The sequence below is a fragment of the Oreochromis aureus genome, linkage group 16 (assembly GCF_013358895.1).
Source record: "Oreochromis aureus strain Israel breed Guangdong linkage group 16, ZZ_aureus, whole genome shotgun sequence".
In the NCBI taxonomy this organism is placed as follows: domain Eukaryota; kingdom Metazoa; phylum Chordata; class Actinopteri; order Cichliformes; family Cichlidae; genus Oreochromis; species Oreochromis aureus.
This window is the reverse complement of record NC_052957.1, coordinates 28,847,717-28,919,805: the sequence shown is the minus strand read 5'-3', so window position 1 is coordinate 28,919,805 and position 72,089 is coordinate 28,847,717. Positions and strand designations below refer to the sequence as shown.

Sequence of the window (72,089 nt, the reverse complement as noted above, 5' to 3'; positions counted from 1 at the left end):
GGGGTGTGCGTAATTATTCAGCCCCTGAGTCAATACTTTGTAGAACCACCTTTTGCTGCAATTACAGCTTCCAGTCTTTTAGGCTATGTCTCTACCAGCTTTGCACATCTACAGACTGAAATCCTTGCCCATTCTTCTTTGCAAAACAGCTCCAGCTCAGTCAGATTAGATGGACAGCGTTTGTGAACAGCAGTTTTCAGATCTTGCCACAGATTCTCGATTGGATTTAGATCTGGACTCTGACTGGGCCATTCTAACACATGGATATGTTTTGTTTTAAACCATTCCATTGTTGCCCTGGCTTTATGTTTAGGGTCGTTGTCCTGCTGGAAGGTGAACCTCCACCCCAGTCTCAAGTCTTTTGCAGACTCCAAGAGGTTTTCTTCCAAGATTGCCCTGTATTTGGCTCCATCCATCTTCCCATCAACTCTGACCAGCTTCCCTGTCCCTGCTGAAGAGAAGCACCCCAGAGCATGATGCTGCCACCACCATATTTGACAGTGGGGATGGTGTGTTCAGAGTGATGTGCAGTGTTAGTTTTCCGCCACACATAGCGTTTTGCATTTTGGCCAAAAGTTCCATTTTGACCTCATCTGACCAGAGCACCTTCTTCCACATGTTTGCTGTGTCCCCACATGGCTTGTGGCAAACTGCAAACGGGACTTCTTATGGTTTTCTGTTAACAATGGCTTTCTTCTTGCCACTCTTCCATAAAGGCCAACTTTGTGCAGTGCACGACTAATAGTTGTCCTATGGACAGATTCCCCCACCTGAGCTGTAGATCTCTGCAGCTCGTCCAGAGTCACCATGGGCCTCTTGGCTGCATTTCTGATCAGCGCTCTCCTTGTTCGGCCTGTGAGTTTAGGTGGACGGCCTTGTCTTGGTAGGTTTACAGTTGTGCCATACTCCTTCCATTTCTGAATGATGGCTTGAACAGTGCTCCGTGGGATGTTCAAGGCTTGGGAAATCTTTTGTAGCCTAAGCCTGCTTTAAATTTCTCAATAACTTTATCCCTGACCTGTCTGGTGTCTAAATCCAATCGAGAATCTGTGGAGAGATCTGAAAACTGCTGTTCATAAACGCTGTCCATCTAATCTGACTGAGCTTGAGCTGTTTTGCAAAGAAGAATGGGCAAGGATTTCAATCTCTCGATGTGCAAAGCTGGTAGAGACATACCCTAAAAGACTGGAAGCTGTAATTGCAGCAAAAGGTGGTTCTACAAAGTATTGAGTCAGGGGCTGAATAATTATGCACACCCCACTTTTCAGTTATTTATTTGTAAAAAATGTTTGGAATCATGTATGATTTTCGTTCCACTTCTCACGTGTACACCACTTTGTATTGGTCTTTCATGTGGAATTCCAATAAAACTGATTCATGTTTGTGGCTGTAATGTGACAAAATGTGGAAAAGTTCAAGGGGGCCGAATACTTTTGCAAGCCACTGTATGTGTCATGGTCCGGCGAGTGGCCTTTTCCACACTGTCTCAGCACTCCCAACTCTGGGCAGAGCACTCGTCAAGCACAGCTGTCACCTCCTCACCTGTCTACAATCAACCAGCAGTATTTAGGACAAGCATCTACAACTATTCTTCACCAGTTGATCTACAAACCTGTGTTAGTACTACACGGCCTTTCCTTCTTATGCTTACCTCAGTTCCCCGGGGAAGCCTTCCTCTTACCTGCCAAGCAAGACATCACTTACTCAGGTCATTCTTATTCCCCCTAGCCTCTGTTTCCTTCCCCTAACCACACTGTTCCTCTGTTTCAGACCCTCCAAGTTCACGACCCCTGTGCCACATAAACTCTTTTAATGTCATTGTTTATTCCTGTGTTTTTCAATGAAGGTTTGTGTTAAATCTGGTTGTTGCTGTCTGTGATTGTATCTGTGTTTGGGTCCACAATTTACGTCCTGGCCTCTCCTTGACACATATCGTCAATGAGGGTCCTTCCTTGACAATATGTGTGTGACACTCTTACAGCGAAACAGTTACTTGGTCTACTTGTACTGAACCAAGGAGGTCGATCATCACAGGATTAAATGACTACAGGCCTATCACCCTGATGTCATTGGCAATGAAAAGCTTTGAAAGACTGGTGGGGAGCCACTGGTGGAACACCTGCAGTTTGCTTACCAGGGAACCAGGTCAATCGAAGATACATCCTGCATCACCTTAACAAACCAGGTACGTATTCCAAGATTCTGTTTGTGGACTAGAGCTCATTCCACACACAGAACATCAGCACCGGCCTCCCCCAGGGGTGTGTTGTCTCCCCACTGCTCTTCTCCCTCTACACTAATGATTGCCTCCCAAAAGACTGTTGTGGAAATTTAGTGCATTAAATAAACAAAGCCACGCTACTGGAGATGTATTTTGAACAGTTTATTCAAGGAAGGAATTCAGTCAGCAAAAGGCAGTGATTGTGTTGACCTGCGAAATTCACCCAAACAATGGAACCAGTCCCTACTTATATAGACTCCTCGCCTCATCTTTTTTAACCTGTTGTCACGCCGAAAACTGGTCAACCTCCCAGGTGAAGCACAGTTGAATAGGATATATGGAACAGACAGGTTAAACAAAAACTTAATTGTCCAGAGGCAGGAAGTAGGACATTGCTTCAATTAAGAAGATCCTGCATACCTGCCTTCTGCATTTGCAGGAGTGAAACAAAAATGTAGGCACTGGACCAAGAAAGCTGTATCTTAGTATATAACAAAATAATCTTCAACATTCTCTCCTTTTGATTCTAAAGAACCATATGTAGAGTAAAAAATCATTATACATAAGACTCTCATAAACTCATAATTAAACCACATTATATCTGAAAGGTTATAAAACATGGAGCCAAAGGATCTAGCTTGGGGGAGAAGCAGGCCATGAGTCTGGTGGAGTCAGTGAAGCCCACAGTGACTGGCCCACAGTGAGTGGGGCCTGCACGGCAACTTTCATGTGAATGAATGTTTATTTAGCTTTAAAAATCCAGAGAAAAACATGAGTAACATGACATGAGCCTTTAGTAAGCTCACACATTTCATGTGACTGCAAAATCAGAGTGGCCACTCCAGGTCAGCGACAAGTTGCTGCCCCAAGTAGATGAGTTTATGTATCTCGGGGTCTTGTTCACAAGTGAGGAGTGGGAGATTGATAGATTGATTGGCTCTGCAGTGATGCGGACATTGTAATTGTCCATTATGGTGACATGAGAGCTGAGCATAAAAGCTGTAAAAGTACGATAAGAACACAGCCTCAAAAATGACGTAATTTGGTTCTTAGTGAATGGTTTTGATTTGCGCTGTTGCTCATCAGTGTATTTGGGAGACAGATACCATTAGCTAAAATCTGATACCCCTGGAATGTAACTTCCTGCTAAACAACCTGCAGCTCTGGAAGGCTGGCCTTATGACCTTCAGCGGCCAAATGTTTCAACAGATTAATATCACTATTAATTAGGTTTAGTCAGAAGGAATCATTAACACAGTGTGGAACAACAGAACCTGGAGTGAGTGTCAGTTTAGACCAGGGGTCAGCAACCCTGGGCACGTGTGCCACAGCTGGCATGCAAAGGGTTAACTGATGGCACGACCATAGCACGACCATAGCTCGGGCATACCGGGCATGTGCCTGATGGCCGATGGAGATTTTTCGTTTTTATGGGCCGATGATTTTTTTTTTTTTTTTAGTCACGGTATAAACAATGAAAGATGGTGGCTTGGCCAGGTGCTGGCAGATGTGTAAAAATAACTCAGTTGTTTGGTGGTGGCTATGGCGGAGCTTCCACAGAGGCCAGCAGGTGGATGAGGGAAGGGGAGGCAGGAGAAGGAGAGACCCGAGGCAGCCGCCGGTCGGAGCGTCAGGTGAACTGAACTTCAGGTAAGAAGTTAATGACCTGCAGTCTATCTGGGTCAGATATAAACCAAGTTTAGGTGGAGTTTATTTTCATTGTGCTGACTTTTTACAGTCAGTTACAATAACTCGTACTGCGTGCTAGCTAGCATGATAGAGTTTCTATACTGCTGGGCGGGTGCTATGATTTTATTGATAGTGAACTTTATTTTATTCATAAGGTTAGTTAGTAGAGTTGCCAACCGTCCCATAAAAAATGGACTCGTCTCGTATTCAGAGAAAATATTACGTGTTTCGTATTGAGGTGAGAAGGAACACAGTTTGTCCCGTACTTCAGCCAGGATGGAAAAAGACACAAAGCTGGAGTTATTGTGTCTTTGCTGCACAGCTGCATCTTCTTCTCTCTCTCTCATTCTCTCTCTCTCTCCTGTTGCTACTTCAATCGTGAAACTGATCAATGATCAGCTGATCGGCTTTTCTCTCTTGTTTGTTTATCGCTCACTTTGCGCCAGAAAGAGGAAACCGCGGATGTCGCGCTAAACAACAGCAGCACGTTTAAGCTTGGTCAGCTGTTGTTAGAATGTATTTAATATTAACATCTAGTATCAGCTGATGTTTGCTGGAGCCACAGCTGTAAAAACTGCTGGTCATGATATCGGTTTGTATATCTGGTGAGAGGGAAACATGAAGATGAAACCAGGAGATGTCCTTACTAAATCATCAGAGCTGAACAGGTGATGGAGAAACAGGTTTACCTTTTAGGTGACATGAATGAGTTGAAGGAAGTTATGAACTGTTTCTGAGAGACAAATAACACCAGGATCCTTTTCACGTAGCTGACAGCTGGTAACTGTGCAGGTCTAGCAAAGTTTTGCCAGAGGGCCAGGTAGGGCATTAACAGGGAAAGGGGGGCACAAAGAAATACTTTCTTATTCTCATTTAAAATGTCTAGCTTTTATTAAATAATTATCTAAATCTTAAAACCAAAGTTTTTATCTGATGTAAAATGTATAGAAATTATACATATACCAACAAGACAGTGTACATCACTGTCACAACAGCAGAAATACACGCATACATCCGTAGACTCGAGACAGAATTCACAATGCATTTTTGGGACTTTCAGGTGTATGGACCAATGTTTTCTTTTGTAATCAAACCAGAAAGGTTTAATGAGCAGCTGGACTTGTCTCGGATTAACTGCCTGGACAGAGGACATCGAAATGCAGCTGATTGAAGTGACAAGCTCGACTCTGTGGAAGTCAAAGTTTGCAGAACTACAGACGTAGCTGGAATCCACAGCTGTGCATGTTCATGGAGCTTGCATTTTCACCTGCTAGACATCACGACCTGACAAGTTTAACTGTCTGGAACAACATTTATTTTATGCTTAAAGCACATTTTGGCACCTTGAAATTACTGTGTGTGAGAATTGTTGTTATTGACTTAATTCATTTTTATTTTTTGCTCTTCTTTGTTTACACATCTAATCTTGTATTACTTTTATTTTTTTAATAAGGAGAGATAGTGTTGCCATCCTGAATGTTCACACTGAACAGAAAAGAAGGATTAATTGTACATTCCCAAAGCATCAATTACAAAAGGCAGAACAATGATGGTTCAGAACTCTCCATCCCTTGAGGATAAGGCAAAATAATAAAAACCTACCACATACTCGTATGACTGTGTGAAGTCTTTGCCTTGTTTTTGGTTTTCCATTCATACCTGTTATGTAATTAGTTTTATGAACAAATGTTTTGTCTTTCAAAACAATAATGGATAAAGAGTTAAATGTTACCTTTCTAACTCTGGACTGGTACACAGAAATTAACAAGTACAGATATATTTTCTTTTTATTATGTTTACACTATATATTGTAATAATCTGCACCAATTCTACTATTGTGTATTTAATCTTTATTCATAAAAACCTCCATGAGCCTATGTACATTTTCATTGCTGCTTTGCTACTTAACTCTGTTCTTTACAGCACAACTGTTTACCCAAAACTTCTGATTGGCTTTTTATCTGAAAAACAAGTCACAACATATTCAGCCTGTCTCTTTCAGTTTTTTATGTTTTACACTCTAGGTGGTTCAGAGTTACCTCTCTTGGCTGCCATGGCCTATGACAGATATGTGGCTATATGTAAACCTCTGGAATATCAAATTATCATGAGAAAAACCACTGTGAGTATTTCCCTGATCATAGCTTGGCTTGTGCCTGTTTGTCATATTGCTGTCCTAGTAATAGCGAGTGCTGAAGCTAAACTGTGCGACTCTAATATAAAAGGAATATTTTGTAATAATGCAGTTTACACTCTTCAGTGTCAAAGATCAAGATTAATTACCATCTTTGGTGTGGTTGCTTTACTACATCTTGTAATACTTCCTATGCTCTTCATAGTTTTCACATACACAATAATATTTATTGTTTCTTTTCAAAGTTGTAAAGAAATTAGGAAGAAAGCTGCAGAGACATGTTTACCCCATCTGTTAGTTTTAATCAGTGCCTGTTTGTTTTTTGTGTATGATATAAGCATAGCTCGGGTGGAACTAGATTTTCCAAAAACTGCACGCATAATAATGACATTACAAATAGTGCTCTATCACCCTTTGTTTAATCCATTTGTATATGGGCTCAAAATGAAGGAAATTTCAAAACACCTAAAAGGCCTGCTTTGTCAGGGCAAAGTAATTTTTTGTATTAAAACTGGATGCTAAGTATAGTCATTTGTTCTATAAGGAGTTTTACATCATTGTATCTGTGGAAAGAAATATAAAATGGAAAAAAAAAATCACTTTCATTAATTTATTTACCAAACTGTCACCATGTTCTGGAAGAGATGACATTTGTATTATTTATTTTGCGGTTTAAATATTACTTGTAATATTAACATTCATAGTATTGATGATATATAATATAAACGCTTTGGGGTCCTTAGGGACCGTAAAAGCGCTATATAAATACAGGCCATTTACCAAACATGGAATAACTGTTCCTACAGGTACCTTAATTCCAAAAGAGGAATTAGTCTTTTCATTTTGATATAATAACCTCTGTTACTTTTGATTACTGCTCTCATAGCTCTCGTTTGCAATGGTCGATTTACATTTGTATTGATCTGACATTTTACTTTTCCACTTCTTAAGCTCAGTAAGAGAATGAGAATTACAGTTTCAGACCTGAAGAGTTCCAATAACATGAAAACTAAGATCTTTAGATAGGAATTAATGAAAAACTTATACAAATGCACTTTTCTTAATATAGACACCAACTGCGCTTTAGGTACAGCTAACTGAAAAAAATCATCTGTATAATCCACATTATTATTGTCGAATTTCTTTAATTTATTAATTCAAGAAATAAATATATAATGGATGAATAATGATAAAGTACAGAAATGTAGAAATTTTAATTTAGCTTTACATTAGATGTATTCTGTTAATTCTTCTATCATTTATTTGTATTTAATTAAAGCTCCATGTACCTGGGTTGTTTTCATTGTTACTTTGACTATTTATCCTGTCTCTTTCACTGGTTCATTTATTACTCTCTATGTGCCATGATATCTGAGTGGCGTGTATATAAACATAGCATAAAAAGTAAGGAAATGTGTGTTTTGTCGGTTTTGCTTTTGGCAATGAATCTTATACTGCTGGAAAGCCTGTTTATTTATCCTTACATAATGTCACATTTGGAAGGAAAAACACATTTGTTGTTAAACAGCAGAGTTGAGTGTGTGTGTTGTGTTCAGGGATAGACTGGTGATCTGGCATACTGGGCATTAGCCCAGCGGACCGACCGCTATAATTATTTTTCTTTGTCGATACAACTATCCAGGTCGGCCTGAAGGGCCGCCGCTCACTCATCATAGAAACCCATTCTTCATTTTTATTAGTGACACTGGATTCCTCAATCAAATCTCAGTCAGCCCTGTTTTCCTTGTGTGCTCATGCACCTGGTACAGGGTGGGCCATTTATATGGATACACCGTAATAACATCGGAATGGTTGGTGATATTAAAGTCCTGTTTGTGGCACATTAGTATATGTGAGGGGCAAACTCCTCAAGATGGTGGTGACCATGGTGGCCATTTAGAAGTCGGCCATCTTGGATACAACTTTTGTTTTTTTCAATAGGAAGAGGGCCATGTGACACATCAAACTTATTGGTAATGTCACAAGAAAAACAATGGTGTGCTTGGTTTCAACGTAACTTTATTCTTTCATGAGTTATTTACAAGTTTCTCTTTGTTCACAGATGGCTGACTTCTAAATGGCCACCATGGTCACCACCCATCTTGAGGAGTTTGCCCCCTCACATATACTAATGTGCCACAAACAGGACTTTAATATCACCAACCATTCCCATGTTATTACGCTGTATCCATATAAATGGCCCACCCTGTAGAACAGAGTTTAGTGTAGATTAAGTATTTGATAAAGATGGACAAACAGAAGTGAAACAGTTGAGGTGAAAAAGTAGACAGGAAAAACCAAGATTTTATTTATATAGCGAATGACATATGGCAAGCGCCTTGTAATCGGAAGATTGCCGGTTCGAGCCCCGGCTTGGACAGTCTTGGTTGTTGTGTCCTTGGGAAAGACACTTCACCCGTTGCCTACTGGTGGTGGTCAGAGGGCCTGGTGGCGCCAGTGTCCGGCAGCCTCACCTCACCTCTGTCAGTGCGCCCCAGGGTGGCTGTGGCTACAATGTAGCTTGCCATCACCTGTGTGTGAATGGGTGGATGACTGGATGTGTAAAGCGCTTTGGGGTCCTTAGGGACTAGTAAAGCGCTATACAAATACAGGCCATTTACCATTTACCAAGTGCACAGAACAAGGTTTTGGGCCATCTTTATTAGTTAGGCTGCTTCAATTCAATTCAATTCGATTTTATTTATATAGCGCCAAATCACCACAACTGTCGCCTCAAGGTGCTTTATATTGTACAGTAGATTGTACAATAATAGATACAGAGAAAAACCCAACAATCATATGACCCCCTATGAGCAAGCACTTTGGCGACAGTGGGAAGGAAAAACTCCCTTTTAGCAGGAAGAAACCTCCGGCAGAACCAGGCTCAGGGAGGGGCGGCCATCTGCTGCGACCGGTTGGGGTGAGAGAAGGAAAACAGGATAAAAACATGCTGTGGAAGAGAGACAGAGATTAATAACAGGTATGACTCTATGCAGAGAGGTCTATTAACCCTTTAAAACCGGTCGGAGCGGGCACGGTCCGTTTTGCGTAACTATTTTTAAATCCCGGTAGCTCTGCAACCACGTAAGCTAGCGCAATAATTTTTTTGCATATGAAACCGGAGGAGTTGTACTTACATTCTGTATAACTGTATATCTCAGATTTCTGTATAATTTTTATTTCATATTTAGATCCTGTTCATAGCCTGTACATAGCTTGTACTCACTACAGCCTGTACATACTTATAGTTATAGAATATTCATAACATACTTCACACCGTGTACATGATAACATACCATAATAGACCCATTTCTGTAATATACTTACATATCTATATTATTGCTAATATATATTGTAATATATCTATATCACGACTAAAGCACTTTCTGGATGGATGCAAACTGCATTTCGTTGCCCTGTACCTGTGCATGTGCAATGACAATAAAGTTGAATTCTATTCTATTCTATTCTATCTTATCCCATCAGTTTGTCCTAGGTCACAGTTTCCTTCCACATATAGCTTTGCAAAAACTGCATAAAAAGTGCTTGCAGCAACAAAAACATAATATTCCAGAAACACGCTTTTCCGATCCAATCAGCTGTTCATAACACTTCCTACGTTGGAATAGACGTCAGCGCGAACTTTCGCATGTCCGCCATTACCTGCCCGAAACCGGAAGTGACGTCATTTTCGCAGAAATGTAGTTTTTTACCATCAGGGCCTCGTGAGCCTATACTGGTGTTTTAAAAGTTATCTTTGACTTTATGACTTTCTGTGTCATTTCTGGGATGCTTGGGACTCATATTGCACTGCTGGAAATAGTTTATTTTGATGCATATGCTGCTTTTTTGCAAATTTGCACTATAATATTTATTTTCGTTTTTCCTGCAGTATATAAAAGTTGGTGTATTTCAAAAATAAAACTATGAAGACACTCAAAATGAATTTCCTGTGGTGGGAAACTATTTTGTGCAACTTTTTTGTATTTACAGTTTTGAGGAATAAGCCTCTTAAATTTCTCTAACTAGAAATATATGTCAAAAAACAAAAACAATTTTCAATTTTTTGTAGTTTATTGCACTTTTTGCAATTTATGTAATTACTATGCACTTAATGCATACATATTATTAAAATTTGGGCTATAATGGTTGTATTGATGTATAGCAACTTGAAATGCTCCCAAAAATGGCACTACAGCATGTAAAAATATAATAGAAGCTCTGGCGGACTTGGTTCTATGGTAGGTCTTAAAGGGTTAACACATAGTGAGTGAGAAAGGTGACTGGAAAGGAAAAACTCAGTGCATCATGGGAATCCCCCGGCAGCCTACGTCTATTGCAGCATAACTAAGGGAGGATTCAGGGTCACCTGGTCCAGCCGTAACTATATGCTTTACCAAAAAGGAAAGTTTTAAGCCTAATCTTGAAAGTAGAGATAGTGTCTGTCTCCCGAATCCAAACTGGAAGCTGGTTCCACAAAAGATGGGCCTGAAAACTGAAGGCTCTGCCTCCCATTCTACTTTTAAATACTCTAGGAACAACAAGTAGGCCTGCAGTGCAAGAGCGAAGTGCTCTAATAGGGTGATATGGTACTACAAGGTCATTAAGATAAGATGGGGCCTGATTATTTAAGACCTTGTATGTGAGGAGCAGGATTTTGAATTCAATTCTGGATTTAACAGGAAGCCAATGAAGGGAAGCCAAAACAGGCGAAATCTGCTCTCTCTTTCTAGTCCCCGTCAGTACTCTTGCTGCAGCATTTTGGATTAACTTAAGGCTTTTCAGGGGTTTTTTAGGACATCCTGATAATAAAGAATTACAGTAGTCCAGCCTGGAAGTAATAAATGCATGAACTAGTTTTTCAGCATCACTCTGAGACAGGATATTTCTAATTTTACAGATGTTGTGAAAATGGAAGAAAGCAGTCTTACATATTTGTTTAATATGTGCCGATTATTAGAGATAGGTTGATCATATTTAAGATTGAAGCATTAATTAATGGCAGGACTTCTTTGAGCAGTTTTGTAGAAATGGGGTCTAAAAGACATGTTGATGGTTTGGAGGAAGTAATTATTGAAGTTAACTCAGAAATATCAATTGGACAAAAACAGTCTAAATGAATATCAATGGTACTGAAAGTAGCTGTAGATAATTGTCATGGTGACCCTGTATGTGGGTTTTTCAATTCAATTCAATTCAATTTTATTTATATAGCGCCAAATCACAACAAAAGTCGCCTCAAGGCGCTTTATATTGTACAATAGATCGCACAATAATAAATACAGAGAAAACCCCAACAATCATATCATATGACCCCCTATGAGCATTTTTAATGTATCATTTTGTATTCATTGGTGTTCTAGTTTCAGTTTGGCTCATCTAATTAATTTCTAGGTTGCTGTTTAGTTCTTTGTTTCTTCAATTCTTTTTGTCATCTCCCTCTGTACTCAGTCTCCCTGGTTCGTGCGCCTACCTGTCATGTGTCATGTCTGTGTGACTCTTGTTGTCAAGTTCGTTTCATGTCTATGTCTCCGTGTTTCCTGTTTTATTTTGAAAGAGTCTGGTGTTCTTTGTACACTGCATTTAGTTTTACTCTCCCCTGTGTTGTCATTATGTTTCATTCTAGTCAGCTGTGTCCTCATGTGTCTCCACTTCCCCTGATCACCTCATGAGTGTATTTAGTCCTCAGTCTTGCTGTGTTCAATGTTACGTCGTCTGTGTTATCTCTCCTACCCCTTGTCACGGTTTCCCAGTCAAGTCATAGTTTGTATGTTGTTTAGTCATAGTATAAAATCACAGTAAGTCATAGTTTCCCAGTCTATGTTCAGGTTTTCCCTCAGTTACTTTGTTGTTTTTTTCCATGAGTTTTCAGCCCTAAATAAAGGCTCGCTTTTTGTTAAGTCCAGTTTAGTCTCCTCGCCTCTGTCTGCTCTTGGGTCCTCTACTCACTCCACACGGTCTGTCCCGGCAGTCCGTGACAGATAATATTACATCTGTGGGATGATTATTGGTAATTTTTTCTCTAATGATTAAAGGCTTAATTAAAGATTAAAATTTTATTTGTAAAGAAATTCATGAAGTCATTACTAGTTAGCGTTAAAGGGATTGTTGGCTCAGTAGAGCTCTGACTGTTTGTCAGCCTGGCTACAGTGCTGAAGAGAAACCTGGGGTTGTTGTTATTTTCTTCAATCAGTGACGAATAGTAAGATGTTCTGGCTTTGCGGAGGGCTTTCTTATAAAGCAACAAACTATTTCTCCAGGCTCAATGATGATCTACTAAATCTGTGACACGCCATTTCCTCTCCAGCTTACGAGTTATCTGCTTTAGGCTACATGTTTGAGAATTATACCACGGAGTCAGGTACTTCTGACTTGAGACCTTAGTTTTCACAGGAGCTACAGTATCCAGAGTCGTACGTAGTGAGGAGGTAAAATTATTAACAAGATAATCGACCTCTGTTGGGGTAACGTTCAGATAGCTGCTCTCCTCTATGTTGGTACAGGGCATTGAAGATGATAACAGTGGGTGGATTATATTCTTAAACTTAGTTACAGCACTTTCAGAAAGACATCTACTGTGATAAAGTCTACTCCCCACTGCTGTGTAATCAATTACTGCAAATGTAAATGTTATCAGGAAATGATCAGACAGCAGAGGGTTTTTAGGAAACACTGTTAAATGTTCAGTTTCTATGTTATATGTTAAAACAAGATCTAGAGTGTGATTAAAGTGGTGGGTGGGTTCTTTTACATTTTGAGAGAAGTCAATTGAGTCTAATAACAGATTAAATGCCATGTTGAGGCTGTCATTTTTAGCATCTACATGGATGTTAAAATCACCCACAATAATTATTTTATCTGAGCTGAGCACTAAATCTGATAAAAAGTCTGAGAAATCAGAGAGAAACTCTGTGTAAGGCCCAGGTGGACGATAGATGATAACAAGTAAGACTGGTTTCTGAGTTTTACGGCTGGGGTGGACGAGGCTAAGCATCAGGCTTTCAAATGAATTAAAAGTCTGTCTTGGTCTTTCGTTAATTAATAGGCTGGTGTGAAAAATTGCTGCCACACCGCCCCCTCGGCCTGTGCTTGAGATTTCTGGTAGTTAGAATGACTCGGGGTGTTGATTCATTTAAACTAACATAATCATCCTGCTGCAACCAGGTTTCTGTAAGGCAGAGTAAATCGATTTGTTGATCAATTATTAAGTCATGTACTAACAGAGACTTGGAGGAGAGAGAGACCTAATATTTAATAATCCACATTTCACTGTTTTACTCTTTGGTTCAGATGTAGATACTATATTGTTCTTTCTTTGTGATTTTTTTATGTTTAAGTTGTTCATTGCTAGTTTTTAGTTTGTTTTTTTGTCTGTTTGGGAGCTGACACAGTCTCAGTGGAGATGGGGTTTTGGGGGGTAACAGGAGGAGAGAAGCTGCAGAGAGGCGTGTAAGACTACAGCTCTGCTTCCTGGTCCCAACTCTGGATAGTCATATTTTGGGGGGTTTAATAAATTGGTCCATATTTCTAGAAATGAGAGCTGCTCCATCCAAAGTGGGATGGATGCTGTCTCTCCTAACAAGACCAGGTTTCCTCCAGAAGGTTTGCCAATTATCTATGAAGCCCACATCGTGTTTTGGACACCAGTCAGACAGCCAGCAATTTAAGGAGAACATGCGGCTAAACATGTCACTCCTGGTCTGATTGGGGAGGGGACCAGAGAAAACTACAGAGTCCGACATTGTTTTGGCAAAGCTACACACAGATTTAATATTGATTTTAGTGACCTCCGATTGGCGTAACCGGGTGTCATTACTGCCGACGTGAATTATGATTTTACTGAATTTATGTTTACCCTTAGCCAGCAGGGTCAACTCCTCAAGATGGGTGGTGACCATGGTAGCCATTTAGAAGTCGGCCATCTGTGAACAAAGAAACTTGTAAATAACTCATGAAAGAATAAAGTTACGTTGAAACCAAGCACACTATTGTTTTTCTTGTGGCATTACCGATAAGTTTGATGTGTCACATGGCCCTCTTCCTATTGAAAAAACAAAAGTTGTATCCAAGATGGCCGACTTCTAAATGGCCACCATGGTCGACTTCTAAATGGCCACCATGGTCACCACCCATCTTGAGGAGTTTGCCCCCTCACATATACTAATGTGCCACAAACAGGACTTTAATATCACCAACCATTCCGATGTTATTACGGTGTATCCATATAAATGGCCCACCCTGTACCAGGTGCATGAGCACACAAGGAAAACAGGGCTGACTGAGATTTGATTGAGGAATCCAGTGTCACTAATAAAAATGAAGAATGGGTTTCTATGATGGTGAGCGGCGGCCCTTCAGGCCGACCTGGATAGTTGTATCGACAAAGAAAAATAATTATAGCGGTCGGTCCGCTGGGCTAATGCCCAGTATGCCAGATCACCAGTCTATCCCTGAACACAACACACACACTCAACTCTGCTGTTTAACAACAAATGTGTTTTTCCTTCCAAATGTGACATTATGTAAGGATAAATAAACAGGCTTTCCAGCAGTATAAGATTCATTGCCAAAAAGCAAAACCGACAAAACACACATTTCCTTACTTTTTATGCTATGTTTATATACACGCCACTCAGATATCATGGCACATAGAGAGTAATAAATGAACCAGTGAAAGAGACAGGATAAATAGTCAAAGTAACAATGAAAACAACCCAGGTACATGGAGCTATAATTAAATACAAATAAATGATAGAAGAATTAACAGAATACATCTAATGTAAAGCTAAATTAAAATTTCTACATTTCTGTACTTTATCATTATTCATCCATTATATATTTATTTCTTGAATTAATAAATTAAAGAAATTCGACAATAATAATGTGGATTATACAGATGATTTTTTTCAGTTAGCTGTACCTAAAGCGCAGTTGGTGTCTATGTTAAGAAAAGTGCTCTTAGCTTTTATATTACCAGAACTCTACAGGTTTGAAACTATAATTCTCACACCCCATTCACAAGAATCTCTTACTGAGTTTAACAAGCAGCAACTTCAAAAATAAAAATAAATAAACATTAAAATAGACAAGTGTAGAAGGTATGGGAACATTAATTACAAAAGAGGAATTGGTCTTTGCATTTTGACATAATAAACTCTATTACTGTTGATTAAGGTACCTGTAGCAATAGTTATTCCACATGTATGTTATGAATAAACATATGTTATCATCGGTATAATCAATATTAATATTAATATTTAAAGCGCAAAATAAATAATACAAATGTCAATTGTTAAAAACACTGTGACAGTTTGGTAAATAAATTAATTAATGAAAGCATTTTTTTAAATTTTATATTTCGTTCCACAGATATAATATATGAACATCAAAAGTGTTCTGGAAGGGATGGTTTGATGATGTGAAACTCACTATAGAACAAATGACAAATGCTTAGCATCCAATTTTAATACAAGTAATGAATTTGGCCTGAGAAAGCAACCCTTTTAGGTGTTTTGAAATTTCCTTCATTTTGAGCCCATATACAAATGGATTAAACAAAGGGTGATAGAGCACTATTTGTAATGTCATTATTATGCGTGCAGTTTTTGGAAAATCTAGTTCCACTCGAGCTATAACTACATCATACACATAAAACAAACAGGCACTGATTAAAACTAACAGATGGGGTAAACAAGTCTCTGCGGCTTTCTTCCTAATTTCTTTACAACTTTGATGAGAAACAATAAATATTTTTGTGTATGTGAAAACTATGAAGAGCATAGGAAGTATTACAAGATCTAGTAAAGTAACCACACCAAAGATGGTAATTAATCTTGATCTTTGACACTGAAGAGTGTAAACTGCATTATTACAAAATATTCCTTTTATTTTAAAGTCACACAGTTTAGCTTCCGTACTCGCTATTGCTAGGACAGCCATATGACAACCAGGTACAAGCCAAGCTATGACCAGGGAAATACTCACAGTGGTTTTTCTCATGATAATTTGATATTGTAGAGGTTTACATATAGCCACATATCTGTCATAGGCCATGGCGGCCAGAAGCAAGAACTCTGAACCACCTAGAGTGTAAAACATAAAAAACTGAAAGAGACAGGCTGAATATGTTGTGACTTGTTTTTCAGATAAAAAGCCAATCAGAAGTTTTGGGTAAACAGTTGTGCTGTAAAGAACAGAGTTAAGTAGCAAAGCAGCAATGAAAATGTACATAGGCTCATGAAGGTTTTTATGAATAAAGATTAAATACACAATAGTAGAATTAGTGCAGATTATTAGAATATATAGTGTAAACATAATAAAAAAGAAAATATATCTGTACTTGCTAATTTCTGTGTACCAGTCCAGAGTTAGAAAGGTAACATTTGATTCTTTATCCATTATTGTTTTCAAAGACAAAACATTTGTTCATAAAACAAATTGTATAACAAGTATTAATGGAAAACCAAAATCAAGGAAAAGAATTATACCAACATGCAACATGTTTTTGTGCCATTCATAAAGAACTCAAAATATCTTGAAGAACATTCATTACCAAGATTCACACAGTTAGTCATACGAGTCTGTAGAAGGTTTTTATTATTTTGCTTCATCCTCAAGGGAGGGAGAGTTCTGAAACACCATTGTTCTGCCTTCTGTAATTGATGCTTTGGGAATCTACAGTTAATCCTTCCTTTCTGTTTAATGTGAACATTCAGGATGGCTCTCCTGAAAAGTATAACATTAAAAGTAATACAAGACTAGATGTGTAAACAAAGAAAAGTAAAAAATAAAAATTAATACAGTCAGTAAGAACTCTCATACAGAATTCTCTCATACACAGTAATTTTAAGGTGCCAACATATGCTTTAACTGTCATGGTAAGTGGGTGGTGTTAGAGTGAATTGTTAAATGTTTGTCATTTTTATGCTTACCATCCATTTCTACATTGTTTAACTGTAGGATGAAAGGAATTCCACTGTCCCCCTCCCCAGATTCTTGAGGTTCTGGGTGGGGGGCTAGTCTTTTATTACAGGCAACATCCTTGTGAAGGTCTTTTTTGATGTAAGCAGGAGGCCACACACACACACACACACACACACATTCCTACTTACATATAGAAGTTCACACATATACATACAATGCCTCAGAACCATGTGGGCGTTGCTTTGCTGTGAGGGGATTGTGTTTTGTGTGAACTGTCTCTCAATAAAAAGGCAGCGAGAGGAGGCCATCGTCGGGGTCATTCGTGATGAGCTAAGATACCAACGAGGCCTGATCGCTTGCGCAAGTAAATGATCGAACACTGTTGCCTTGTTTTTCTTTCACGGGAATAAGTCCTGGATACAGCGGGGTCTGAGTTTAGACCCAACAGGTGGAAAAACTCTGATGGAAGATTCCTTGCAAAAAAGATGAGTTTATTTACAATGAAAAACCTAACGAATTTCTGTCAGAATCTTGTAAACACATACGGTCGTCTTCTGGCGCAGCAGTCGCTTTTCTAAAACATTGCCAGATATACGGTGTCAAAGTGAACTAATACTACGCATGGAAAGGGTTTAAAAAGAGGGGATTGTGTTTCTCACTGGTTGCCTGTCTACCAGAGGTCTGTTGTAGGGTTGTCATGGTGATGACTAGACCTCGCGTTTTGGGGGTATACTGTCCATTTAAGAGCCAGTGTAAGCCAGAGCACGCATGCAATCAAGTTTGTGTCACACACTAAGCGTTTTGTTTGATTCAGAGAGCACTGGAGAGTTAGGCTACGTTCACACTGCAGGTCTTAATGCTCAATTCTGAGTTTTTTTATCAAATCCGTTTCTTTTTTTTGTCTGCTTGTTCACACTACAAATAAAATGTGACACACAGAACAGCGCTCTAGTGTGACGGGGCAGGGTCAGCTCAAAGCGGCCCGCATGCGCTCCAGGAACAAAAGAAGACGTCGCACACAATGCGCTTTGTTTAGACCCAGACCAAACAGTATTGTTTGACTGATGGCATGATTAATAATATAAAGACTTGTTTCGGACTTTACGTTTCCCAATTTTGCTTTAAGTTGTAAAGTTATTTTGTTGTTTACATATTTATTTTGTTGTTTACATATGGCCTAATAATTATCCTTATTGCTGTTTTAGAAAGGGCGGTGTTTGAAGGATAGTTGCAGATTTCTGTCAGAATCTGCAGATTATACAGATTTACAAATAAAATGTTCACGTTTCTCTAACATTGTCTTTCAAACAGTTTCACTGACATGCGTCCACTGTGGATGGCTTCCCTGGTCCCATCCACTGGTCCTCGATGTCTTCTCGTGGCTGGCTGATAATTGGCGCCTGTGTTGTGTCAGTGACGTAAAGATTCTCCCGGATTTAATGTGACCATTCAAACAGCAGTCGCTTTCTAAAACATCAAATATGTATCGGATTCAGTACCACATACATGAATAAAAGTGACCCAGATCGGTTGAAAATATCGGCAACCTTTGTGCTGTTCACACTGTCATACCATGATCAGATATGACAGTAGCATAGGGTCAAAAAAAAAAAAAAAGTCGGATTTTGATGCGCTTTCACCTGCAGTGTGAACGTAGCCTTAGAGGCTGCAAAAGATTCTGTGGCTAGCTACACAAGAGGTAAATGTGCTAAAAAAGTGTAGCGTACTGCAAAATATTGTCACCAGTGTTGTAGTAGACTGTAATTAGCTTAGGAAGCTAAGTTTCTTTGGCGATGACTCCATGTTTGTGACCATTTCTGTAGAGTTCTGACCACTAAGTGAACCAGACAAGTGACGGCAATGTATGTTTAATGGTCACGTGCTGTGGGAAGGACTGAAGAGCGGGTTGGCGTGAGTAATGACAGTGTCCTAACAGATTTCAAAGTTGTTAAGTTTATACTGTTATTCACTGTGCATAACTCTGTATGTTTTTGTTTGATTCAGAGGGGAGATCACTTGCTATGTGATTCCTGCGTGTGTACTTGTTCTAGCAGTGGCTGTGTGGAGAAACCAAAGTGAGTTCATGATATTCTCCCTTAGAAATGGCTAAGGGAGAATATCATGGCTATAGAAATGTATATGTTTAAAAGAGAGTTTACTGTGTGAAACACTTTATTGCCAGTTGAACTGTGAGATTGTGGGATGTAAACAATGTGTTTATTTAGTTGGAAACAATTTTTTACTCCTCTTTTTTTTTTTTTCCTTTTCTTGTTTTTGTTCCCATTTTTCACTGTTTTTTCACTGTTTTTTTTTTTTTTTTTTCTCTTTTTTCTTGTATTTGTTTCTTGACAGGTCACTACTGTTGTCTATACTGTTTGAATTTAATGTGTACATATGATAGTTACTGTTGTCTCAGACCCTGAAAGACAGATTTTTAGGCTGAGCCAGTGGATAAGTTAAACTTTTCCCTCAAAATCGATTTCACTCAAAACTATAGAATAGGACAAAAACTGTGCTCCTCCGCGACCAGTACAGTCGTGGAGAATAAAAAAAGCCCACAAAACACAAAGAGTATTTCCTGTGTCCTGTCCAGAGATGAACAAAAGGCAGTAATGCGTTACTGTAATCTGATTACTTTTTCAAGTAACGAGTAATGTCACCAAGGGATTACTATTGCAAAAGCGGTCATTAGATTACCGTTACTTTCCTGTAGGAACGCTGCGTTACTGCGTTACTAAAACCGTGATTTTTTGCGAGAATGTCTCATGACAGTGGCGTAAGCGAGTCGCGACGTTCATGACAACAGCTGTGTGCAGATCAACAATGGATAATATATTGAGTGCGGAGAGAGTATGAGCGTGCAGCGTTTAATAAAGCGTGGAAGTACTGACCTTACTTTGAGTTTGATTCCATAAAAGTGACAAAAACATTAATGTCCGTTGTGCGTGGAAGAAAACTTCTTTTTACAGCGAAAAACCCCTAAACTTCCAAGCAAGCACCGAGTGCGCTACGACGTAATGTGAAACTCACAGAGAAACTCGCAGATTCTTCCACTGACCGCCGCAGCACACCTGCACCAGGGTAAACCTCCGCCTACCCCACTCCTGCTTTACAGGTGAAAATAGAGCAACAGAACTGCTAGTCTTTGATTTTATTTATTTTCTGCTGTGTTTTACTTTCATCTATTTGAAAGAGTGAGTGTGAACACAAAAAAATATTTTATTTTATGTGCTGGAATGTGCAGAAAATAGGTTTGAATGTTAAACAAATTTCTTCCAATCAGAGAATGTTGCATATAATTAAATTTTTGCTTGATGCATAAAGTTAAAAGATTTAAAGTTTTAAAAAGAGACTTTTCCATTCGATTACATTTTGTATGATGGATTATGCAGAAAAAGTAGAATTGGGATGAAAGATCTATTGCTTTATCACCTATTCAGGTTGTAAATTGTGTTTTTAAAAAGTAACTAAGTAATTAATTACTTTTGAAAATAAGTAATCAGTAAAGTAACGGGATTACTTTTGGGGGGAAGTAATCAGTAATTAGTAACTGATTACTTTTTTCAAGTAACTTGACCAACACTAGTCCTGTCTCATTCCCCATGACCAGGCCACACATAAATCCGACAAGGCAACAATGCGAATAGTTGACTTCTCCCAGTGGTATTTGTAGTGGCATAATTCTGTACCGTGATACAGCAAAAAAAAATCCCAAAAGGCTCCTTCTCCTTGAACCTCTCCTTCATGCTCCCAATCCTGGGGAAAAATGCAAGCAGAGACAAAATAGCTAGCTTGTTATCAAACATAGCTCAAAACGCACTTCTAGGAGAGACACTACCCTTGTGTACACAATGTTCCAGCGCTGGTCTTCGCCAGACCGTGCCATTAAATAGATCTGCCTCAACATGGTCGATGATTATCAGCAGCTGGTGAGATGATTACATCACAGGTGCGGCGGCTCCTACGTGGGAACCCTTTCCGGGTTGGCTGCCACTTTATGTCTCGGCCACCATAAGTCCACGCCCCCACATAACGACAAAAACAACAGGAGAAGGCTGAACAGACACACAAACCAAAAGAAAACAAACTCAAACTAGCAGGTCTACAGGTCACGGCTGTCAGACCATGACATTAACTATAAAATAAATGTTGTTCTCAAATCACTGATTAGGTGACTTCATAGCAGCATTCAGAGTGGAGATTTCCTTTATGTAAAAACTGTTCAAAAATCTAGTTTTTTATGTCCTGTATCATTAGCCCAAGGACAGAAATTCTTATACAAAGTGCAAAATTGGGTAATGCAATATGCAAAAGAGCATATGACCAGAATGACATAACAGTGGGTTATTTGATTATGTTGATGAGTGTGACAGCCTGGGGGAAGAAACTCTCTCTGTAGCATCTGGGTTTTGTAAACAGCTCTCTGTAGCACCTGCCTGAAGACAGCAGTTTGAAGAGTTTATGTCCAGAATGTGAGGGGTTTGCAGAAATGTTTTCTGCCCTTTTCCTAACGTGAACATGTTCTGGATGAAAGGACTCCCTCAAGATTCAAATTTTTTTTCTGTGGTCATCCATCCATCCATCTTCTTCCGCTTATACGGGGCCGGATCCCAGGGGCAGCAGCCTAAGCAGAGAAGTCCGGACCTCCCTCTCCCCAGCTACCTCTTCCAGCTTGTCCGGGGGAAAACCAAGGCGTTCCCAGGACAGCTGAGAGACATAATCACTCCAGCGTGTCCTGGGTCTACCCCGGGGCCTCCTCCCGGTGGGACATGCCCGGAACACCTCACCCAGGAAGTGCCTAGGAGGCATCCTTGTCAGATGCCCGAACCACCTGAACTGGCTCCTTTCGATGTGAAGGAGCAGCAGCTCTACTCTGAGCCCCTCCCAGACGTCTGAACTTCTCACCCTATCTCTAAGGGAAACTCCAGCCACCCTTCGAAGGAATCTCATTTCCGCCACTTGTGGTGTTCTTTTGGTCACTACCCACAGCTCGTGACCATAGGTGAGGGTAGGGACGTAGATCAACCAGTAAATTGAGAGCTTTGCTTTTACGCTCAGCTCTCTCTTCATCCCAACAGATGGATTGGTGCAGCATCCGCATCACTGCAGCCGCAACACCAATCCATCTGTTGATCTCTGGCTCCCTTCTCAAATCACTCATGAACAAGACCCTGAGATACTTAAACTTCTAACTTGGGGCAGGAACCTATCCCCTACCCGGAGTGGACACTCCACCCTTTTCCGGCTGAGAGCCATGGCCTCTGATTTGGAGGTGCTGATCCTCATTCCTGCTGCTTCACACTCAGTTGCGAACTGTACCAGTGCGAGCTGGAGGCCACCACCTGATGAAGCCAACAGAACCACATCGTCTGCGAAAAGCAGAGATGAGATTCTGAGACTATGTAAGGGAAAGCATTCCGCCACTTGGCTGCGCCTAGAAATTATGTTCATAAAAATTATGAACAGAATCTGTGACAAAGGGCAGCACTGGCTGAGCCCATCACTCACCGGGAACCAGTCTGACTTATTGCCGGCTATGCAGATCAAGCTCTTGCAACGGTTGTATAGGAATCAAATAACCAGTAGCAATGGGCCAGACATCCCATACTCCCACAGGAGACCCCAAAGGAACACGGTCGAATGCCTTCTCCAAGTCCACAAAACACATGTACACTGGTTGGGCAAACTTCCATTCACCCTCAAATATCCTCGAGAGGATAAAGAGCTGGTCCACTGTTCCGCGACCAGGAGCATTGTTCCTCTAATATCCGAGGTTCGACTAACGGATGGACTCTCCTTTCCAGCACTCTGGCATAAACTTTCCCAGGGAGGCTGAGGAGTGTGATCCCCCTGTAATTAGAACACACCCTCCGGTCCCCCTTCTTAAAAATGGGGACCACCACCCCGGTCTCCACGGTGGAAATCGTGGAGATCTTGGGAGGTGTGTCAACCAGGACAGCCCTACAACATCCAGAGTCCGCCCTGAGTTCCTGGCGGACTCTTGGGGGCTCTGCCACCAAGGAGTTGTTGAATTGCCTCGGTGAAGTCGCCCCGGAGATTGGTGGGCCATCCTCCTCGTTCCCAGAGTCTGCTTCCTCCACAGAAGATGTGCCAGTGGGATTAAGGAGGTCCTTAAAGTATTCCTTCCACCGCCTGACAATTTTCTCAGTCGAAGTCAGCAACACTCCACCCGCACTATACACAATGCAGGAAGAACACCTCTTTCCCCTCCTGAGTTGCCTGAGTGTTTGCCAGAATCTCTTTGAGGTAGTCTGAAAGTCTTTTTCCATGGGCTCTCTGAACTCCTCACACACCTGAGTTTTTGCTTCAGCTACTGCCCGTGCCACGTTCCACTTGGCCTGTAGGTACCTATCAGCTGCCTCTATAGTCCTACAGGCTAACCAAGCCCAATAGGACTCCTTTTTCAGCCTGATGGCTCCCTTCACCTCTGGTGTCCACCATTTGGTATGGGGGTTACCATCACGACAGACACCAACCATCGCAAACCAGCTTGACCAAAAAAACCCCCCCATTTGGTCAAACTTTCAAATGTTTTTTTTTTGTTCCCGTGCACAAAGAGAGTGTGGGTTTTGATTTCTCTTCAAGTTTTATGGCAATAGTTACTTTCACCATACTTTGAAATTGTTATTGAAAGTTTGACTATTTATGATGGGTGTCTGATTGAAATTCTAAACTCTAACACTCACTCTAGGTTCTGTTGTCCTACACTATGTCAATGATTTCCTTCTGACTAAACCTAATTAATAGGGATGTGAATCTGCTGAAGCATCTGGCTGCTGAAGGTCATAAGGCCAGCCTTCCAGAGCTGCAGGTTGTTTAGGAGGAGGTTCCATTCCTGGGCTATCAGATTTCAGCTAATGGTAAAAATCTATCTCCCAAATACCTGGAAGCCCTACAGCGGATATCAAAACCACTCACTAAGGACCAAATTATTATTATTCATTATTCATTGTTGGGGGATGTGCTCTTATTCGGTCTTTAAGTCTGACGTCATTAGCCGTGTCTGGGTCCAAACTCCGCTGCAGGTCCCTAAGTCAAATGATCACTCACTGCGCATCACTGCAAATGTATAGACATAGTACATGGTTACACATTTGTACAGTCTCACAGTAAGCTCACACACTTCACGTGACAGCAAAATTAAAGGCACATTATGTTTTTCTCAGGATTCTTAAACCTGAACAAACGTTCATTCACATAAAAGTTGTCTTGCAGGCCCCACTCACTGTGGGCTTGACTGACTCTACCAGACTTCTCCCCCAAGCTAGATCCTTTGGCTCCAGGTTCTTTTATTTAATGCACTAAATTTCCACAATGGTTTTCTGAGAGGCAATCATTAGTGTAGTTACCCGCTGTCAGCTACATAGAAAACCTGTTTCTCCATCACCTGTTCAGCTCTGATGATTCAGTAGGAACATCTCCTGGTTTCATCTTCATGTTTCCCTCTCACCAGATATCCAAACCGATATCATGACCAGCAGCATTTATGGCTGTGGCTCCAGCAAATATCAACTGATACTAGAAATTAATATTAAATAAATTCTAACAACAGCTTACCAAGCTTAAACGTGCTGCTGTTGTTTATCCGCTAGTTTCCTGTTTCTGGCCCAAAGAGGAAACTAGCGGATAAACAACAACAACAAGAGAAAAGCCGAGCTGATCATTGATCAGTTTCATGTTTGAAGCAGCAACAGGAGAGGGACGGGGAAAGAATGAGAGAAGAAGACGCAGCTGTGCTGCATAAGGACACAGAATAACTCGAGCTTTGTGTCTTTTTTTTAATTCTAGCGGAAGTACGGGACAAATCATGTTCCTTTTCACCTCAATAAGGAACTCCTTGGCTGTAATTGGAAAAATCACCATCGGCGGCCGATGGCCAGTCCATCTGCAGCTCCATATATCAGTTGTTAAGCTTAACGTGGAAATACTTTACAAACATTCAGAGATGAACCTACACACTTGCTTTACTTCACCGGGATAGCTTTTTCTGAGATGAAATGCCAGTTTGGCAGCACATAGTGGGGCTCCAAATGCTTTCAGTGTAAAGTAACTCCAGACTGCCGACAGGTCTCGCACGCCACAGCCACTCTATCATGTGACGCATACTGCTCCGACGTGCTAAGGTCATGAGCTGGGTTACACCATGTCACAAGTTTTGTGAGGTGCTTTTGTGATACTTAATGGATCGGATTACATTTTTTATTTCTCTCTGATATCCGATCTAGTAATTTAGGTCAGTGTCGGAACAATACATAATATCGCATCTCTAATGCAACTGCATCTCTAATAAGCACCCGGTGTTTTGTGTAAATAAAGAACTGAATGGCGATTCTCAGTCTGCACATGAGCCCGTCCTGTCCTCGTGACAGAATATTCCAGCCACACCATGGACTCAGCAGACTCTGCATCCTCCGCTTCAGTTTCTGTCACTCTGGAGGAGCTGCTGCAACAGCATGAACAAATGCTAGTTCGACTCAGTGAAGAGGTTGTGGCCTTGGCTCAGGCTCTCGCTCAGTGGACCCCGCCCGAGGAAAACCCATCCTCCAACCCATCTCCCCAGGTAATATCAACTCCCACTGAAAGTATACCCACATCATCTCTTTCACCTGTGTCGACAAATTCCTCCCCTATGCCAGAGATGTTCTCAGGGGAGCTTGGGAAATGTGCTTGGTTTTTGATGCAATGTTTTGGCAGTTACCTCAGGTGTTTTGTAGTGACAGAGTTAAGACTGCTTATTTCATTCAGTTGTTACGGGACCGCGTATTGACTTGGGCTCAGGCTCAACTGCAAGCAAGCCACAAAATAACTTATGCTGACTTTTTGTCTAAGTTCATGGCGGTGTTTAACAAGGGACTCAGTGCTGAAGATGCCGGGCACCGCTTACTTAACCTCAAACAAGGTAAGTGCAGCATGGCCAATTTTTCTAGCGATTTCTGATCGATTGATCACACTTTATTAATCCCAAGGGAAACTGGGTTAAGGCTGCCAGCCGTGCCAGCACCGTCTTACCCTTCTGACCATACATACATTACACAAACATCACATGGGGAAGACAGGTCAGAGGGGTATAACATGGAAAAAGCACAACATGAGGAAAGATAAGGAGAAAAAAATAACTCCCCCAGACTGAGCTCCAATAGGGAGATCATTTTGAGAACAGAAAAAAACACCTCTGCACATAGCACATGAAAAAACTCTTAATACACCAAAGAAACACATGACAAGCAACAGGGATGGGTAAAAGGTGAGAGACAGCCAATGTAGACAGTGCATCCGGGACTGCAGCCTATGCGCTGGTCTCCTTGATCCACCGTCAGCATCGGAAGCGTCAAAGGCATTTGGAGGGGGAGGGGGGATGAGTGTACATCTGTGTACGTCTGTGTGCGTGTGTGTCCAGAGTTCAGCTGAGACAGTGTCCTTCGCCCTGCCAGGCTAAGTAAACAGTCTTCCAGCCAACCCAGGTGGCCTTGCATAGAATGGGAAGAACAGTCTAAACACAGTCTGTAATCAGGGTGTTGTTGTTCAGCTCCAGCCTTGAGACCGCAGCTGGCGCCGAAGAGGTATCCGCATGAAGTGAATACAGATTTTGGTGTTTTTTACTTTAGTGCGAACAACTCATATGAATTTCAAAGCTGTTCTAACAGTCCAACACTGGTCTCTCAATCTCCCGTTGGAGAGCCGTGAGCTTCTCCATGATGTTATCAAACTTACGCTCCGTGATGTTGTCATTCTTGTGCTCAAAGAGACGATTCTGAGAACTCACGACCGCAGTGAGCTTCTCCAAGATGTGATCCAATTTGCGCTCAGAGGTGTTATTCCGAGCGAGCCCCTCCAGATGTAATCCAGTTTGTACTCAGAGGTCTTGTTCTGAGTATTCACGGCAGCCGTAAGCTTCTCCAAGATCTTATCCGTGCTGCACTCAATGAGCCCATTTTGAGAAACTCACGCCTCGTCCCATCGTTTCAATCCCAGCGGGCAGCCTTGTGGGGGTTTGAACAGCCGGTTCTGCTTTCTTAATTCTTCAATAAGCCAGGGCCAGGCCAGCTCCGATCAGCAAGAACCCTGTTATCATGGTTCCGAATAGGTAGATATCTTCAGCACTCAGGCTCACCCAAGCCCAGACTTCTCGTTGAGAAAAGGGTGTCAATTGTATTCAGGGACCAGTTCAAATCCATAATTCCTCTTTTAGGTTTTAGAGAACAGACTGTGAGAGAGTGTTCCAGGGAAAAGTAATACAAAAAACACGAGACTAGACAAGGACACAAGAGGCCAAGCAGGGAAGCTAAGGGAGAGGAGGAGGAGGAGAAAAGTGCGACCGCCTTCGTCAAGAGCAAGAGAGGACCCTTTGGACCCTGGCAGCACAGGCAAAGTGGGAACCAGAGGTATTGAGAACCACGTTATTGAATAACATAAAGAATGAGTTAAAAGATGAATTAATGATGCGTGAGCTCCCTTTTTCCCTAGAGGCTATCATGACGCTGTGCATTCAGGTGGATGATCGACTGCAGGCGCGCTGGAGCACACGGAAACACTCATCGCCATAGCCGCTGATGGCACCCGACACTCCCCTTGAAGCGTACTGTTCAAACCATAATCCATTCACTTTCTGCACTAGTTGATTCAGTGGCTGAGCAAAATTTTATCGACTCCTCGCTAGCCACTAAATTAACACTAGAATTACCTTTTGTCCCTGGTGCAAGTCCCTACTACTAGATTTACTAGCCTGCGCAAATTTGCGTAAATTCCCCCCGACCTTAACACCTCTTGGCACCCCGCTGAGATTTTCACAGGTCTTCAGCTCCATTGTTCTCCTGCTTTTGTTGTGCAAACACACCCTCCCCAACAACAACCATGAGAGATTCAGGTCTTTCCTTCCTGCAAGGCTACTTTCCTTCCTTACCTGCAGCCTACTATACCCCATGGTAGTTTCTATATGCAATATTAGTTCTTGTCAATCCTTGTCACTACATTGGATGCCTGGCCATAAACATATATACACAGAGTTGTACATATATTTATATAGCACACCTTATATAATATGCATAAAGTCTAGTTATACACACAGACACACACACACATTATGTATATATATATATATCTATATATGTATAACCTAGTGTTAAACATTGTTGCCAAGGTGTTGCCCAATCCGCACTGCGTTTCTGCCTTGTGAGGTCAATGCCTGCCTAACATCACACATGGTACTGAACCACTATCATTCACAAAAAGTGATATTACACTATCATTCACCAAAAGGATAAGCTTCTTTGTGTTTAAGGCATCGTTCGCGCCGTTCGTGTTAGGTTATCCGTGGTTAGTGAAACACAATCCTCAGATTGACTGGAAGAAAGAGCGGGTGATGGGGTGATAGAGAACTGCTGGTCGTGATACTCACCCTAGAGGAATGGAGGCATTGGCTAGAGGGCGCTGAGCACCCCTTCATTGTCTGGACGGATCATAAAAACCTGGAATACATCCGGTCCGCTAAGCGCCTCAACTCCCAGCAAGCAAGGAGCAAGGTGGGCTCTGTTCTTCACTCAATTCAACTTCTCTATTACTTACAGGCCTGGTTCATGTAACGTTAAACCTAATGCACTCTCACAACAATTCACCACCTCTGAGGGAGACTGGGACCCTGGACCTGTCCTCCCCGCCTCCTGCATGGTCGGAGCAGTCACTTGGGAGATCAAAGCTTTGATCCGTGGGGCACAAGACACCGAGTCTGACCCAGGTACGGGCCCGTGTCCCCACATCTGTCTGGTCACAAGTTCTCCAGTGGGGCCACACCGCCCGGTTCACCTGCCACCCCGGAATTCATTGCACTACCACCTCCTTACAATGCTATTTTGCTGGCCCACTTTGGTAAAAGACACTAGGGAATATGTAAATGCTTGCTCCACGTGTGCCCAGAACAAACTCTCTAACCAACCGCTGTCTGGGTTGCTTCGACTGCTCCCAACACCTGGCTGGCCGTGGTCCCACATTGCTCTGGATTTCATCATGGGGCTGCCGGCCTCTTCAGTTAACATGGCAATACTAAATCTTGTTGACCACTTTTCCAAAGCTGCGCATATTGTTGCTTTGACTTCTTCATCTCCTATAGCAGCGCTTATGTGACAATATTGTCTGAGTGGCATCCTGAGTGGTGACACCTATTGTTTAGGAGAATACTGCACAAGCTCACTGCACTGAAGCGGGTATCTGTCCAGGTGAGCGGGAAAGCAGGACCCATGCTCCGGTGACACCCTTCTCTCTAAAACCTGGTTAAATGACAGAACAGGAAGGTCAGTGGCATACTCACAAAACGTGAGGAAACAAAGTAACCGCTTAGAGCCCAGGCTTCAGTAACTTGACAACTCAACAATCCAGCATTGACTGAAGCTCAGCCATCCAGTAAAGTAGTGCCGCTGCCACAGTAGTGTCCGCTGATGAAGGTGATCAGCGGCAGCTGGTGAGACCGGATAGGCGACAGGTGTGGCAGTGGGTATTCTGCGCTCTTCTGTTATGCTACAATAGGCCTAGACTGCTGGGGGCTACACATGATGCAGTTTCTTCCTCACTGACCTCTATTCAATCTCTATTTTACTACGCTGTTTTTAATCATTAGTTGTGATTCATCTTTGGCTCTCCTCCACAGTGTCTCTAATGTCCTGTGTCCCTCCCCTGAACCCCAACCAGTTGCTAGCAGATGTTTCTTCCTGTTAAAACAGGGGTTTACTAAATGTTGAGGCATGTATTACTGCATGTTACAATATAAAACACTTTGAGGTAACTGGTGGCTGTGTTTTGTCGCTATATAAAAACAAATGGAATTGAATTGAAGAACAAACTTTAGAAACATATAACATAGAACTAAGTGTTTCTTTAACATGTAAATATGCCAATAAATAACTGGAATGAATGATACATGTTTTTTCAGAAATCTGTGTGTGGATTTCTGTTGTATAGATCCAGGAAGAATATTACTTTACATTTACGTTTTTTTTCATTGTGTCGTGTTTGGACTGTTGCCTGACACTTAAAATGGAAATGTTATACATGGCAACAGCTTTATTGTGAAATCAGCATCACCGCACTGCTGTTGATATTAGCACAAACAACAGAAAGAGAGCCACGTACCTGCTTACACCAAATGTATATATAAGTAATTTAACCATTCAACAATGATTCAGGGGAATTTATCTATTTAGGAATTTATGTGTGATGATTTCAATAGCAGCAAATATGAAATATAAATTATAAATAGAATAAGGTAGAAATATAAATCTACTTCTGAAAGGCGCCTACTCATCTGAGCTATCTTGGATGTGGCTGAAGGACTGGCACATACAGAGTTTCAATGTAACATATCCAGTGATTTGTTCAAGAACATGGTTTCAAAATTTACTTTGAAAGTAAAGTTTTATTTATTAGTACTCCTGCAAAATTAAACCCCCCCATAAATAATTAGACTAGATAGTTTTGGTGTGTATGTTAAGATTTTTTCTATTGATTCAATTTACTCTAACAGTATAAATACAAGATCAACTTAGAATGTTTATGTTTTCATCAACATGATAAACACACTATTAATATTAATAACCATAAACTAAATAACACAATTTCCATCTCTTAAAAAACACAACAGTGATATGTTTAAGTGATATGTATGTAACTTTACATATTCTTGGTTGTTTTGTTTATACAGATAAAACGTAAAAACATTATAGTTGGGATGATTTCATGTTTTCATATGAAAAAGTGTTTGATATAAGTGCAGCAAACACATTACAGAAGAATTTAATGTACTATGCATTTACTTTGAATACAAGGATCGAGTGTGGCCTGAGAAAGCACCTTTTTAGGTGTTTTGAAATTTCTTTCATTTTGAGCCCTAGAGTATAAAACATAAAAAACTGAAAGAGACAGGCTGAATATGTTGTGACTTGTTTTTCAGATAAAAAGTCAATCAGAAGTTTTGGGTAAACAGTTGTGCTGTAAAGAACAGAGTTAAGTAGCAAAGCTGCAATGAAAATGTACATAGGCTCATGAAAGTTTTTATGAATCCAGATTATGTACACAATAGTAGAATTAGTGGAGATTATTAGACGATATAATGCAAACATAATAAAAAAGTAAACATATCTGTACTTGTTGATGTCTACATACCAGTCCAGAGTTAGAAAGGTAAAATTTAACTCCCCATCCATTATTCAACATCCACAATGACGGCGAAACAACTAGTAGATCAGTGTTCCAACATTCGAGAAAGAAGGAACATGAGAAGCTGGAGAAATACCAAGGGCTCAGAGAAGAGCTCGAGAGGATGTGGAGGGTGAAGGTAACGGTGGTCCCCGTGGTAATCGGAGCACTAGGTGCGGTGACTCCCAAGATAGGCGAGTGGCTCCAGCAGATCCCGGGAACAACATCGGAGATCTCTGTCCAGACGAGCACAGTCCTGGGAACAGCTAAGATACTGCGCAGGACCCTCAAGCTCCCAGGCCTCTGGTAGAGGGGTGTGCTGGGTGTTTAAATATATATATATATATATATATATATATATATATATATATATATATATATATATATATATATATATATAAATATATGTGTATATATATATATACATATATTTATATATATATTCATATATATATATATAGCTTTTTCTTTTCTACTTTTGCACCTTTGAAACTACACAGTGACAATGAAAACTTCTAAGTTCATTAGAGCCTCTTATTTTGTCTTTTGTTTTGGTTTCCAGGAATGCGTGGAATTACCAAAATTGGAGAGGGGATAGCCTAAAATGTGAAACAGGAAAAGACTGCCATGTAATCTATTTATTTCAACAAAGTAACTGTCTCCTAATTATCACCTATTTAAATGGTAAGTGTAACGGAAAACAGTTACTCATATTTTGTATTTTAAATACATAACGCCGGTACACGTATTCTGTTACTCCCCAAAACTGTTTATGTTTATGTCATTTTTCATGTTGGCAACAGGTTTATTGTAAATTCAACATCATCGAACTGCTGTTGATATTAGCACATAAAACAACAGAGAGCCTGTATCTGCTTACACCAAATGCATATTGGTTTTTCCATTGTTTTAGAAATAGTAATTCACCGATTCAACAACTATTTAGGGGAATTTATCTATTTATAATTGTATGTGTGATGATTTCAATAGCAGCTAATATGAAACATAAATGTACTTCTGAAGGGCACCTACTCATCTGAGCTACCTTGGATCTGACTGAAGAACTGGTACATACACAGTTTCCATGTTAGAACGCAGTTTCAAAATTTGCTTCCAAAGTAAAGTATTATTTATTAGTCCTAAATATACTAATGAAAACCTCATAAATAATTAGAATAAATAGTTTTGGTGTGTATGTTATGAATTTTTCGATTAATTCAATTGACTCTAACAGTAAAAATACAAGATGCTATCAACACATATCACTATTAATATAAATATCCAGAAACTTAATAAATGCCAGTGCCATCTCTTCAAAAACACAACAGTGATATGTTTTAAATGTTACATTTTCTTGCATTTCTTTTTCATACATAAAATATATAAACATGATAGTTTGGATGATTTCATGTGGTCATATGAAAAGTGTTTTAAGTAACTGCAGCCAAAAAATGACAGCAATGTTGTACTAGGCATTTACTTTTAATACAAGGATTGATCGTGGCCTGTGAAAGCACCTTTTCAGGTGTTTTGAAATTTTTTCATTTTGAGTCCATAGATGAATGGATTAAAAATAGGATGATACAGAACTACTTGTAATGTCATTCATCCTTCATCCATTATTGTGTTCAAAAACTAAACTTTTAATAAAAAATAACAAATTGCATAACAAGACTACATGAAAAAAAAAAAACTAAACAAAACAAAATGACACCAACATAAAGCCTGTGTTGTGTGTCCTGTTCATAAAGATATCTGAACTTTAATTATATGTTTATCATTCATGAACCACATATACATAATGAATCATGTGAGTCTGTGGAAGGTTTTTATCAGGTTGATTCATTCTCCAGGGTGGAGCAGATCTAAAATAGCATTGCTCAGCCTCTTCTAGTTGACTGTACAAGGAGTGTCCAATTGATGTGTCCAGCCAGTGAGTTCACTGTGGGCATTTATGATGATCTGCTATACCTTGTGTTTTATTTCAGTGCTGTACTGACCACACATACCTTGGAAATGCATCAGCTACTTTTATGTTTTTTGTCACAGCGAAGAGTTCCATACTCAGCACTTTTGCTTGTACTGGCTGCATCTGACTCTGGTCCATAAATGTCCAATGTGTGTTGCTTTCACACAGGTAAACCCATATTTTGTCAAGTTAATGGTCATTCAGTCTACAAAGAGATGTTCAATAAAAGAATGATTGTGCAAGTACATTGTCCACATAAACGACAAGCCTGGGCGATCGTGGCTCAAGAGTTGGGAGTTTGCCTTGTAATCGGAAGGTTACCGGTTCAAGCTCCGGCTCGGACAGTCTCGGTCGTTGTGTCCTTGGGCAAGACACTTCACCCGTTACCTACTGGTGGTGGTCAGAGGGCCGGTGGCGCCAGTGTCCGGCAGCCTCGCCTCTGTCAGTCGCCCCAGGGTGGCTGTGCTACAACGTAGCTTGCCGTCACCAGTGTATGAATGTGTGTGTGAATGGGTGAATGACTGGATATGTAAAGCGCTTTGGGGTCCTTAGGGACCATAAAGGCGCTATATAAATACAGGCCATTTACCATTTAAACAGCAAGACATTCCAGATCACTAACTACAATCTTCAAAATCTTTTACAAAGTTTCAAATTCACCGTGGAGGACTATTCTCATGCCTGCCTAAGGTACTGATCAATGCAATTAGTCCACTATTAGTCTTGTACATTGCCAAGCATTCCAGTATCCAGTATGTTTGGGAAATTGAGCCATAGGCTTTCTTGTAGTCTGTCTCTGGTTTTCTGGAGTTTCTCTTCACCCTAGCAGAACGAGCTGTGAACCATTATTTAGTGGTTTCAAGAGCCTCAGTTATGAACATCTTGTTGTACCTCTTTTTCATCCTGGACCTGTCTCTCATGACATGCTTTCTGCACCTGAGTTAAATGGTGAACATCCCTATAGGATTCCCTGATTTTGGCTTAGAGCCTTCTTCTCCATGGGGGACTTGACCTAAGTGCTTCTAGGATTACTGTGGAAGTGACGAATATGAGCTCATTGGTTTCAGTGACGCTGGCAATAGAGACGATGCATAGAGCACTGTTCACATTTGCAAATGTGGGAAAATAGCATCTTGGTTGATCGGTATCTTGAGTCTAGGCCAGGAGTCTGCAACCTTTTACACCCAAAGAGCCATTTGGACCCGGTTTCGACGCAAAAGAAAACAGTGGAAGCCGCAAATACTTTTTGACATCTAAAATGAAGATAACACTGTATATATTGTTTTTTATCTTTATGCTTTGTGTGAACAACTAAGGTGTGCTGCTTATGAAATCCATGAAGTGCTACAGAGAAAATTGGAGCCACACTCCTGCAGCATCTGCAGTAGCTCACACACAGTGTGTCCAAAACCAACCTCAGCTTGGCTAAAACCCAACAATGACAGACCCTCATCCCACTCTGCATTAGACTCGACACTATATTTTTAAAGCACAGATTTCAAAGTCTGGTGGAATCTCTTCACCACATCCTGACCTTCTGGGTGATAAGCACTGGACACTCTTTGCTTAATACCCAGCTCTGTAAGTGTAACTGTGTGAAGCGGCACATGCAAAATACTCTATTTTATTCCCCACACCAACAAATCTGAGCCACAGGAAATCTGGTCAGAAAAGGCACAGTGACAGGAACTTGGTCCACCACAGTGCCAGTCGGTGAGATAATACCTTCAGAAAATGAAAGGCTTGAATACCTAAAAAAAAAAGCACTCTTATGAGTCAGGACAGCAGCTTTTGCGAGAGACTCAACCTCAAACCATAACACACTCAAGTTGTTTCTGCTGGCCTTTCTGTAAAAGTCATCACATGCCACTGCTATACACTATCACGGCCACTTGGTAGTGTATCTCAGTCAGTAGTCGTGCACTTTCTCAATGTTGAGAAAGAAATCAAGTTAAAAGGAAATGAGGCCGTACTGCTTGATAAATGGTTATTCAAATGTACTGTCTCTGGCCTGCAGATATCATTTTTGAAGCATTTAGATGAGGATATATATATATATCTCTTGAGCTATTTAGTCTTCATCTTGTATTTAGTCTTCATTCACAACACACATGCAAAAACAAACGTACGTGTAAACACTGTCATTGTTTCAAACATGCTTTGGCTTCTGTTGACTGTCAGTCAAAAATAATACATGTTCATCTAAAATAACTGTTGATCCTAACTGACTGAAGTTTCGGGTGGGAGTTTTTAATGCCAAACTTTTAACTTGTATAACTTGTAGAATGAAAATATTTTCCTCATTTTCTAAAAATAAATCTGGAAAGCCTTTTTTTTCACAAGAAAGGACAGCTGAAAACTCCAAATGTTTTACTAATTTACTTTGAATTACACATAACAATTGACACTATATACGTTAACTGATCAAGAAAATTTTCTTGAATATTTAACATAGTACCTGCCAGCATGAATATAATTTATGTTATTGGAATTAGTATTTTTTTTATTCTGGAGTTTATGTAAGTATATAAAAAAATAAGAACAATAATTGTAAACCAGACTAAATTCACTATTTAAACTATGGCATATTTATATTACAATGAACATGCACCCAGAAAAATGTTATCAGCTATTCACAGGTTTACATTCTACAAATTAAATTTATGACACTGGTGGTCAAAACAACCTTTTTAGATGTTTAGAAATTTCCTTCATTTTAAGCCCATATATGAATGGATTAAATAAAGGTTGATACAAAGTTATTTGTAATGTCATTATTAACCGTGCAATTTTTGGAAAATCTGTTTCCATTCGAGCCATGATTACATCATAGACACCTAAACAGGAAAAAGTAATTAAAACTAACATGTGGGGTAAACAGGTCTCTGCAGCTTTTTTCTTAATTTCTTTACAACTGCGATAAGTGACTATGAATATTTTTGTGTATGTGAAAACTATAAAAAGTATAGGAAATACTACGAGATCTAAATAACTAACTATACCAAATACAGTAACTAACCTTGATCTTACACACTGAAGAGTGTAAATTGTATTGTTACAAAATATTGATTTTAAATGAAAGGAACACAGTTTACTTTTAGCCATTCCTATTGCTTGGACTGCAATATTAGAAGCAGGTACAAGCCAAGCTATGACCAGGAAAATACTCACAGTGCTTTTTCTCATGATGGTTGGATATTGTAGAGGTTTACATATAGCCACATATCTGTCATAGGCCATGGCTGCCAAGAGAAAGAACTCAGAACAACCCAGAGAATAAATTATGTAAAACTGAAAGAGACATGCTGAATATGATATGATTTGTTTTTCAGATAAAAAGTCAATCAGGAGTTTTGGGTAAATAGTTGTGCTGTAAAGAACAACGTTCAGTAGCAATGCTGCAATAAAAATGTACATAGGTTCGTGGAGATTTTTATGAGTCAAAATGAGGTATATAATAATAGAGTTACTGGAAATTATTAGAATATATACTGTGAACATAATAAAAAAATAAACATATCTGTATTTGTTCATTTCTACATGTCCATCAAAAGTTACATAGGTAACATTTAACTCCTCATCCATCGATGTTTTAAAAAAACTACAAAATGTTTCATTAAACAAATTGCACAAGGTGAACAGATGGAAAATATTGGAAAATGCACCATCATGCAAATCATACACAGTAAGCAGTTACAGTCTGTGGAAGGTTTTTATCAGGCGGATTAAGCCTCCAAGGAGCTGAATACTGGAGGTTCATCTTACCTTTTTCACTCTCTTTTGCTTAGCACTGCAGGATTTCAACATAAAATCTTTTCTGAGGTAATAAATCTTACACAATGGGCTGGATGAACTGGATTAACTTGAGAAATGTGGAATGTAGGGTGGATGCAAAGAGGTGCAGGTAACTTAAGTGCTGAAGAGTTAATCACAGAATCGATTTCATAAGATCTGATGTAGGAGCAAGCTTGCGAGAGAAGGACTTTACAGGAATTTCTTTAGCCATACCTTCTGACCTGGGGTGTCGACTGGAACGAGAGAGCAATAAAGGTCTGCATATTTCTTATTCTGTTCAGTGGCCTTGAGCAAGGCCTCATCGCCAATCAAGATTGATGGGTGATATCCTACAGAAACCTGAGCTTATCTCAGGCTTATCCCTGTTCTGACTTCTCCAGTCTGCATGTCAAATATCCTTGGGCAAGATACTAAACCCGAGTTGTTGTCTGATGCATACATTGGAGTATGAATATTTGTGAATGTTAGCTAGTAAGCACTTGCGTAGCAAAACAATTTCTACAAGAACCAAAAGTTCTTGTATAGATGGGTGTGAATGAGCCAAGTTGTATAAAGCGCTTTCGGTGAGTAGAAAAGTGCTATATAAGAATCAGTCCATTTACACACCCTGAAGTCAGAAGCATATACCTCGATGATGGACTGCAGTTTAGTGTCAGGTGCTCCTTAAACTTGGTAAAGGCTGCCAAGGGTGCTTCTGCAGACCAGACAAAGGGGACTCCACTGGAAGTGAGTGGTGTAAAGGGTGCAGTTACCTGGCTATAGTTGTGAATGAACCTATGGTAGAAATTAAGGAGGCCAAGGATGTACGGCAACAACTGTCGAGTAGACTGGAAGTAGGTAGGCCACTGGGTCATAGCCCGCACCTTCACTGGATCAGTCTTCACCTGCTACTTTTGATTTTACCTCTACATTTCACCTTTAAAAACTATTTACCTTGCCTTGTTTGGTATCATTCTTTTCAGTAGTGATGTGCGATACTACTGATTTCCTTTCCGATCAGATACCAAGTAAAATTCAAGGTGGTATCGACGATACTCATCTGATACCGATACTCTGTACAGAAACTTAATGTTTCATTGTATTTCATAATACAATATATAATTATTATTATTATTATTATTATTAACAATTATTATTATGTAATTGTAATAATATAACTTCATAATGATTACAGGACATCAGACTACTTGTTCTTATTGCTTAATAATGCAGAATTATCATATAGAAATAAAAAACCGAAGTTGTGCACTATTTGAGCATGTTGCCTGCCTGCAACACTAAAGGTCTCCGTGAGAGACATCTCTCTCCCCCTAGCAGCACCTGTCACTTTCCTCCTCTTCAGTTCTCCTCAACATAAGCTCATCATATTCTGTGATATGATTTACTCTTAGGTGTTTGACAAGGTTAGTGGAGCTGCCACAAAACCTCACTGTCTTGCCACATGTATCGCAAACTGCGTCTTGGCTGTTTGTGGAGGTAAAATACATCCACACATGACTCCATTTACACTCAGCCATTGTTGTGAGTGCGCACGCCAGGGGCTGCGACACATTTATACAGCCGTATTTCGCATATGACTATGAAAGGCGTAAGACGAAGTAGTTTCTTCCAAATGATATAGTTTCTTTCCACTGTGTTCCTGTTAATGAAAAACTACAAATTTACCCCAAAGTACTAAAATATCGATATTTTAATATGAGAATTGATTCTAGAACATAAATTACTGGTATCGGAAGAATCGATATTTCAATATCGATCCGCACACCACTACTTTTCAGCACAACCTCACATGTTTGAATTTACTTATATTCTTTCATTTTGACATACTGTATTAACAGAACATCAAAAGTCAGACAAATCATTTCATTAATCATTTTCATAACTTGAAATGCAAATATAAATTGTAAATGTTAAAAACCTATGCACAAGTTGTGCAGCTATTTACCTAAAAATACAGCCAAGGCGTTTTTTTTTTTTTTTTTTAAAATAACGTCTTGATGCATTCTCAATCATCCGGGAAAGTAAATCTCCAAAAGTTGAATCTGTTCATCTGGACGTAGCGTTTTGTGGGAGAAACGTTTCGTCACTCATCCAAGTGACTTCTTCAGTCTCAGCTGACTGCAGGTTTCCCCAAACCTTATAAACAGTACATTTGCATAATGACTGAAACCAGCCCACTGAGGGAACAATGGGCTGTGAGGTCAGTTCCTTAATCATAATTATGCAAATTCTCATGACCATTGATCAACAATCACTGACCAAAACCCACTGATCAAAGAACACTGATCAATGGCCATGAGTACCATTCACAGAGAGTTGGGGAATGGCTGCAATCACAGCATTGCAAGATGGCGAAAGATGTACCCTTAGGCCCCTCCTCAATTCAGAGATGGTCTTTCCTTTTCACGTAAATGGCCTCCTTGACTCAGCGCTCAAACCAGCGTTCTTCCCTGTCCAGGATATGTACATCCTCATCATTGAAAGAGTGTCCACTGGCCTGTAGGTGTAAATAGACTGCAGAGTCCTGGCCTGATGAGGTAGCTCTTCTGTGTTGTGCCATCCGCTTCACTAGAGGTTGTTTGGTTTCCCCGATGTATAAATCCTGGCAATCCTCCTGGCACTTAACAGCATACACTATGTTACTCTGTTTGTGTCGGGGGACCCGATCCTTGGGGTGGACCAGTTTTTGGCGCAGCGTATTTTTGGGGTTTGAAAGATACGGATCCGACGGAGGAGCGGATCCGACGGAGACTGACTATGCTTTTAGATGAGAATACTCTTAAAAAGGTGTTTGACTTCACTGAGAAGGCTCGTCTAGCACAGCACAAGAAGTCTAAGACCAGGCAACAAAGGAAGTTTGACTTACTTTTTGTACGTCGGAAACCACCACAAAATACGGAGAGTGTCCTCAGTGGCCAGAAGAGACAAGGATGCGACATGGAGGATGTGGACAAGTGGGTGAAGAATTTGTCTGACAGACAGCTCACCCAAACAGAGAAAAACATCCTTGGTAAAGGGTTGAATTTTGCCGTCACACCGAGACAAATCCCTCTAGTGGAGCTGATCACAGCCACAGAAACAGCAATTCATAACAACAATATTTCAGAAGTGGAAGCAGAGCAACTACGGACAAAAGTTTCGGCCTGTCTCAGCAATGCAAAGCCCCCAGCATCCAACATCACCATGGAGGAGAGGAAGGCACTCACATCACTTAGTGATGACAACAACATTATCATCCTTCCGGCAGACAAGGGTAGGTGCACAGTATTGCTTAACCAGAAAGACTATCATGAGAAGATTTTGTCACTACTCAGTGATGAAAATACTTATGAGCCCCTGAAACGAGACCCAGGAAGTGGCTACAGGAAGAGGGTGATAGACTGTCTGAAGCAGTTAGAACAAGACAAGGCTATCGACCGGACCTCATACCACAGGCTGTACCCAGGGGAGTCTACACCAAGTCTGTATGGTTTACCGAAAATACATAAGCAGGGTGCACCTTTAAGACCAATTGTCTGCATGATCAACTCGGTCACCTATAACATCTCCAAGTTTCTGGCTTCGATCCTCAACCCGCTGGTGGGCAGCTCTGAACACCACATCCAGAACACCCTGGATTTTGTTGAGAAGGTGAGAGATGTCATTATGGAGGCAGATGAAACCATGGTCTTGTACGACGTTACGTCTCTTCACTTGCATCCCAGTCACGGAAGCGTTGGAGGTAGTCCGTAAGAGATTACAGGATGACACCAACCTCAGCAACAGGACCACTCTCAGCATCGACCAAGTGTGTTTGCTTTTGGAACTGTGTCTTCATTCCACCTACTTCACATACAAGGGTCAGTTCTACAGGCAGAAACATGGGTGTGCCATGGGCTCCCCAGTTTCATCCATCGTGGCCAATTTGTACATGGAAGAAGTGGAAAAGAGGGTGTTGCTGTCCTACCCTGGAACACCACCAAGCCATTGGTTCAGATATGTGGATGACACCTGGGTGAAAATCAAATCTCAGGACGTACTACATTTCACGGATCACATTAACTCGGTGGACCAACACATCAAATTCACCAGGGAGGATATGAAAAGTGGCAGGTTAGCCTTCTTAGACTGTGAGATTTCCATCAGTAATGGGGACATCTAAAAGCTGACGTGTACCGTAAACCACGCATACGGATCAGTATCTAAGGTTTGACTCTCATCATCCACTGGAGCACAAACTGGGTGTCATCAGGACGCTACAACACAGAGCGAACACCATCCCCACTGACACAGCGGCCAGGGAGGCAGAAGAACAGCACATCAAGAAGGCCCTGAGTAAATGTGGTTATCCCAGCTGGACTTTTGTCAAAGCTGGAAGGCACCTAAAGAAAGCTCCAGCCGATCCAGGAGAGAAGGACACCGCTGCCCAGGCGAAAACCTGTAGTGATCCCATATGTGTCAGGAGTATCGGAACAGTTGAGACGCATTTTTCTAAACACCGGGTCTCTGTGGCTTTTAAACCCCAAAATACGCGCTGCGCCAAAAACTGGTCCACCCAAGGATCGGGTCCCCCGACACAAACAGAGTAACATAGTGTAGGCTGTTAAGTGCCAGGAGGATTGCCAGGATTTATACATCGGGAAACCAAACAACCTCTAGCGAAGCGGATGGCACAACACAGAAGAGCTACCTCATCAGGCCAGGACTCTGCAGTCTATTTACACCTACAGGCCAGTGGACACTCTTTCAATGATGAGGATGTACACATCCTGGACAGGAGGAACGCTGGTTTGAGCGCCTTGAGTCAAGGAGGCCATTTACGTGAAGAGGGAAAGACCATCTCTGAATCGAGGAGGGGCCTAAGGGTACATCTTTCGCCATCTTACAATGCTGTGATTGCAGCCATTCCCCAACTCTCTGTGAATGGTACTCATGGCCATTGATCAGTGTTCTTTGATCAGTGGGTTTTGGTCAGTGATTGTTGATCAATGGTCATGGGAATTTGCATAATTATGATTAAGGAACTGACCTCACAGCCCATTGTTCCTTCAGTGGGCTGGTTTCAGTCATTATGCAAATGTACTGTTTATAAGGTTTGGGGAAACCTGCAGTCAGCTGAGACTGAAGAAGTCACTTGGATGAGTGACGAAACGTTTCTCCCACAAAACGCTACGTCCAGATGAACAGATTCAACTTTTGGAGGTTTTTTAAATAACCATTTCAAACTATTTACAGAACAATCAGTCGTTCTGATGTTCTTCCCCTCTTCCCCTCTTCCTAAACAACCAAATGCCACATGTTGTCATATCATTTTTTGTTTGGTTGACATGGTAAATTTTTCCACCAATGGGAAAGGGAGGTGTTTTTCTTTTTTTGCTTGCAAGCGGAGAGTGTTTTAAGGTGCTTTCAGTTTTTACCATTTCTTCCTGCATTAAACATAGCGATAGTATTAAGGAAAAAAACATTGCGTATATTTTTTATCACAACTCTGGTTTTATGTGGCCTAACAACACAATTTAAAAACTGCTATATTGTTGACATAGCATTGTGTTGCTATGTCATCTTAAATTGGTTATGTGACTGGTTTACCATGGCTACTTTATTTTTCCTCAGCCAACCGGGGAATGGGGGAGGGGGGCACTGGGCAGGAGGTTTAGAGTGTAATAAGTGTGAATGGAACCAGAGCCCTCAGAGCTGAGGGGTAGTGCTGATTGTACACAGTTGGCTAAACAAAACAGACTCCAGCTATTTATTTTATTGCCAGACCATATGGAGGTTATGTTTTTCCAGGCAGGGATAACCTAAGATGAGGGGTTTGTCAGGAGAGAAGAAGGTGAAGAAGGAGATGGATTCCCAGTGGTTACCAGAGGAGACCACACAAATGGGCTCAGCGTACCCTGTAACAGAAACCCTCAACATCGTCCTGACTTACAGGAGAATGTTTTGAAAGCGGGAAAAACAGCGTCACATAATACTGTGCCGGAAACCATGAAGTTTGCATCGGGAAATAACTGGGTGGTGGCTTTAGGTGAGTCAGAGTGGGATTGGGCCATAGCTGGTGGATCCTATGCAGAGGCAAACACTGAAACCTTTATTGAATACAGTGACCTCAGGGATAGGGGTAGGGCTGTGAAAGGGAGTCTTGCAGGTGCAGTGATCACTGTAAGAGAGGGAGAGGAGAGTTATACAATACAATTACAATACAATTTTATTTATATAGCACATTTAAAAAACCACAGGTATGCCAAAGTGCTTCACAGAATGAGTTAAGAGCAATAATAAATACAAATATAAAGCACAAAATACAAATAAAATATACTAACAGGCGGGTGACATAACTAACCAATAATACACCAGGCATAGTAGGCACAACCCTAAAGGCTGAAGGTTAAAACATTATAAACATTAACAAAGTGATAAAGATAAGTTCCAGTACACTAAAAATGTGGGCTCTAGGAGGTGGGGAAAGCAAGGCTAAACAAATAAGTTTTTAATCGAGATTTAAAAGAGTGAATTGAATCAGACGCCCGAATAGCTAGGGGGAGGTTATTCCAGAGGTAGGGTGCGACAGCGGCGAATGCGCGGTCACCTCTGGTCTTGAGCCGAGATCTAGGTCGCACCAGGAGCATTTGGCCTGCTGATCTAAGCGCTCTCCCAGGGATATAAAAGCTGAGGAGATCCGTAAGATAGCTGGGCGCGGTGTTATTTATGATTTTAAAAGTGAGCAATAAGATTTTAAAATCAATACGAAATTTAATAGGGAGCCAGTGGAGGTCGGAAAGAACTGGAGTAATAGACTCAAACCTGCCAGTTCCAGTTAAGAGACGCGCAGCCGCATTTTGAACGAGCTGCAGTTTGTGAACAAGGGCAGAATGGAGACCAGTATAAAGGGAATTACAATAATCTAACCTTGGTGTAACAACGGCATGGATAAGTTTCTCCAGGTCCTTACGTGGTATGTAGGGCTTGGCCTTAGAGATTAGGCGTAGTTGATTGAAACTCGATTTAACTACGGAGGACACATGTTTGTCCAACTTGAAGGAACTGTCAAAGACAACACCCAGGTCCCTCACAGTGTCAGAAAGGGAGTCAGCAAAGGGCCCAAAAATACCAGTTAGTTCAGCCCGAGAGAAGGGAGTATCAAAGATTACAATTTCAGTCTTCTTATCATTTAGAATGAGAGAATTGCTCAGTAGCCAGTTTTTAACTTCATTCATACAATCAAAGAAGTGTTGCAACAACGACGTGACATCCTCAGCTAGTTCAAAATAGATTTGAATGTCATCCGCATAAAAGTGAAAAGAAAAATTGTATTCATCAAAGATTCGGCCCAAGGGTAACAAGTATAAAGAGAACAGCATGGGACCCAGCACAGACCCCTGGGGGACACCAGAGGTAACAGGGGCAATGGAGGAGGCATAGGTACCCATGTTGACAGAAAAGGACCTATCTGAGAGATAGGATTTAAACCAGCTAAGGGCACTGCCTGTGATGCCCACCAGATGCTCAAGCCTCATTAAAAGGACATTATGGTCCACCAAATCAAAAGCAGAGGACAAATCAAGCAAAATTAACACCACAGGGCGCCCTGAATCAGTAATGCAGGTTCCGTGCTATGGTGTGGCTTAAACCCCGACTATCTGCATCCAAATAAGTTTGAAGTTGGGAATGAACAATCTTCTCTAGGATTTTAGACAGAAACGGGAGTTTGGAAATAGGTCTAAAGTTAGCGAGGTCATTCTGATCAAGGGAGCTCTTTTTGAGTATAGGTTGCACTACAGCGTGTTTAAAAGCAGCCGGAACACAACCCGATAACAATGACAGGTTAATTAATGATAAAATACAGGGCCCGATAATGTTAAACCCATCTTTAATAATGCGAGATGGAAGGATGTCATGAGCAGCGTTTGAGTTTTTTAGGTGATCAATTATACCCTTAAGAGTAGGGAGCGAAACTGGATCAAACTGATTGAGGTTAGTAGAGCATCTTAATGCTGGGGCCTGACTCATCACAGGGGGGTGTGAGACTCTTAGAGATAAGATTCTGCCTGTAAAATGAGTTAAAAAATTTTCACAAAGGGCTAAGGAAGCCAATCTAGGCGTTTCAGGACAAGGATTGATCAATGAGTTAAAAGTCTTAAATAAAATTTTTTCCACCGCCTTTCAGCCTGGCGGCAAACGCGTTGTAAAGCGCGTAAAGAGTCATTTAGCCACGGCTGAGAGCAGCTTCTAGGCCTTTTTACTTTCATAGGAGCCACAACGTCCAGTAAAGAGGAGCAGGTAGAGAGAAAGGAGTTAGCAAAATCATCAACTGAAGAGGGTGTAGAACGATCAATGTCAGGGAGAACAGATTTAGAGAAAGCAGCTGAAAATTCAGCCACAGTCCCAGGATTGATAATGCGCACAAGACGTTGAGGACCCTCAAAGCTCTGGTCCAATTTGCATAGCTCAGCATCAAAGATGACTGGGAAATGATCGGAGATTCCAATGTTGCTGATGTCCCTGATACAAATGTCCAGTCCATAAGAAAAAATCAAATCAAGGGTATGACCTTTAAGGTGGGTAGGTGCATTAACCCACTGGATAAGATTAAAAGAGTCAACTAAGGCTAGAAAATCCTTGGCAAACACATCATCTTTGCAACAAATGTGAATGTTAAAATCGCCAGTGATAAGAACACGATCATAATTTAGGTAAAGAGATGCTAAAAAGTCACCAAAGTCGTTAATGAAAGTCTTATTATATTTCAGGGGACGGTAAATCACAACACAGAGAGTCAAGGGGGTACCAGCAAGTTCCAGCAACTGGGCTTCAAAGCTAGGGAATATAGGTGAGGGCAGGTGCCGTACTCGGAATTTATTCCTAAAGACCACTGCCAGTCCTGTTTAGTTTTCAGTCTTCATTTATGTTGGAAGTGATAGCAGAGCTGTATGTTTTAATTTTTTTCAGAAATATCTCAGAACATGGTATATCATGTTTAGGTGGAAACTAGCGTGCTAACTTTCTGCCAGCTTCTAACTCCGTTAAATTGACTAAATTGTTAAACTGTTTTCATAAACTGTTTTAATGAATGCATGGATGTTAAACTTAATCATTACACCTGGTAAAGCAGCAACACTGATCATTTTATTAAAGATGAAAGAATTTAGACAGTTTTTACCTCTCAGTGATGCCGCAGTGTTTGTTTGACTTTGAGACCTGAAACAGACGGAGTTTCGGACCCAGATTGCACCTTGAGGCTGCTGACTATGGTAGCCGTAATGCTCCGACAATCCATCAAGCGGTGCGGCTTCGTAGCTTACCAAAATCGTACTGAAACGTTTTTTTGGCAGATGTTTGAGCTCCGGGAATATGGGGTGTGTGGCCCATTGCTACGGGCCATTCAGTCCTTATACAACCATTGCAAGAGTTTCGGCCGCATAGCCAGCAATAAGTCGGACTCGCTCTTGGTGGGTGATGGGCTCCGCCAGGGCTGCCCTTTGTCACTGATTCTGTTCATAATTTTTATGGACAGAATTTCTATGCTCAGCCAAGTGGCGGAAGGCTTTCACTTGGGTGGTCCCAGGATCTCATCTCTGCTTTTTGCAGATGATGTGTTTCTGTTGGCTTCATCGAGTGATGGCCTCCAGCTCGCCTTGGAACGGTTTGCAGCCGAGCGTGAAGCGGTGGGAATGAGAATCAGCACCTCCAAATCTGAGGCCATGGTCATCAGCCGGAAAAGAGTGGAATGCCCACTCTGGGTCAGGGACGAGTTCCTGCCCGAAGTGGAGGAGTTTAAGTATCCCAGGGTCTTGTTCACGAGTGATGGAAGAAGGGAGCGGGAGATCGACAGACGGATTGCTGCAGTGATGTGGCCACTGTGGTGAGGCGAGAGCTGAGTGTAAAAGCGAAGCTCTCAATTTACCGGTCGATCTATGTCCCTACCCTCACCTATGGTCACGAGCTGTGGGTAGTGACCGAAAGAACGAGATCGCGGATACAAGCGGCAGAAATGGGATTCCTCCAAAGGGTGGCTGGCCTCTCCCTTAGAGATCGGGTAAGAAGTTCGGCCGTTCAGGAGGGGCTCAGAGTAGAGCCGCTGCTCCTCCACATTGAAAGGAGCCAGTTCAGGTGGTTCGGGCATTGGACAAGGATGCCTCCTGGGCACCTCCTAGGTGAGGTTTTCCAGGCATGTCCCACCAGGAGGAGGCCACGGGGCAGACCCAGGACACGCTGGAGAGATTATATCTCTTGGCTGGCCTGGGAACGCCTTGGTGTTCCCCTGGACCTGCTGGAGGAGGTGGCTGGGGAGAGGGAGGTCTGGGCTTCTCTGCTTGGGCTGCTGCCCCCACAACCGGCCCCGGATAAGCGGAAGAAAATGGATAGATGGATGAAAAAAAAGTTAGGAAAAATGAGGAGGGGAGAAATTTGTCAGCAGAAAGTTTAATTGCTGTCATGTTATACTCTGATTAAAAAGTGTTCCTTTATTTATTTTATTTTGTCTAACAGTGTAGTCCAGATTATAGTGTAATACACATACACTTTCACAGGTAAACATCATTACCTAAAGTTTGCTTTAATGGTTGAGTATCATGAAATTAGATGAAAGCAGGTGTGTGTTTCTCACAGTTCAGACCATATTGCTTCATAAAACAGTAATTCAAATGTTATCTCTCTAGTTTGTAAGATATTCAGATGAGAATTTATACAATAAGGTTTATCTAACAGACCTCAAGAACAGTTACATATTCATCGATTTAGTATTCACCTCTCGTACACATATTTGAAAAAAAGAAAAAGGGATATTTTTATGAAATGCAATCAAGTTACTCTCTTCTTTTTACACTCCACTGCATTACTAGTCTACTACTGGTGTAATGTTATCACTGTCACAGCATCAAGGTTCTAGTTTCAAACAGGCCTCAGGCAGGTTTGTTTGATTATTTCAAAACAATAAAACAGTTTATTTTGTTATTTGTAAATTGTGTCATAACCCACTGAACATTTGTCCCTACTCATCATACAATTTCTAAAAATAAAAGCTCAACGAGGAAAGATTTAATTTTGTTTTCACAAAAGTACAGCTTGAAACTTTATACATTTTGCATGTTTATTTTGAAAGAAAAGTAAGAATTACCACTGTATAAAATTAACGGATGAAGAAAACTCTCTTGGAGATTGAACATAGTACAAAACAATAAAACAGTTTATTTTGTTATTTGTAAATTGAACACTTTTGACAGTGTTATATTTTGAACATCAGTTTTCCCTACTCATCATACTGATTTTCTAACAAAATAACTCAAAATGTTAGAAATATTCCAGTGTTAGAAAAAAGATTTAATTTTGTTTTCTTCAAAAGTACAGCTTGAAAACTTATATACATTTGCATGTTTATTTTTTGAAAGAAAAGTAAGAATTACCACTGTATAAACATTCTCCAGTGAAGAATTTAACTCTGGAGTTTTTGAACATAGTACCTGTCAGCATTAGTTTAATTCATGTTGCTGGAATTGGTACATTTTTTACTATTGAGTTGTTGTGCTGTGCAGCAGTCTAAAAACCAGTATTTTAACTGTAACTATCGCATTTAAACTATAACATTTATGTTACAATAATCTTACAATATTTATGTTACAATAGACATGCACCCTGAGCAATCATAAACAGTAAAAACATTTTAAATTCACTGATTAAGTTACTCAAAAAAGGTGTAAAATATGTGGACCAAATCAATTTCATGACTTTATAATATTTAATAAAGATATTTTCAGAAATGAGCAATTAATTGATGCAGCAAATAATTTTTGTTGGACAAAACAACCTTTTTAGATGTTTAGAAATTTCCTTCATTTTAAGCCCATATATTAATGGATTAAATAAAGGTTGATACAAAATCAGCTGTAATGACACTATGAAGCGTGCAGTTTTAGGGAAATCTGATTCCACTCGAGCTATGGTTACATCATAGACACCGAAACAGGAAAAGCTCACTAAAACCAGTATGTGGGGTAAACAGGTCTCTGCAGCTTTTTTCTTAATTTCTTTACAACTGTGATAAGAGACTATAAATATTTTTGTGTATGTGAAAACTATAAAAAGAAGAGGAAGTATCACAAAATCAAAATAACAAACTATACCAAATACAGTAACTAACTTTGATCTTACACACTGAAGAGTGTAAATTGTATTGTTACAAAATATTGATTTTAAATGAAAGGAACACAGTTTACTTTTAGCCATTCCTATTGCTTGGACTGCAATACTAGTGGCAGGTACAAGCCAAGCTATGACCAGAAAAATACTCACAGTGCTTTTTCTCATGATGGTTGGATATTGTAGAGGTTTACATATAGCCACATATCTGTCATAGGCCATGGCTGCCAAGAGAAAGAACTCTGAAGAACCCAGAGAATAAATTGTGAAAAACTGAAAGAGACATGCTGAATATGATATGATTTGTTTTTCAGATAAAAAGTCAATCAGGAATTTTGGGTAAATTGTTGTAGTGTAAAGAACACAGTTCAGTAGCAAAGCTGCAGTAAAAATGTACATAGGTTCGTGGAGATTTTTATGAATACAAATGAGGTATAAAATTATACAGTTACTGCAAATTATTACAATATATACTGTGAAAATAATAAAAAAATAAACATATCTGTATTTGTTAATTTCCACATATCCATCAAAAGTTATATAGGTAACATTTAACTCATCATCCATTGATGTCTTGAAAAAGCAGACATGGTCTGACTAATCACATAACCAGAATAAATAAAAAGACTCCAAATGCAATATAATGTAACCTGGCGTGCATGCTGTTGTAACTGAGAGTCAGTTTAATGTGTAACACACTCTATGAATATGTGGATCAGCAAAACCTACACAGTGACCAGTCACTGTCTGTGGAAGGTTTTTATCAGGTAGCTTAAGCCTCCAAGGAGCTGAATCTCTTTTGCATGACACTGCAGCCCATTATATAGTCTAATATTAGTTGCCACATTTCACAACAACTAACCTCAACACTCTCTGAACAGTGATTAAATATTTGTGCAGGCATCACTTATGTTCATAAAGCAACCCAGCTGGGCCAGATATACATTATTCTTATCCTGGAATTGTTTGTTATTTACTAAATTATATTAATTACATTAATATATTATATTAATAGTATATGATATATTATATTAATATACCCTCCCTCCTCTATTCATGATTGGCTAAAAGGTGAACACCAATATCACAATTGCTAATGCACTGGTCACAAAAAATTAATAAAAAAAAAAATCAAGGAACATTTTAAAAGATCATCAGCTCTCAACGTGAAAAGAAAAAAATCATGCTGGATATCTATACTGATATGGACTGGATATTTTAGGAATGAAAATATGAATGTGCCAGGCTAAACAATTTTGCTTAATTTTCACAGCGACTCAAAATGGTACTCGATAGTTTGTATGCCCCCATGTCCTTATAAGCAGCTTGAAAAAATCAGGGCATACTCCTAATGAGACATTGCCAGATCTGGTTCAGGACATAACTAAACTCCTGGATACTTTGAAGTGCAAACTGGCAGCGTCTGATGAACTCAAACACAATGTCTCAGACAGTTTAAAATGAAGAATTTTTTGGCTTATCTCAGTGGGTGACCAGATGCCATATGACCGGCGAGCGCCCAACCAGGGTTTGAGTCTGACCCGTGGCCTTTCCCTTCTCTCTCTCTCCCTTCTCTCCTGTCTATCTTTACTGTATCTGTCCAATAAAGGCTAAAGGCAAAAAATAACCATTAAAAAAATAGCATTTCTTCCGCTCAAGAAATGCTAAACAAGAAATGTACATGAGATATAGCATCTTTCACAATATTACCTGCCCCTTTAAAATGATGCATGTTTAGGTTAATATCTTGCATTACTAAGGATCAGCACATGAGACACTGATTATTTGGGACAGGAACACCAGAGAAGTGTGATCAGTATCTTAACTGCGGTGCGGGTGGAAACAACATATTCACTAGCTGGGCCCACGTCCTCATTTTTGGTTTGACAGTGTTTTAGTAGGTAAAGGTGAATGCTTGGACATGAACTGAGCGGCTTGGGGAAGTCCTCGACGAGGACTGGCGACGGCTTCCGGGCCTGGCAGATCCCCGTGTACTAAATAGGAGTGAAGAAGTTAAAGAATTGAGAACAAGGAGGGAGGCAGGTTGGGGCACATAAACAAGAATGAACAGCTTGCAGAACTGGGGGAACCTATATAAATGACAACCGGCGACGGCTCCCAGGCCTGGCAGATCCCCAAAGAAGGCATCCCCTAGAAGCAGTAATAACTGTGCGATACAAAAGTCGAAGACATAAGCGGAATAATTTGATTTTCTATTCGACTTATTTATACAGCACCGAGCTACAGTGACAGATGCCTCAAGACCCTACAATGATGTCTAGAGGAAAACCCAACAATCGTATGACCCCCTATGACAGGGGTGGGCAATTCCAGGCCCCGAGGGCCGGTGTCCCTGCAGGTTTTAGATCTCACCTTGGGTCAACACACCTGAATCACATGATTAGTTCGTTACCAGGCCTCTGGAGAACATCAGGACGTGTTGAGGAGATAATTTAGCCATTTAAATCAGCTGTGTTGGTTCAAGGACACATGGAAAACCTGCAGGGACACCGGCCCTCAGTGCCCACCCCTGCCCTATGAGCAAGCACTTTGGTGACAGTGGGAAGGGAAAACTCCCTTTTAACAGGAAGAAACCTCCGGCAGAACCAGGCTCAGGGAGGGGCAGTGTCAGGAAATCAATATCCTTAGTATTCTTATTTTCCTATTATATTGTTTTATGTACTTTAATAATGAAGGCTTGCAGAGCAAGGCCACCTTTGACTCACAAATAAGTGCTCAGCCACACTGAAAAACAGGAAGTTTTAGTGCACAGAAAGACACAGAAAAGAGGAATTTTCCATATAAGCAGTGTTTGAAACTGTGTGACGTGTAAAGTACCAAAATAACACCTATATGAGACACAGCTTATGATTCTAATGTTAGAGCTCTTGCAACTGGCGTTTGAGCTGTGCAGGGGTCTCTCTCTTCTGGAAGATGATTGAATAAAAAGAAATATCAATGTTTTAACACACTATGAGTCGGTTTTCTCTGTTCTGTCATGGGGAAAAAGGATCGGGGTTCAGTAGCAGCCATCTGCCGTAACCGGTTGGGGAGAGAGAAGGAGAACGGGACAAAGACGAGCGCAGGGAGAGCGAACGTCGCTCCGTGGTGTGAGGTGGATAAGCTCGGACAGTTAGGAAGGAATGGCGGGAGAAGAGATCAAAAGAAATTGCGAACAATGGAAATCTCAATAGATGAGTGAGGGGAACCCTCGATCGGGTAGTGACGTGGCTTGACTTTGAGCTGAAGCTCTGACAGAGAAGAATGCTGGATTATAGATTTGAGGTAGGGCTTGGCGGTTCGAAAGCTTGTGAGCTTGTCTTTGAGTAGAAGATTGAGAGGGTGTGTTTAGCTGGTTAATTACTTCAGATAGGTAGTGATAATGACTGAGCTGATTTCTGAATGAACTAGTGATGTGTCGGTCGCGAACGAAATGGCTCTTAGAGCCGGATCTTTGAAGTGAACGACGTGAGCCGGCTCCTTATTGGGAAACGTGGGTTTTTTTTCTTTTTCTCACCCTCTCTCTTGCACTTTTTTTCCACTTCACGTATGGGCTCAAAATGTGGTCATAAATATTTTGTACTTGTAAATCAGGATTTGTATGTGTAAAAAGAATTTGTGTGTGTGTAAAAAAGATTTGTATGTGTAAAAAATCAAAGGAGTTTGCAAAGAAAAAGCGTCTGGACTTCTTTAAGTTGCTTGAAGACGTTTCACCTCTCATCCGAGAAGCTTCTTCAGTTCTAAGGTCAAATGGCCGAGAGTCCCAGATTTAAACTCAGTGGGAGTATCCCCCAAGGAGGGACAAAGGACCCCTGGTGATCCTCTAATCACATGCGCCCAGGTGTGAAAGCGGGTGTGGGACCTAATCAGCCAGGGTTTCGGGTGAGCCCATTGTGAAACCTGGCCCCACCTTGTCATGTGAATTCCTGAGGTCAGATGGCCCAGGATGTGAGTGGGCGTTAAGGCGTCTGGGAGGGAACTCAAAACTGGATTATAGATGGCAGACAGTTGGTGTCGTAAACCACCGCCTCTGTTCAAAGATGGTCGCTCACAGTGGACATAGATGGCCTCTTTCACTCCTCTTTCAAACCATCTGTCCTCTCTGTCCAATATGTGAACATTGGCATCCTCGAAAGAGTGACCTTTATCCTTAAGATGCAGATGGACTGCTGAGTCTTGTCCTGTGGAGGTGGCTCTTCTATGTTGTGCCATGCGCTTGTGAAGTGGCTGTTTGGTCTCGCCAATGTAGAGGTCTGGGCATTCCTCGCTGCACTGTACAGCATACACCACGTTGTTAAGTCTGTGTTTTGGAGTTTTGTCTTTCGGGTGAACCAGTTTGTGTCTGAGTGTGTTGCTGGGTCTGAAGTACACTGGGATGTCGTGCTTGGAGAAAACTCTCCTGAGTTTCTCTGATACACCGGCCACATAGGGGATAACAACGTTGTTGCGTCTGTCTTTCTTATCCTCCCTCGCTGGTGTCTGATCTTCTTTTCTGTGCCTCTTTGCTGACTTTATGAAGGCCCAGTTCGGATAACCGCATGTTTTCAGTGCTTCCTTTACGTGTGTGTGTTCCTTCTTTTTCCTTCAGGCTTAGAGGGACCATGTTCTGTCCGATGGTGTAGGGTCCTAATTACTCCAAGTTTGTGTTCCAGAGGGTGATGGGAGTCAAAGAGGAGGTACTGGTCCGTGTGTGTGGGCTTCCGGTAAACTTCAATGTTGAGGTTGCCATTCTCTTCAAGGTGCACAGCGCAGTCCAGGAAAGGCAAGCAGTTGTCCTTTGTGTCTTCCCTGGTGAACTTGATGTTTTTATCCACGGCGTTAATGTGCGCAGTGAAGGATTCCACTTCTTGTGTCTTGATTTTGACCCAGGTGTCATCTACATATCTGTACCAGTGGCTGGGTACTCTCCCTTTAAAAGAGCCAAGAGCCTTTCTTTCCACTTCCTCCATGTAAAGGTTGGCTACAATAGGTGACACGGGGGAGCCCATGGCACAGCCATGTTTTTGTCTGTAGAAGCCTTCGTTGTATTTGAAGTATGTTGTGGTAAGGCAGAGGTCTAACAGTGTGCAGATCTGATCGGGTGTGAAGTTGGCTGCTACTGAACCCTGCTACTGAACCCCGATCAGATCTGTTAAATCCAGAATTGAATTCAAAATCCTGCTCCTCACATACAAGGTCTTAAATAATCAGGCCCCATCTTATCTTAATGACCTTGTAGTACCATATCACCCCATTAGAGCACTTCGTTCTCGCTCTGCAGGCTTACTTGTTGTTCCTAGAGTATTTAAAAGTAGAATGGGAGGCAGAGCCTTCAGTTTTCAGGCCCCTCTTCTGTGGAACCAGCTTCCAGTTTGGATTCAGGAGACAGACACTATCTCTACTTTCAAGATTAGGCTTAAAACTTTCCTTTTGCTAAAGCATATAGTTAGGGCTGGACCAGGTGACCCTGAATCCTCCCTTAGTTATGCTGCAATAGACGTGAGGCTGCCGGGATTCCCATGATGCATTGAGTTTTTCCTTTCCAGTCACCTTTCTCACTCACTATGTGTTAATAGACCTCTCTGCATCGAATCATATCTGTTATTAATCTCTGTCTCTCTTCCACAGCATGTCTTTATCCTGTTTTTTTTCTTTCACCCCAACCGGTCGCAGCAGATGGCCCCGCCCCTCCCTGAGCCTGGTTCTGCCGGAGGTTTCTTCCTGTTAAAGGAGTTTTTCCTTCCCACTGTCGCCAAAGTGCTTGCTCATAGGGGTCATATGATTGTTGGGTTTTCTCTGTATTTATTATTGTGCTATCTACTGTACAATATAAAGTGCCTTGAGGCGACTCTTGTTGTGATTTGGCGCTATATAAATAAAATTGAATTGAATTGAATTGAATTGAATTGAAACCTGGCAACTTGGTGCCAAGGTTTGCTGCAGAGTTTAGCAGATGAGAGGTTGGGAACCTGGCAACTCGGTGCCAAGGTTTGCTGCAGAATTTTGCGAAGGAGGGATTGGTGGCTGAGAACCTGGCAAATTGGTGCCGACGTTTGCTGCGGAGTTTAGCAGATGAGAGGTTGGGAACCTGGCAACTCGGTGCCGAAGCATACTGCATATCGCCACCAAGGGATGGATAACTGGCAACTCGGTGCCTTTTTTGTGTGTGTGTGTTGTCTTTGCTGAGAAACTTTGAGTTCGGTGGTAGGAAGCTTGCTGCTTTTGCAAATGGCAGATAGGGAAGAACTGGGCATCCCAGTGCCAACTTGCTTAAGCATTTAGCGAAAAGAGGGATGGAAACATCACGACGATGGAGAACAGTAGAGAGTATGGAGCTAGCAACAGATTTCCAGCTTGCATTAAATGGTGTTAGTAGGAAGGAGCACAGAGCTGAGCTTCCCCCTGGTACTTGGCGCTGGCGGATGGGTAGAGGTACGAAGTACGCTGTATGTAGCTTTTGCTGTTGGAGCTGCGATTTGTTTGGAAGCGTGGGTTCGGCGCTGACGTCCGTTGGCTTTTCGGCTAACTCGCCCGGCCTGTGGCCCGTTTCGGAGCAACATGAGAGGAGCTGTGAGTTCTGCTGGCGGGCGACCTCGCTGGTTTTCGCTGAAGTGGCGGGCGGCTGGAGTTACTTCATGACTGGATTTAGCGGAGTTAAGACGAAAGGATGGCTGGACGTAGCAGACCGTATGTCGGGTGGCGAGAAAACTGCTAGGAGTTTGTCAGCATTCGGTTTTTTGGAAGCGCCGCCGTGATGTTCGGTGTGTTCCTGGGATTGCCGGAGGAAAAGCGATTGATGCAGAGCTTGAGTAGTTGTTCGTCTGACGCGCTGACGGACGAGAGGGCGATTGTAGCGAATGGAAGGGTGAGTAAAATTACGTTACTCCTGAGAGATAAGCTGTGTTTAAAGGTATTCGCCGAGAATGGACCCTGTTTGCACGTAAACGAGAATGAACAGCTTGCAGAACTAGGGGAACCTATATAGATGACAACCGGAAGAAGCGTGTTTGGAGGCGTGGTCCCACTCCTGAAATTCCGATACATAATCTCCAACACATGGAAATGTTGCAGTGCTAAAAGTAACGCTAAGGTTTCTTTCTCAATTGCGCTGTAAATCATTTGATATTTATTGAGTTTCTTTGAAAAGTAGCACACTGGGTTTTCAACACTCATCCTCTTGCAGGAGTATAGCACGTCCTGCACTGGCATCGACTCTATTTTATAAGAACACACAAAATCAGAGCTAGATAGCACTGGGGCACTGCACAGAAGTGCTTTGCATGAATGAAATGCGTCCTGACATTCAAAGGTCCACACAAAAGGGCTGGCAGGACTTGACAAATCGGCCAAAGCAACAACCACAGTTGTGAAGGTCTTGCAGAAACCACAGTAGTAGCCACACATACCCAGATATTTTAGGCACACCATTTTAGGCATCCTGCGCCATATCTTTGGCGCAGGATGCCTAAAATGGTGTGAACCTTGGCCAAAAAATTGCAAAATAACTAACTAACTATACAAAATAACTAACTATACCAAATACAGTAACTAACCTTGATCTTACACACTGAAGAGTGTAAATTGTATTGTTACAAAATATTGATTTTAAATGAAAGGAACACAGTTTACTTTTAGCCATTCCTATTGCTTGAACTGCAATATTAGAAGCAGGTACAAGCCAAGCTATGACCAAGGAAATACTCACAGTGCTTTTTCTCATGATGGTTGGATATTGTAGAGGTTTACATATAGCCGGATATCTGTCATAGGCCATGGCTGCCAAGAGAAAGAACTCAGAACAACCTAGAGAATAAATTATGAAAAACTGAAAGAGACATGCTGAATATGATATGATTTGTTTTTCAGATAAAAAGTCAATCAGGAGTTTGGGGTAAATAGTTGTGCTGTAAATAACAACGTTCAGTAGCAATGCTGCAATAAAAATGTACATAGGTTCGTGGAGATTTTTATGAATCAAAATGAGGTATATAATAATAGAGTTACTGCAAGTTATTAGAATATATAATGTGAACATAATACAAAAATAAACATATTTTTATTTGTTAATTTCCACATGCCCATCAAAAGTTATATAGGTAACATTTAATTCCATTCATCCATTGATGTTTTAAAAAACTACAAAATGTTTCATTAAACAAATTGCACAAGGTGTATAAATGGAAAATACTGAAAATTGCACCATCATGCAAACAGTGAGCAGTTACAGTCTGTGGAAGGTTTTTATCAGACAAATCAAGCCGAGCTGAACACTGGAGGTTCATCTCACCTTTTTCACTCTCTTTTGCTTAGCACTGCAGAACACAAAATCTTTTTAGCTGAGGTATTAAATCTTACACAATGGACTGGATTGAACTGGATTAACTTGAGAAATTCGGAATTTAGGATGAATGCGAAGAGTGGCAGGTAACTTAAGTGCTGAAGCGCTAATCACAGAGTTGATTTCATAAGATCTGATGTAGGAGCAAGCTTGCGAGAGAAGGACTTTACAGGAATTTCTTTATCCATACCTTCTGATCCGGGGTGTCGACTGGAACGAGGGAGCGATGATGGTCTGCATATTTCTTATTCTGTTCAGTGGCCTCGAGCAAGGCCTCATCGCCAATCGAGGTTGATGGGTGATATCCTCAAACAGAGATAAACCTGAACTTATCTCAGGCTTATCTCTGTTCTGGCTTCTCCAGTCTGCATGTCAAATATCCTTGGGCAAGATACTAACTATGGGCAGAACTTTGTGCCATCAGAAACTGGATTTAAATAAGTTAAATTCAAATTGCAGTTTAGTGTCAGGTGCTCCTTAAGCTTGGTAAAGGCTACTGATACTTCTGCGGACCAGACAAAGGGGACTCTACTGGAAGTGGGTGGTGTAAAGGGTGCAGTTACCTGGCTATAGTTGTAAATGAACCTATGGTAGAAACTAAGGAAGCCAAGGATGTACTGCAACAGTTGTCGACTAGGCTGGGAGTGGGCCACTGGGTCACATTCACTGGATCAGGCTTCACTTTTTTTTTTTTTTGCCTGTCCCATTTGGTTCTTTAGCCGTCAGAATTGTTGTCTGAAGACCAACAAGGATACCCAATGGATTTATTTTGCCAAATGGATCATCATGGCATTGCCGTATTGGTCCATTTGATCAACCTTTGTTGTCATTATTTATTTTATTTTATTTTCAGTTGTTACAGACGGGACAGACATGACTGGGGGATAGGAAAGCGAGAAAGAAAGAGAGGAAGAAAAAGAAAAACAGAAGGGAAGAGGGACAGTGAGAAAGGGCACTTACAAAGAGAAAGAAAAAAAAATCTCCTGGATCACCTGTTGAGAGAAAAAGAATAGAAAACAAGCAAAAGAACAAAGCAACATACTAAATTCAATTCAATTCAATTCAATTCAATTCAATCTTTATTGGCAGACTTCATGTCCATAAAAACAAGACAGAAACACCCCCCAACACAAGGTATAAACCATTAAATATATATATATATATATATGTAGATAAATAAGTATATAAAGCATTTGTAAAAATATAAAACCATAATATACAAAAAACACAATTACTTAAAATAAATCAATAAATACACAAACACTTTAACCAGTGCTTTCTCAGACTGGATGAGTAACGGGAACCACTCACTGTCGGATCTGTAAGTGCTACTGTTACTCGAACCATCCAGTCGTTCTCTAAAATTGTACATTAACTTTCTTAAAAGTGCTTTAAAAGTCCAAACACCCACAGCTACAAACATCTGACTGGCACTACCATTTCTAGGTATCCTGCAAAGGATTCTCATCGCATCATTATATGTAACATGCAGCTTCTGCATGCTACATTGTTTGTAGGATGACCACAAGGGGCAGTATATAGCGGTGTGCAACACGCTTTAAACAAAGCCACTTTAACTGGAAGTGAACAAAAGCTGAATTTGCGTGCAATAGTATTTGCCTGCACATAGAGCTTACATCGTTGTCTGTATATGTCATCATCATCATTCATTTGCTCAGTAATAAAGTGACCGAGGTATTTCACCTTTTATGAACTTCAAGACTTTTTGGGCCAGTTTAAACAAAGGGAAATTTAGCTGTTTATCCTGCTTGGTTCTACATATCAAAACAGCACTTTTAGCAGCATTGTACTCTATGTCATATTGCACACCATATTCAGTACAGACATTAAGAAGATCCTGTAACCCAGCACTGCTTGGACTAAAAACAACCAGGTCATCTGCATACATAAGATGATTTATCAATGTTTTACCTAATATACACCCAGTGTTACAGGCTCTCAGCTGTATGGACAAATCATCAACATATAGATTAAATAAAATTGGAGACAAAATCCCACCCTGTCTGACACCATTGCTGACACCAAAGGGGGCAGAAATACTACTTCCCCATTTAACCTGCATGCTCTGATGAGCGTACCAGTAAGAGAGAATCCTCACGATGTATTGAGGAACTCCCGTCTCTTCAATTTATCAAAAGTTTTCTGTGGTTCACTCGATCAAAAGCCTTAGAGGCATCAATGAAACACATGAGGACAGATGAATTTTTAGCCCTATACAAACTGACTATTTCCTTGAGTGCATATATGCACATGTCAGTGCCGTGCTTTGGTTTGAAGCCAAACTGATTATCCAGAGAAGAGATGAACACACTAACTCTGTCAAACAAGATTCTTTCTAACACCTTAGATAAAATACTGGCTAGTGCAATTGGCCTGTAATTATCCAAACAGCTCACTTTTGAAGCTTTGTCTTTCATAACTGGTACCAATAAAATACACAGCATTGAGTCTGGTAATATGCCATGAATCATAAACCCAGTGAAACAGAGTGCTAAAAGAGGAGCTAGCCTTAAACTAGCATGTTTTAAATGTTCTGCAGTGATGTGGTCCAAACCAGAGGATTTATTATCAGACAACCTATGAATGGCTTCATATACTTCATGTGTCCTTACACTTATTGTGTCATTACTCATGTCAAAATTGTCCTCATATGGATAAACGCAACACAACACCATCGCATTAATCTAGCTAAGTGTAAACAACAGTAAATACTAAATATTGAATGTTGTTGTGCAGCACGCAGGACAGACAGCGCACAATGTGCTTTGAAGTAGCAGCCAAGAAAGGTGTAGTTTATGTCTACGAACAGTGAATACCCAATTAATTCCTCCAAACCATCAACGTGTCTTTTAGACCCCATTCCTACAAAACTGCTCAAAGAAGTCCTGCCATTAATTAATTCTTCGATCTTAAGTATGATCAACCTATCTCTAATAATCGGCTATGTACCACAGGCCTTCAAGCTGGCTGTAGTTAAACCTTTACTCAAAAAGCCATCTCTAGACCCAGTTGTCTTAGCTAATTACAGGCCAATCTCCAACCTTCCTTTTATATCAAAAATCCTTGAAAGAGTAGTTGTCAAACAGCTAACAGATCATCTGCAGAGGAATGGCTTATTTGAAGAGTTTCAGTCAGGTTTCAGAGCTCATCACAGCACAGAAACAGCTTTAGTGAAGGTTACAAATGATCTTCTTATGGCCTCTGACAGTGGACTCATCTCTGTGCTTGTCCTGCTAGACCAGTGCTGCGTTTGATACTGTTGATCATAATATCCTATTAGAGCGATTAGAACATGCTGTAGGTATTACAGATACTGCACTGCAGTGGTTTGTATCATATCTATCTAATAGACTCCAATTTGTTCAAGTAAATGGAGAGTCCTCTTCACCCACTAAGGTCAATTATGGTGTTCCACAGGGTTCAGTGCTAGGACCAATTCTATTTACATTATACATGCTTCCCTAGGCAGCATCATTAGAAGACATAGCATAAATTTTCACTGCTATGCAGATGACACGCAGCTCTATCTATCCATGAAGCCAGGTAACACACACCAATTAGTTAAACTGCAGGAATGTCTTAAAGACATAAAGACCTGGAGGGCTGCTAACTTTCTGCTTCTTAATTCAGATAAAACTGAGGTTATTGTACTCGGCCCTGAGAATCTTAGAAATATGGTATCTAACCAGATTCTTACTCTGGATGGCATTACCTTGGCCTCCAGTAACACTGTGAGGAACCTTGGAGTCATTTTTGACCAGGACATGTCCTTTAAGCACATATTAAACAAATATGTAAGACTGCTTTCTTCCATTTGCAACATCTCTAAAATTAGAAATATCCTGTCTCAGAGTGATGCTGAAAAACTAGTTCATGCCTTCATTACTTCCAGGCTGGACTACTGTAATTCTTTATTATCAGGATGTCCTAAAACTCCCTGAAAAGCCTTCAGTTAATCCAAATGCTGCAGCAAGAGTACTGACAGGGACTAGGAAGAGAGACATATTTCTCCTGTTTGGCTTCCTTCATTGGCTTCCTGTTAAATCCAGAATTGAATTCAAAATCCTGCTCCTCACATACAAGGTCTTAAATAATCAGGCCCCATCTTATCTTAATGACCTTGTAGTACCATATCACCCTATTAGAGCACTTGCTCTCGCTCTGCAGGCCTACTTGCTGTTCCTAGAGTATTTAAAGTAGAATGGGAGGCAGAGCCTTCAGTTTTCAGCCCCTCTTCTGTGGAACCAGCTTCCAGTTTGGATTTGACACTATCTCTACTTTCAAGATTAGGCTAAAAACTTTCCTTTTTCTAAAGCATATAGTTAGGGCTGGACCAGGTGACCCTGAATCCTCCCTTAGTTATGCTGCAATAGACGAGGCTGCATGGGATTCCCATGATGCATTGAGTTTTTCCTTTCCAGCCACTCACTATGTGTTAATAGACCTCTCTGCATCGAATCATATCTGTTATTAATTTCTGTCTCTCTTCCACAGCATGTCTTTCATCCTGTTTTCCTTCTTCACCCCAACCGGTCGCAGCAGATGGCCGCCTCCCTGAGCCTGGTTCTGCAGTCGGAGATTTCTTCCTGTTAAAAGGGAGTTTTTCCTTCCCACTGTCGCCAAAGTGCTTGCTCATAGGGGGTAATATGATATGATTGTTGGGGTTTTCTCTGTATTTATTATTGTGCGATCTATTGTACAAATATAAAGCGCCTTGAGGCAACTTTTGTTGTGATTTGGCGCTATATAAATAAAATTGAATTGAAATTGAATTGAATTGAATTGTGTGCACACCTGTGTGGATCAGCTCGCTTGTATTCAAAAGGTTTCCCCATGTAACGGTCTGCTAGAGGGTGTAGAGGGCCATTACCCCGTCCCCCAGGGCATGAAGCAGGCATGGAGGAGATCCAGGCTCCAGACATCCAGAGGCCCCAGAGTGCGAGAGCCCAAGGAGGATCAGGCTTCACTTGCCCTCCTTGCCAGAATGTAGCCCGAAAAAGTCACAGAGGAAGAATGTAATTCGCATTTTTCAGCCTTTAAACCCAACCTGTTCTCCAGAAGCTGTTGCAGGACACTGCAGACATGGATGACATGCTATTCAGGGAACTTGAAAAAAATCAATATGTCATCCAGGTAAGCAAAACATTAATAAAAATATTAATAAAGTCTCTTAATACATCATTAATTAGAGCCTTCAAGAGCATTAGGGTGTCGGAACAGTATGACCTAATACCTGAAGGGACCTAGGGGCAGTGTTGGGCAAGTTACTTTGAAAAAGTAACTAGTTATAGTTACTAGTTACTTCTTGAATAAAGTAATTGAGTTAGTAACTGAGGTATAATTGGCCGTTTCTGACTACTTTAGATTTTACCTCTACATTTCACCTTTAAAAACTATTTACCTTGCCTTATTTGGTATCATTCTTTACAACCTCACATGTTTGAATTTACTTTATTTATTTATTTTAACATACTGTATTAAGACAAAATCAAAGATCAGACAAAAAAAAAAAAAATCCAGAGTAGAAAAAATAAATTATATTTTTTACTGTAACAAACAGAAACATTAACAAATCATTTTCATAACCTGAAATGCAAATATAAATTGTAAATTTTTAAAACCCATGCACAAGTTTTGCAAACCACAAAGTTATTTGTAGCTATGTACTTAAAAATGCAAAAAAAGGCATTAAAAAAAACCAAAACAATTTCAAACTGTTTACAGAACAATCAGACATTCTGCATCAAATAAGATGCCACACAAATTATTTGTTTCACTCCAAAAAATAATTTCTGTTCAGTATAAGATAAAGGCGCCATCACTAGCCTAATACCTGCAGACGGTGTATCACTCCTGTTTTTCACCTGGAGACTGTATTTACACTGCAGTCTGCCTTTGGTGGCTTTTTGGCAGCAAGTGCGACAGTCAGCAGTCGCCTCATTGTTCTGACATACAAAAAAAATAAACAAAACTATTTACTACACTACACACTAACTATACAACACACTAACTACACACTCCAAACAAGCTAAATGTCACAAATCTCTCACATCTCCATCTCTCATCACTTCCCCCTCTTCCTAAACAACCAAATGCCACATGTTGCCATACCATTTTTTGATTGGTTGACATGGTAAATTTTTCCACCAATAGGAATGGGTGAGGGTTTTTTTTGTGTGTTTTTGCTTGCAAGCGGAGAGTGGTTTAAAGTGCTTTCCTTAGAAAATGCTGTTTTAACCTTTTGTTCCTGCATTAAACATAGCGATAGTATTCAGGAAAAAAACATTGCGTATATTTTTTTAATCATAACTTTTACGTGGCCTATCAACACAGTTTAAAAACTGGTATGTAGTTGACATAGCATCGTGTTGCTATGTGATCTTAAATTGGTTATGCGATTGGTTTACCATGGCTACTTCTTCCTCAGCCTACTCCAGCCAATTAGTGCGGGGGAGAGTGACTCAAACCGGAGCCCTTAGAGCTGGGGGGTAGTGCAGATTGTACACAGTTGGCTAAACAAAACAGACTCCAGCTGTTTATTTTATTGCCAGACCATATGGAGGTTATGTTTTTCCAGACAGGAATAACCTAAGATGAGGGGTTTGTCAGGAGAGAAGAAGGTGAAGAAGGAGATGGATTCCCAGTGGCTACCAGAGGAGACTAAACAAATGGGCTCACTGCGTAATATTGGCAAACACCTGTTTGTGCAGTGGTAGGAATGGAAGGTTCCATGGAGTCAGAGGCCTACCTGGTTGAGTAATTTGTAATCAATGAGGTCTGTTCAGCCCGGGATCAAGGAGAGCAGAAAGTGCAAAAGAAACAAACCCAAGCACGGAATTCTCTCTCTCCTCTGGAGTCAAGCGCAAATGCCCGATTTGTATGTGCTGCAGCTCGAAGAAGAACAGGAGGACACTGAAACTGAAACAATAGCTGGAGATGAGATAGTTGGGGCAGACGGGCTGAAAGAATCCTCTCAATGTCTAAGAACTCTTTTCTGCCTCCCTGTCTCCCAGGCAGTTGTTGATTGTGACGGAAGAGAGATTAGCTCCTCAAATATAAAGCCTGGAGAAATACTGTGTAAAGTATAATCTGGCCAGCCTGCCTTGGTGGCATTGGTGTGAAACTTAACTAAAAACTCACCTACTCAGCAGTTTCCCTGGTGGAGATTAAGCAATTGTTTGGCTGAACTGAATCTCAGACACAGGATGAGCAAATGCCCTTCAGGAAAACATCATATGGAGAGGTAGAAATGAACGAAACCTTAACAAGCCTCGGCCCATGCCAGTGCTCTTTCCCTTAATAAATGGCTTACATGGAACAGCTTAGTGGCATCACTGGGGAAAGACAGAAACCCCCAACATCGTCCTGACTTACAGGCGAATGTTTCAGGTGTGTGAAAAACAGCGTCACATAATACTGTGCCGGAAACCATGAAGTTCGGATTGGGAAATAACTGGGTGGTGGCTTTACGTGAGTCAGAGTGGGATTGGGCCATAGCTGGTGGATCCTACGCAGAGGCAAGGGGTTACACTAGAATACATCTCTTGAACTAAAGCAAGTAGTTCCTCCTGCTTATCAATGATAGTTTGCCATTTCTTATCTAGGACCTGGAGAGCCTGTTTAAAAATTATGGTGCGTGTTGGGTCCGCTTGGTTAATTCCTTGCCAGATTATATTGTCAAGGCTGTGCAGCCAAGTGTGGAGGTTGGACCCAAAAACAGACACAATAGACTGAAAATTCCAAACAGTGAAACGTTTATTGAATACAGTGACCTCGGGGATAGGGGCAGGGACACAGACACAGGGAGACAAAGGTTAGCACAGGAAAGATTAGGAAGATTACATAATCAACATGGAAAAAAGTTTTAATTAGAGTCTTATTTTTATTGTCATGTTTCTGCATAGACAACATTGCCTTGAGTTTCCACCCAGGAACTATGTCTTGTTATATGCCTTGTCAACACAACGGTATGTTGCTATTTTTTTTTTTTCCTGTCCCTTTCAGCACTGAAGCAATCAGAATTGTTGTCTGAAGGCCAAGAAAGATGCCCAATGGATTTATTTTTCCAAGTGGATCATTATGTCTTTGCCAAACTGGCCAACTTGATATTTATTTAACTTTAACTTTATTTTAACTTTTAAGTTATTACAACTATCTGATAGAGGGTGTGGGGAACCATAGCCCCCAACCCCAGGAGGGTGTGCTCCCACAATAGGGGATCACACTTCTTAGCCTCCCAGGAAACTCATCCCGGTCGCGGACCAGCTCTTTATCCTCTTGAGATGATGTTGTTTTGTTTGGTTCATCAGGTAATGGCCTCCAGCTTGCACTGGAGTGGTTTGCAGCTGAGCGTGAAGCAGTCTGCAGTCTGCTAGCAATGGTTGCTGCTGGGTATGGGGAGGGTTAGGGTTAGCACATGTGATGACTTTGACTTCAGAAGGTAAAACTTGTTCAAAATCTGTACTTGAATCACATCTTGTTTATTTAAAATCCACTATACTAGTTTACACCACAGTCAGGTACGCTTTGAAGGCTACTCTCTAAAGCTCCTGGAGGGCCAAAAGACAAAATGACTTGTTGGCCACTTTATCCTTTTGACAGTTACGTCTGTGATAGTTACAACTTAGTGACACATTGTGGAGGCCATTGAAATAATAAATTATCTCCGTCTCTCTCTTCTCTCTGGTGTGAAGACCCAAAGGTATACTGGATGTTTGTTGTGATATACTACATTAGATCAGGTTCACAGATCCTGCTAATGACAGTGATAAATGGGAGAACATCCCAAAAGTCCTTCTCATAGTAGCTACTGTGAGATAATTAGCTGTTTAGAGACTGGCTGTAGTCAGGCCACTCCTCTGAGGCTTGGCCTGCTGTTTTACACAGTGCAGGTGTGATGCAAGCTCACTAATGATACTCATTACAGTAGCCTTATATCACCTATGGACTGTCAACTTAATTTCTGTCACCTAATCCTGAAGTAAAATTGCATAATACAGTTGGAACTTACTTTTTTCATTCTTCTAAGACCACACACACACACACACACACACACACACACAAAAAACACAAGCGCACACAATATAACCTTAAATAAGGATATATAACCTTTACAACCTTTGTTTGGCTTCCAAAACAGCCCTACAGGAATAAATCTAAAAAATTATCAATTCATCAGTGGAGAAAAATTTAAAAAATGAAACTAGTTGTAGACCAATTACATAAAATGAGCACTGATCGAAAGAGCGTTATTTAATATTGGAAAATGATTTGGTGATGAGTAATGACGAGTCCTGCTCCTCATTTATGAGTGATAACCTTAGTGTGTGAAATTTAAATTTACTGCATTGAGGTAAAGCAGGACAACCACAGAGATGAGTTGACTGTCAGAGGCCATTACAAAATAATTTATAACCTTCACTAAAGCTGTTTCTGTTTTGTGATGAGCTCTGAAACATGACTGAAACTGTTCAAATAAACCATTCCTCTGACGATGAACAGTTAGCTATTTTACAACTATTTTTTACAATTACTACAATTTTTGAGATAACAGTAAGGTTGCCTATTCGTCTATTATTAGCTAAAACATCTAAGTGAAGAGATGGTCTTCTAAGTACTACTCCCAGCTTAGTGGCCTGTGGTACACAACCGATTAATAGTGTAATACTGGAATATATCTAACATTCATTTAGAAAATTATTTTTATTATAGTTATTTTTAGACTGTTTTTTCCTGTATTTGATTATGTGAATTTAGAAATTCAGTATAATATATTTACTGGCTATATTATAAAAAGTACTTAATTCAAATTTTTACTTTCATGTGAGGTAATTAAAACAAAATCCTTTAAACTACTCTGAAGAGTTACAAGAGTGACCATTATATCTGCATAAAAAACTGCTCATTTTGCAATAGTCACACCACATAATGAAATTCTGAATCACATAAACCTACATATAAATCAAATGGAAAATATATACTTAACTCAGACCTACAGGTTTTTGGTGATGTGAAGTTGTTAAGCCATATGTTTTCAATATGTATTCTGAACCCTATTTCATTTACAGAGGGCCACAATACAGATACAAAAACCTGAGCATGTTAATTCTCTCACTTCCTTATGTACTGGTCCTCATGTCAAACTACTTCTTCCATATTTTCAGTTATCTGCATATCTTCATGCATAGTCTCATGCATGCATAAAATTTTAAACAGGCAGAATGTTTAAAAGTAGTACATATAAAATATTATTATTCATAGATACCTAAACTTGGTGTGTGTTCATCTTTAGAAAGTGAACTGTTCAAGTCAGACCAAATATATGATGAAAATGAAACTTCAAGCTCCATATATCTCATTCAGCTCTCCACAAAGACCTGTTACCATGTTCAACCTCTGGAGACGTAAGCCGACAGTGGTTAGCCCTTACTTACATGGGTACATTTTCCGGCTCCTCCTCTTTTACTACATACATACATGCGTATTAATTAAAAAAAAATTTAAAAGAAGAAAAAATTAGTTGACCGGCAGAAATGATAATAAAATAACAGTAAATATAGTGCTATATTTAAATATGTAATTCTTTTCAGGCTAAGACAATTTAATATAGATCGACATCATGCACACTGCAATGCAATGTGGGGAGACAAAATAGTTAATGCACTTCAAGATCATTTACGGTGGCCCTGAGAGGCCAAATGGACTGCAACTTAAGAAAACACCAGCAATAAGAAAAACGCAAAAGCACACAAAACACAACAAAAATAGGAAAAAACAGATTTCCAAAAGCACAAGGGAAGTGTTTCTGGGGAGACAATAGCCCGACGGACCAGTTGCAGGAACCAAAATATGCTAAGAATTGTGCTGAGAGACACTTAAAAGACACTATCGGTTTTGTGAGGAAAGAAAAGATGAGAGGTAAGTGTGTTAGCCTAACTATTAGCCTAAAAATCCGTCATCAGTGTGATATGAATCATGATCAAAAACACACCTAAATTTACTTTAGAGCAGAGGTTCCCAAAGTGTGGGGCCCGCCCCCAGAGCCATTGCAGGGGGGGCGCGGTATGAAAAGGGGGGAAAAACAACAAAACGCTTGGACACTGCTAGCACAGGGCTCCCACACAAACGCAGAGCAGGAGATGAAGCATCACTAAATACGTTTCCAAACCAACTTCATTCTAAGCCAAAGACTAGAAAATATGGTGAAGCATATCTTCCCTTTGGTTTCACCTGCACAAGTGCCGAGGTAGGTCTCCCCTGCATAATTGGTTTTCCCTTCGTCCGGGAGCAGCGCTGGGCTCTCCAAATCACGGGCAAACAGTATCCCACATTCTTGATTTTTAGTTCACAAATCCCAAGTACTGTTGGGATACAAATAATATCAGGCTGATCCTGCCACGATTTGTTCCCCCTGTTCAAATCACGGACAAACAGTGTCCCACAGTTGTTTAGGTTTTTAAACCCATTTTGTACAGAGAGACATTTTTTTGAAAAAATGTATTGACAGCAATGTTGAATATTATTACACAGGAAAAACAACTACACGTAAAATAATCACACTGTGACACCTCTGCCTTTCTAAATGGAGGGACAGTAACTGCGTGTGAGCGTGTAAAACCTGCAGATAGTCAGATTAACAGTATTTTGTCTCTATCTGCCATTCTGCAATTCATCTCATGTAAACAATAACGTGGCGCACAGCGTGACGTGAAAAAAGGCACATACCTTTGACGTTGCGTGACAAACTCTGTATTCCTCGTCAGCACGTAAACGCAAAAAAAGGAGTTTTAAAAAATCTCAGTTTTCGGTGATTCGAAATGCCGTTTATGTGTTGACGACACAGCTGCGTTTTCAAAAATACCCGTGTAGGTGCGGACGTAGCATAAAAGAGTTAGTAGTTTATTTTATTACTACCTGTAATTTATTGCAGTTTACTTGTATTTGCTTAATTTTTTACTAAATGTTTCAGGTGTGAAATAAACCGCAATGGAGCAAAATATGGGTGTGTGTGGTTGGAGGATGTGTTTGTGGGGGGGGTTTAGGTGGTGGGGGGGGTGCGAACATTTTTCTTGTAAAACAAAGGGGCGCCTGGCAAAAAAAGTTTGGGAACCACTGCTTTAGAGAATATCATTATTTGACAAATTGATAGAACAGTGAGGGTTCTTTTTAGAACACACCAATTTTTCCAATTATTTATTCCAATTTAAGTCTTTCAAGTCCAATAAATAGCTTGAAATGGTACAAAGGTAAGTGATGAACTCCAAGAGGTTAAAAAAAAGGCAGGGTTTCCCCAAACCCTGTGCTGCAGAAAGTAGTGTGTTGCACAAAAAAGGTGAGAAATAGGCAATCAACAGTGGAAGAGAGACAGACCAGCATAACACTTAAAAATGTAGGTCTTTCCTACAAAGAAATTGCAAAGAAAGTCAAGGTGTCAGTAAGTACAGTTTCCTTCACCATCAAAAGGCACTCAGAAACTGGGGCAAACTCTGACAGGAAGAGGTCTGGCAGACCCAAAACCACAACTGAATCAGAGGACAAGTTCCTTAGAGTTAACAGCTTGCATGATAAGTGGTTCAATGGACAACAGCTTCAAGCACAGCTTAGTAGTAAGCTGTAATAGTAAGCATGTCTCCATTTCAACTGTGAAGAGAGGACTTTGAGCTGCAGGTTTGACAGGACTAGCTGCAGCCAGAAAGCCATTGCTAAGACATCAGAATAAGACAAAAGGGCTTGCCTGGGCCATGAAACACCGCAATCAGACTACTGAAGACTGGAAGAATATATTATGGACTAATTTGAAATACAATACATCACGTAGGATCTTTTTCTTTCTTACTCTGTCACTGGGCTATCTTCCTTCACTTTCCAAGGTGCTTTTTGTGTTCTGGCTGCAGTGTCAAATTATCCTTTTCTGTCTTCACCAAATCCTCACTTCATTTCAAGCAAGATCCTGTCTGAGATACTCCAATTCCCTCCATCTTCAACTCTACCATCTTCACCTTCACTATATCCAAGACCTTACATCTCTGAACTTCTTTTCACCTTCTTGTGTGCCCATTGCTTTGAATGGTTGACCCTATATTCAACATCCTTGTTTACTTCCATCCTTTTATATCCGACTTTTTTTTACCGACTTTCATCCCTTCCTCTATACCTCCATCTCTCAGACATGTGCAAATCATCTCATCCTCTAGCCCATTTACCAACCTCTAGCTTGTTTGCTCTCCCAACTGCTTAACTTGACCTGTCCTTCTGAGATACTCATTTTTAACTTTTTTGGGTGGTGCTGGTCATTCCCAGTCCCACCACGTGCAGAAATCTTAGCATCTTCAACTCTACCATCAAGAATCTTCACCTTCTGTATGTTTTTATCAGTGCCACCGTGCCCCATAAACTTACATCAAATCTGCACTCTCTTTTCACCTGTCTTGAGTAGTGCCCATTGCATCTTGAATGGTTGACAAGGCCCTGTATTTAACTCATCTATCCTTGTGATCTCTACTTGACATGTTCACATTTCAGTTGTCTTATTATTATATTACAACACATGGATTCTGACTTTTTTTACTGAGCTCCTTCTGTTTCCTCCTCTTCTTAACAGCCATGTCTGGACGAGTCATATACATAAAACACCTCCATCTCACCAGTGACATTTTCTTCTTCAGAATTATCCTTCCCTTATTATTTATTACTAGAGCTACAATCTAAAGCAATGAGGGAAAAACATCATAATAAATGTCATTTGCAGGCAGAAACATTGTATTGCTGCTGTAAAATCAGCATTTTGTCCCATTTACCAACTTATCTATCCTTGTTAACAAGAAAGTGTCTCAGAGGTGATCCCTAAAACGGTGGCAACATCAACCTTACCCAGTGAGCCAGCAGACCATTGTCTTGAGGTAAAGTTTGTCGCACTGTTGCACACACAGCACGCTCATTTGTTTCAAAAGTTGCCACAAGACAGCCTACCAACGTAATTTAATTAAATTAAATCCTGTGTGCTTTTAGAAACAGTGTCGCTTGTACACCTACTTACTGGTTTTGTCGCATCAGTCTGTGTCTCTGAGTTTTGTTTTCCTACAGCACTCCTGTGGTGTGGTGGCCTGTAACCAGCTCATCACCTGCAGGAGGTGCAAGCCAGATCCTTTTATTTAGCAAAAATGTGATTAATTGTTAAATATTATTGTTGAGGGGCACAGACAGGACTCCCACGCACACACACATTTAAAAAAAAATTATTAAAATTTAAAAAAAAGTGCCTCAACAAAGGGCACTTTGGGCACCCATCAGGAAAGGGGCGGGTGTCAGGCACCTTCCGTCCCCCTCTGCACGTGCCTGACGGGCAGCGAGGGGCCAGGGGCAGAGGCCGGCCAGGGCACTTTCACTCTTTCACCATTCTGAGGTTGGTGACATTGAGTCTAAACAGACAATGTTCAGCACCTCCATTGCTGAAGCTGCTGTACTGAGCTGCGACCACAAGGTGGTTGGTGCCTGTCGTGGTGGTAACCCCTGAACCAGATGGTAGGCACCAGAGGTGAAGGGAACCATGAGGCTGAAGAAGGAGTCCTCTTGGGCTTGGTTAGCCTGTGGGACTTCAGAGGCAGCTGATAGGTACTGACAGGCCAAGCGGAACGTGGCTTGGGCAGTGGCTGAAGCAAAACTCGGGTGCGAGAGAGTTCGAAGAGGCCATGGAAACAGACTTTCA

At 40.8% G+C, this 72,089-nt stretch overlaps 4 protein-coding genes and 1 pseudogene across 4 annotated transcripts in view; 1 reads left to right on the top strand and 4 right to left on the bottom strand.

Moving 5' to 3' along the window:
* The first annotated feature begins 5,619 nt into the window (after positions 1 to 5,619).
* On the top strand, positions 5,620 to 6,566 carry LOC116315561 (annotated as a pseudogene).
* An 8,928-nt stretch (positions 6,567 to 15,494) lies between these two features.
* On the bottom strand, positions 15,495 to 16,442 carry LOC120433507 (olfactory receptor 13C5-like). The gene has a single exon (XM_039599786.1). It carries the CDS (start codon positions 16,440 to 16,442, stop codon positions 15,495 to 15,497), a length of 948 nt encoding a protein of 315 aa, XP_039455720.1.
* A 19,372-nt stretch (positions 16,443 to 35,814) lies between these two features.
* Positions 35,815 to 36,723, bottom strand: LOC116310090 (olfactory receptor 11A1-like). The gene has a single exon (XM_031726827.2). The coding sequence runs from the start codon at positions 36,721 to 36,723 to the stop codon at positions 35,815 to 35,817; it is 909 nt and encodes a 302-aa protein (XP_031582687.2).
* An 11,952-nt stretch (positions 36,724 to 48,675) lies between these two features.
* LOC116310091 (olfactory receptor 13C2-like) lies at positions 48,676 to 49,614 on the bottom strand. The gene has a single exon (XM_031726828.2). It carries the CDS (start codon positions 49,612 to 49,614, stop codon positions 48,676 to 48,678), a length of 939 nt encoding a protein of 312 aa, XP_031582688.2.
* A 21,847-nt stretch (positions 49,615 to 71,461) lies between these two features.
* The window catches only part of LOC116310082 (olfactory receptor 2T27-like), an 11,431-nt gene continuing 10,803 nt past the window's right edge, over positions 71,462 to 72,089 (bottom strand). Inside the window, exons 4-5 of the mRNA XM_039599785.1 lie at positions 71,697 to 71,781; positions 71,462 to 71,505 (exon numbers count right to left, since the gene is read on the bottom strand). Of these exons, the coding sequence (XP_039455719.1) occupies positions 71,462 to 71,505; positions 71,697 to 71,781 (129 nt within the window). The remainder of the gene's footprint in view (positions 71,506 to 71,696; positions 71,782 to 72,089) is intronic.

Bases quoted from the DNA above. Each gene is read 5' to 3' on its own strand.
- LOC116310090 (XM_031726827.2), bottom strand. From the start codon at position 36,723: ATGGATGAGGAGTTAAATGTTACCTATGTAACTTTTGATGGACATGTA.
- LOC120433507 (XM_039599786.1), bottom strand. From the start codon at position 16,442: ATGGATAAAGAATCAAATGTTACCTTTCTAACTCTGGACTGGTACACA.
- LOC116310091 (XM_031726828.2), bottom strand. From the start codon at position 49,614: ATGGATGATGAGTTAAATGTTACCTATATAACTTTTGATGGATATGTG.